This window comes from Malania oleifera, chromosome 5, assembly GCF_029873635.1.
Source record: "Malania oleifera isolate guangnan ecotype guangnan chromosome 5, ASM2987363v1, whole genome shotgun sequence".
Classification (NCBI taxonomy): Eukaryota; Viridiplantae; Streptophyta; class Magnoliopsida; order Santalales; family Ximeniaceae; genus Malania; species Malania oleifera.
In genome coordinates, this window is record NC_080421.1 from 77,350,780 (window position 1) to 77,422,868 (window position 72,089).

The window sequence follows — 72,089 nt, forward strand, 5'->3', positions numbered from 1 at the left end:
GCCCTAGTTGACCAAACCCCCACGTGGGAAATGCCAATCACCCGGTCGACCAAACCTTGTAGTTCAAAATGACCTGGTCAACCGAACTGCGTGAATTTGGAAAATTGCCCTTGAACTCTTCTAGTTCGATCGACCATCCTTTCAGTTCAATTTTTCCACGGTCTACAGAACTGGACACTATGGTCAACCGAACCTCAAGTTCGGTCGACCGAGCCTCTCGGGTTGTTGAATTTTTACTGAGAGTTAAATTAGGTTAATTTTAATTAAACTCACTTAATCTTTTTCTAAAATACTCAGTGCATCCCCAACGACTATAATTTTTCCAAATTCTATATATAGGCCCTCATTTGCAAAATTAATATAGGATTAGAGTTTTAGATTAGCCAAAATTCTCTGAAAATTTTATTGGGCAAAAATCTTTCCTACTTCCATATTTTTCATACTCATTGCCAAAATCTCTTCTCATACTCATCTTTCCATTTATTTTGAGAGAGATTAGTGTTTCATGTTATTCTTACAAGCTTTAACTCTCCCTCGTTTCATTTAATTGTGTATTGATTTTTGGAGAGTTCCTTAAGGTTTTTCCCGTAATATTTCATTCATAAATTTTTGATTAGGAAAAACCTTTGTGTAGCTTTTGATCTTTCATCCTCATTGCAAGATTCATAAGCTTGATTTGTGCATTGACGAAAATACCTTTATCAAGCTTGAAACCCTATTATCCACTGTGCTTTGGATTTGATAAATATTTTTGTGATACTTGTTTAGGGTTATAGAGACTGATTGTGCACACAAGAAGCATATTAGTCTGATATCAAAAGTCTCACTCTCGCATACACACTTTGATATACATCCTGTTGAGAGTTAACACATTAGTTAACTAAATCTCACTTGAACTTAATATCCTATCATACGTGAGTGCATTATTCAGTTGAGCATAATGGTACATATCTACTTACTGTAAGAAACATTTTCGTGTACGTAAATTTTCATATCTGTTGTATTCCAGGCGTGGGCTTGAAGAGGGAGACTAGCCCTGTTGAATAGTCCTGGATTGGATTATATCCGGTTAGGAAAGTTAGGTGCACCATCTTGGTAAGGTGTAGGTTAAGGTCAATCCTGCTAATTGACCTGGTCGTAAATGCTGCCACTCCACCCGTTAAGTGAGCTTATAGTGTAATCCTTGTGCGAGTGTGCCAAGGCAGGGATGTAGGCAATATTGGCCGAACCTCGATAACATATTTGGTGTTGATTTTATTTTCCGCAATTTACATTCTGCATCTGTATGTTTATGTTTTGTTGTCTGAATATCTGAGTGGGTTTGCAATTACATAGAAATACCTTAGACTTATGCAATACTGATTGTTGGATTAGTTGAACCTAGGGGATAAATTTTTTAAATACCAATTCACCCCCCCTCTGGGGATTTCACCAAAGCTAATGATTTCTACGAAATATGAAACAGTTATGTATCGGTATTATGAAATGTATTATATGTTATCAAAATCCTGATGACTTAGTTTAGTTTCACGAAGCACGGTACCGTAGCTATATGTTCAAGATTATGTTTATGTTAGTGCTACCACGCATCTCAGATAGAGTGTGGGAGATGACGGTCGATGTGGCTTCATGGTAGTGCAGGTGTCCCACTGGCAGTATATACTAGGTGGGGCAAGCCCATCGTACTTATAAGCTTATCTTTTACTTAGCGTAGTCGGCCAAACATTGCTAGGTCCCTCCTTCGGGCCGCACAACCCTGTCATGTGGGGGGTAAGACATAACATCAGCTAGCTATCCATCTTGGGTATTATTTCAGTATTTTACAATTATATAAGATGATTCACATGTACAAAAATTTAGTATGTTATATATATTATGTTATGTCAAATCATGTTTTATTCATAAACTATACAAGCAGTTTTACATGTTATACAATTAACTACAGTTCATGTTTATGTCACGACAATACTCATGTTGCCACACAATGATATTAGTTTATCTCCCTTCCTGAGAGGTGTCTCACCCCTACATTACAAACATTTCAGGAAATCCAGGTAAGAGGGCGGATAGAGCCCTGCAATAGTAGAAGATCGATTTACCTTATCGAAAGGGTAAGTAGTTGAGCTAGGATCAGATGGGTTTTTGGATTGAGACCCTAAGATACCTTTTGGTATTTTTGTGGATGATTGTATATATATATATATGACAGATTCAGTAGAACTCTAGTATTGTGTTTGGTGTTGTATGATATGTATGTGATTTTATGTTTTTCACTACTTAGGCATCAGAGATGTATGAGAGGTATATCCCTGGTATCCATGGGACTAGGTTGATCATGACTTTGGCAGTTTAGCAGGTTATTAGAAATATTATAAATGTTATTATGTGAAAAAAAAATAGCAAAAATAAGCAAGTCGTTACACTTAGAACCTATCGGTCTCTTTTAAAACCCAAGCCTAAGCCCGTTTGTCTTAAGAAAGACCCGAAACCCATTTTAAAAAACCCAAACCTATTTCTTTAAAATAAAGCTTGCACCTGTTTTGAACCCAAAGTCCGAACCGTTTTAAAAAAAAAACCAAGCCCATCTCTATTTAAAAAAAAAACCCATAGCCCTTCTATGCTTTTAAAGACCCGAGCCCAGAAAATCATTTTAAACCCAAGCCTGCGTAATCATTTTAAACCCCCCAAGCCCAGCAGGTTTAAAAGGAAGAGCCAAGCCCATTTGTTTAAAAGAAACCCAAGCCCATCTGCCTTTTAAATAACCCAAGCATGTTTCGTTTTAAAATAAATCTAAGCCTATTAGATTTTAAAAGGGACCTGAGCCCAACATGTTAGAACCTAGGGCCCATTTTAAACCTGAGCCCACAAACCTGTTTTAAAACCAAGCCCATACCCTTTTTTTAAAAAAAGAAACCTGAAACCCATTTTTAAACCGAGCTCACATCCATTTAAGAGAGGTGAAGCCCATTTTGTTTTAAAATCGAGCCCATAAAAATTTTAAAAAACCTAAGCCTCCAAAATCGAACCCAATACGTGTTAAGCCCACTAGGCCTACTCAGGCCTAACCGAGTCCATATGAGCCCAAGGGTTGACTCGTCCGAGTCAATGCCGTAGCCACCCAGTGGGTTAGGGTTCCGATGAGTCAACTCATCCCTGAACCCTGACCTCTCGAATCTAAGAATCGCCTAATACAACCAACATTCAACTCACATGCAACGAGGAAGACAAACACATAGACATTCACACATCAAATTTTAGAAAGAGCAACAGTAAAAAGAACAAGATACTTAGCTTTGAAACTGAAATCAGACCCCCCTGGGTCTCCTAGCACGATCCACCATCCTCTAAATATCTTCGAGTGTTCCGTAGTTCGCCATAGTCAAGGCAAACGAAGCTGGATGCTTCAGTTCCATATAAGAGAAAAGAATTTTTTAGATTTGAGAGATAGCTTTTTTAATAGAGAGGGTTTCAGACATTTGAGAATCAGGGTTTCAAATAGATTAGAAAAAGGGAAGAGAGAGTTTTAGATTGTTCGGAGATCTGAGATAGGAGACTTGAATCCTAGGGTTTCAGGTTATTTGAGGAAGAGAGGAAAAAAATAGAAGAGATCTGAACTGTGGTTTCAGATTGCTTGAAGAAGAAAAAGAATGAGAGAAAGAGGGGTAAATGCCAGGGTTTCAGAGAAACAAAGATCTAAACTAGGGATTCAGATCACTCGAAGAGGGGAGAGGAAGAGGGAGAGAGAACTTCTGAGGATATAGAGAGAAACAGAACGAAAAAATGAATGAAAAGGCAAAATTTCACCTTTTGTATGTTTAGCCTTGAAGCCACTGGTGCACGACACGTGGCTCCTTATCCTCCACACACATCGAGTGTTGCGCGGCCTTCTCATAGCCATTCAATTTGCGTTTCTTTGTGACAACCAAGATTTTTGTTTCTTTGTGACAACCACGATTTTAACTTTGGTGCAATCCCAAGAGGGGAGTGAATTGGTATTTAAAAATTCCTTCCTAGGTCAATCAATCTAGCAGCAGATTTGCACAACCTAGGGGCAGTCTAAGTATATATATGAAATTGCAGATACAAAATATTTACCAATATTTAAAGCATACCACACAATTTCATTATTTATCAACCCAATGCAATTCTGTGTCTATTAGATATGCAGTATATTCTATAAGGAAATTAAATCAAGCACACGATAGAATATAATGCAAGAAATGTAAAAGTGACACCGAATATGATATCGAGGTTTGGCCAATCTTGCCTACGTCCTAGTATTGGTACACCCGCACAAGGATTACACTCTAAGACTCACTTAACAGGTGGAGCGGCACCTAAACAACCAAGTCAATTAGCATAGGGCTGACCTCAACCTTTACAGACAATCCTTACCGGGCTGGATTACCGCCCCCTCAGGCCACGCCTAGAATACAACAATATTTTTCTCAATATGTTCTAAAAGAATAGATTCAACGTCTGCTTCAACATTATCAGTTTGTAACTGTTGGGCCAATTTTGCATATTTTGCCCAATTTTCAAGACATTGCTTAGCATAATGACCTTTTTTCTTGCAAATAAAGCATCGAGGAGATTTATTGTGTCCTTGTTTGGATTTCTTTTTGAAGAATCTGAATCGTTTTGATTTCCTATAACTCTTTCTAAGGTTTTTGGTTTCATAAAAACTATAATCTTTGAAATGCTTCTTCTTCTTCTTCTTAGGACTACATATGCAATCCTTCTTTTTGCATTTGATATGAAGAGAAGGCTTTTTGCATTGCTTGGTGAACTTATGATTCAGCTTCATCATCTTAGATAGCAGTTGGTGCGTATCACATAGTTTCTTAAGAGAAGATAGGGCTAGCTGATGAATTTCTCCAATAGAGATTTCTTTGAGCGAACGACTTAGAGATGAGATCTTTCTTTGAAATTTTGGCTGAATATCCTCTAGTAAAGAATTAATATAAACTTGCCTGAGATTTTCATCATTAAAACCTCTAGAAGATAATATCGCCTAGACATTCTCTGATAATGGAAATCAAGATCTTTTCTCTTTAATGAACAACATCGAATCTCAAAATACTTTTGTCTGACTTCATTAGCACGAGTATCAGGATCTCCAATAAACTCTCGATAAAGAGTTCCTAGAGCATGAGAAGGGGTCTAGGATCTAATGAACTGTAGTTTCCTGTAATCACCAAGACTTTGAAACCAATCTCGTAATGATCCCGTAGATCTGAATATAAACTCAATAAGAACTGTTTCAAGATTGTTTCCTGGTTTAGAAAGTTGGAGATCAGTCCAAGCAACAAAGTCACAATTCTATCTCTCCACTTTTTTGGCGAAAGACCTTCAAACGAGAACCCGGAACCATTCATAGGGTTCTGAGGAACAGATTGTTTTGTAGCTGAATCAGCTTCTATGGGCTCTTCCACAATAGGAGTTGTGGTGTCAGTTTCCTCATTGAATTCCTGTGTTCTAGATGATCTTGGATCAGTAGGAGATGCTATAAGCATATGTGAAAATCACTAATTCCATGATCTGAGGTAGACATAGTTTCTGACAATGTTTGTGGAAACATCATTGTTATCAACATCATCAGAAGATGTTTTAGAAGTGAAGAGAACTTTATCAGCAAGCAATGATGGTGGTGGATCAAAAGGCATAATGGATAGTTTAAGCTTTTGATCAATGGAAGAAGGTTTGGAAAATGAGGATTTGACCAAAGCTGGTGGCCTTGAGGAGGTGGACTTTGGTTGAATGAGAGAATGCCTTTTGAAGAAATCAGCAGTTGATTTGAAATGCTTAGAGTAGTGTGGTAAGTAAGAAAGTGATAGGGATGATTGGGGTGAGAAAAGGGAGTATTAAGGTGTCTAAGGAAAGGCTTTGGGAACATATGTAGATGGTGGTAAAGGATGGATATCTAGTTCCATCTGCGACAATGGATCCTTGAGTCTTTTGATTTCTACCTATTTTTCATCAAACATTGTTCCGTAATATCCTGCAATAATGCATTGTCTAAGCTCAACGTCAAGGCTGTCAGTCTTCCTTTTTAGGCTAGAGTACATATCATCAAGTATGGAATCAATGCGATCAAACTGTTGGTTCATCTGGGTGCCATGAGATATGAGCCTATCAACTTTATGATCAATAGCAGATAAAGTCATATTCTGGGATCTGGCATTTTAAGTTTGCCAATTTAGGACTTGTTTTGCTTGTGAAGGAAGCTTTTTGGATTCTTCTGGTTGGACTTTAGCGGGTTGAACAAAAGGTCTAGTATGGAGATTTGATTATAAAATGTGACCTTGGTTCCAAGGGTGGAAAATGTTTATCATATGGGGAGACCATGCAACAAGGAATCAGATCAAGTTAAGATAGAGTCTGGCTAAAATTGGAGTTTAGGATATATTCATCTTGTTCTGGAGGAAGTAAGCCTTCATGTTGAAGAATCTCAAGAGCTCTTTTATAGATCCAGAGAGGCTTAGGTTTACTGGATGGTCTTCGGATTGGTATCCATGGACTATTTGGGTTATTAGGCCTTATGTGAGAAGTGGGAGGTCTACATGACATCTTGGTCTCATTCTTATGTGAAGATTTATGACAATCACAATTAGGATCACACATAGAAGGATCCATATCCCAGATAAAATGTCCCTAAATTTTGTCAGTGTAAATGGGAGATCCATCCACTTCAACACTACTCAAGGGAATATCTTTCTTAAAAGTAACAGGCTTTATCATCAGGGATTGGACGACTGGCTGTAACGACCTGCCTAATTTACCATATTTTTTTTTTCATATTTGGTATAACGATAATTTTGAAATCCTGTTCAACTGAATAGCATAATCAATCTGGATTCATGGGCACCAGGGATATACCTGAAACACAACACTGATACCTAAGCAGCGAGAAACGTAAAATCATATACATATCAAATTATCCATCCAACACAATACTAGAGTTTTACTACAACTGTCATATACATACACATATTCCAAAATATCCAAAAAGTACCCTAGGGTAGCCACCCAAAAATTCGTCAAACCCTAGAAATGACTTACCCTTCAGACAGGGTAGAACAATCAAACTCTAACGCTGCGGAGGTCTGCCCGCTCCTCTACCTGAGTTTCCTAAAATGTTTATATAGTTGGGGTGAAACACCTCTCAGTAAGGGAAATAAACTAATATCAATGCGTGGCAACATGAATAATTTAGTGTTTTACATATGACAGTATAATAATCATTTTTGATAAAATTGTCTGTAACATATCTGGGAAATACATAATTTATCATAACATGGTATAACATACTAACTTTCTATACATATAAATCATCTCATCTAACTGTACATGAAAACACCTTGGATGGATAGCTGGTTGGTGTCATATCTTACCCCAACATGACTAGGTTGTGCGGCCTAAAGGCGGGACCTAGCAATGGCTGGCAAACCATGCTAAATCAACATAATTCTATAAGTACGATGGGTCTGCCCCTCCTGGTCAGGACACTAGAGGGACGCTTGCACTACCATAAAACCACATCGACTGCCGTTCTTCCATTGCCCCTTACGACAAGCGGTAGCACTAACATAAACATGATCGTGATCATATCGTTATGGTATCGTGCTTCGTGAAAGCCTAAACCAAGCCAATCAGGTTCTGATAACATATAATATATTTCCAAATATGATACATGACTATTTCAATATCATATATGTTATGTTAATATTTTCATAAAACCTTGCATAACATATCATATAAAATTTACGGCCCTTACGCCGGCATAGTATATCATAAAAACCCTCGGCCCTTACGTCGGTATATCATATAAAACCTTGGCCCTAAAACTTAGAGAGAAGGGGTGAAGGATGAAGAAATAGAAAGAGGAGTGTTTGCATGTAGGTTTTCTTGTTGAAAACTCAAGTTTGAACCATTTATACCATTGACTTCGTTGACGAGACACGTTATTTCGTCGATGAGGCCAAGAAGGGAGTTTGTCAATGAACTCATAACCTTCGTCGATGAATTTCAGGCCCTCAAATAGCCCTCTCGGTAATTCCTCATCGACAAGACACGTGTCCCCGTCGACGATCCCAATAAGCCATTTCGTCCCTTTAAAATTTCCTTTTCCTCTCATTTCTTTTATTATTTAATTGTTATAACTCATCGAGTCTCTACATTCTCCCCTTCTTATAAAAATTTCGTCCTCAAAATTTACTATCTGTATTGACACCATCCTTTAAGAAAATGGGCTACTTATTTTATTATTTACCCTCACTTATGGCAGAGGAATACCGTGGTTACATTCAAGATTCTAGGAGATTACAATACACATAAAATAAAATTCTCCCACAACCAAAGTACTATTTACTGCCAAAAAAAAAAAAAAAATCATTACATCTAACTAACCTGCACCAAAGAAATTTTACATATTTACCCGTAACTTTTCTTGATTACTACCAATCCCCGCTGAAGAGATACATGTACTTCTGTCATATTTTCTCCTCGAGTTCCCATGAAGCCTCCTCTATCGCATGATTTCTCCACAAGAATTTTATTAAAGGAATCTTCTTATTGCATAATTCCTGTTGTCTTTTGTCCAGAATCTGCACGGGTACCTTCTCATATGTCAAAGTATCCTTGAACTCTATCTCACCATAATTGATCACATGGGAGGGGTCTGAGATGTATTTCCTCAACATGGAGACATGGAATACGTCGTGTATTCTGGACAAAATGGGTGGTAAGGCTAGCCTGTAGGAAACTAACCCCACTCTCTCAAAAATATCAAACGGGCCAATAAACCTAGGGCTAAGCTTACCCTTCCTTCCAAATCTCATAGTTCCCTTTAATGAAGCTATTTTCAAAAACACGTGATCTCCAACATTAAACTCCAGTTTCGTACGGTGAATATCAGCGTAACTCTTCTACCAGCTTTGAGCTGCACTAATTTTGTCTCTGATGAGCTGAACTTTATCATATGCCTGCTGCATTAACTTTGGGCCCACAACTCACCGCTCCCTTAACTTGTCCCAGTATAGAGGAGAACGACATCTCCTACCATAAAGCGCTTCGTAAGGTGCCATGTCGATGCTGACCTGATAGCTATTGTTGTACGCAAACTCCACCATCAGTATAAATTGAGCCTAACTACCCCCAAAATCTAGCACGCACACTCGCAGCATATCTTCCAATATTTGAATCACCCTCTCAGTTTGGTCATCCGTCTGAGGATGAAAAGTCGTGCTAAAAGATAACTGAGCCCCATAGTCTCCTGCAAGCTTCTCCAAAACTGTGATGTGAAACGTAGGTCTCGGTTTGATACTATAGACACTGGCATACCATGAGAACGGACTATCTCCTAAAAATAAATCTTTGCAAGTCTTTCCATGGAGTAGTTGACTTTAATAGGAATGAAGTGAGCAGTCTTTGTCAATCTATCAATGACCACTCAAATAGCATTTTGACCATGTGGTGCTAGTGGCAAACCCGTCACAAAGTCCATAGATAATTGATCCCACTTCCCCTCTAGGATGTAAAGCGACTGTAACTGGCCCACCAGCCTCTGGTGCTCAGCCTTTACCTGCTGGCACGTCAGACACTGCTGTACGAACTTGACAATTTCTCTCTTCATGTCGCTCCACTAATAATACTCTCGCAGATCCCTATACATTTTAGTACTACCTGGATGAACTGTGTACAAGGAACTGTGAGCCTCCTCTAAGATTGTCCTCCTGTTGTCCATATCTACAGGCACGCATAACCTGGAACGGAACCTTAAGGCCTTGTCATCAGAAATACTGAATCCATCTCCCCGTCCGTCCTGCACCTTGGCCATCAGCTTTGCTAATTTTGTGTCATCTCTCTGAGCTGTCTTAATCATTTCCTGTAGAGTAGGCTGCACTACCAGGTTGGAAATAAATTCCTAAGGATCACTCTCTACTAACTCTACACCGAGTCTTTCCAAATCCATCTAAATCGGATGCTGAACCTCCATAGCTACCAGTGCTGGTCCCTTGATTTTCTGCTCAGAGCATCAACTATCACATTTGCTTTCCTTGGGTGGTAACTAATAGTGCAGTCACAATCTTTAATAAGTTCCAACCACCTCCTCTGTCTCATGTTCAACTCCTTTTGAGTAAAGAAATACTTCAAATTTTGTGATCGGAGAATATCTCACATCTCTCACAGTATAGGTAATGCCTCCAAATCTTTAATGCGTGCACCACTGCAGCCAATTCCATATCTTGGGTACGATAGTTCTTTTCATATTCTTTCAACTGTCGGAAGGCATAAGCTACAACCCTACCATGCTGCATCAATACACAGCTGAGCCTTTTCAAAGACGCGTCACTGTAAATGACATAATCATCACCCCCTAATAGAATGATCAGCACTGGTGCAGTGACAAGCTTCTATTTCAATTCTTGGAAGCTCTGCTCACAATCATCATCCCATTCAAACCTAACATTCTTTTTGGTCAGCCGCATGAGAGGTCCTGATAAAGCTAAAAACCCCCTCAACAAACCAACGGTAATAACCTACCAGTCCCAAGAAACTCCTAATTTCCTGGACGTTTTTTGGCTTTTCCCAATTCAACACTGTCTTAATCTTGTTGGAATCCACTGAATACCATCCCCTGAAATAACATGCCCTAGAAACGACACTTTCTCTAGCCAAAATTCACATTTACTAAACTTGGCATACAACTTCTTTTCCCTGAGCGTATGAAGTACTAGCCATAAGTGTGCCTCTTGCTTCTAACAACTCCTCGAATAGACCAGTATATCATCAATGAAAACTACAACGAACTAGTTTAAATACGGATGAAAAACTTTATTCATCAAATCCATGAACACAACAGGAACATTCGTCAGACCAAAAGGCATAACGAGGAATTCATAATGCCCATACCTGATCTTGAAGGTTGTCTTTGAGACATCTTTTGCTTTTACTTTCACCTGGTGGTAGCCTGATATGAGGTCAATCTTGGAATAGACCTGCGTACACTAAAACTGATTAAATAAATCATCTATACGGGATAGAGGATACTTGTTCTTGATCATCACCTTATTAATTTCCCTGTAATCTATACACATCCTCATAGACCCGTGCTTTTTCTTTATGAATAACATTGGTGCTCCCCAAGGCGAAACACTAGGTCTGATAAATCCTTTATTCAATAAATCCTGCAGTTGATCCTTTAATTCTCCCAATTTTGTTGGAGCCATTCGGTAAAGAGCTTTAGAGATCGGTGCCATCCCCGGAAGTAGATCAATAGAGAAATCTACCTCGCAATCAGGAGGCAACTTGAGTAGCTCGTCTGGGAAAACATTTGAAAACTCCTTCACCACTAGCATATTAGCAAGCATCAATTCATTTTCTGAAATTTCCTTTACCAAGGCCATAAACCCTCGACAACCGTCCAAAAGTAGTCTCCTCACCTGTATGGCTGATACTAACTGAGGCGGGGATTGTACACGCGACCCTATGAACCTGAATTATGATCTTCTCGGAGGTCTGAATATTACCTCTTTCAAATGATAGTCTATACTGACGTAATTGGCTGCCAACCAGTCCATACCAAAAATTACATCAAACCCGTGCATGTCCAATACTATCAAAATAGCTGGCAAGACTTTCCTTTGAATATCAACTGGATAGCCTCAGAGCACTCTACTACACCTCACTACTGACCCTGTCGATATAGTTACTAACAGTTCGGTGTCTAACAACTGTGTTTTTGCCCCACATAATGTAATACACCCTATAGACACGAACGAATGTGTGGCTCCTGAATCAAACAATATAATAACTTTAAATGAAAACATGTTAATTATACCTATCACCACATCGCCGACTGTCTCAGCATCTCCAGGCATCAAAGCATAAACCCTTACTGGAGCTGCATTCCTCCGCTGGCTTCCATAGGGCACCTGATAGCCTCCTTGGTACGGTTTGGGACCAGGAGCAGTATCAGGTGGTGTAGGGCAATCTCACACCAAGTGTCCCTGCCTATTGCAGCGATAGCAGACAGCTCTCCCCATTTGACACTCTCCTAAGTGTCTCTTTCCACAAGTCTGACAGACAGCAAAATTCTGCACCATCTGAAACTTATGACCTCCAGTCTTAAGCCTCTATCCTCTACCATAGTTTCCTCTCCTCCACTGACCCTGCTTAGATCCTTACTGGAAGCCTGAAGGCATAGATCTCTTCTTTTGTCCTTGCTCCTCTGCATCCATGTGCTCATTAGCCTCGGCCAAAGCTGCTCTGTCAACTAACTCAACAAAATCCTATATCTTCAGCACTTCCACCTGCTTATATATTCCTCGTCTCAATCCTCTTTCAAACTGTCTCACCTTCTTTACTTCATCAAGAACAATATATGGGGCAAAGCGGGATAGCTTTATAAACCGCGCCGCATACTGCTAGACCGACTGTTGTCCCTGCTTCAAATTCAGGAACTCTTCCACTTTAACTTCCAAATAGTGGCTGGGAAATATCTATCAAAGAATAATTCTTTAAATCGGTCCCATTTCATAACTATTGGCGTCGTACTCTACTAGTCTAGAAGTTTTACCGCAGTCCACCATCTTTCGGCCTCCCCTATTAGTTTATAGGTGGCGAAGAGGACCCTCTGCTCCTTTGTACACTGTAATACCGCCAAAACTTTCTCAATCTCCTGCATCCAATTCTCAGCAGTTGCAAGATCAACTTCTCCTAAAAATGCCAAAGGATTCATCTTGGTAAACTTCTTTATCATGCACACATGGCCTGTAGACGGGCCTCCTTGCTCTCTAGAGCTCCTAGCGATCTCAGTCATAACATGCTGAGCTACACTGCGTAGTACTGCATCTGAATCTGCCCCGCCTGCACTCGAGGGTCCTGCACCCTCATTACCACTCGCATGGGCACTACCTCCTCCAAGGCACATCCTGAAGAAAACAATAAACATGGCTTAGGGACCCTATTCTTATAATTTACACGTCTAACTAAAATCCCATATCATCCCCTTATCTTGACATCTCTATCCTAATTCAAGATTCAGTCCTACACTTTAGAAACAAAACCCGACAATAGTTTACTATGTCTTTCTTGAAATCATCACCCCAGGAAAGACACAGAAACCACCACAGAAGTCCTGTCTCTAACCCGTAGAACAAAACATCAAATCCTTTCCCTATACTCTAGTATCGTTTCTGCTGCACTCTAAGGTCTACAGAATTTAGCAACCTAGGCTTTGATACCAAACTATAACGACTTGCCTAATTTACCATATTTAATTTTTTTTTTCATATTTAGTATAACAATAATTCTGAAATCCTGTTCAACTGAATAACATAATCAATCTGGACCCATGGGTACTAGGGATATACCTGAAATACAACACTGATACCTAAGCAGCGGGAAACATAAAATCATATACATATCAAATTATCCATCCAATACAATACCAGAGTTTTACTACAACTGTCATTTACATACATATATTCCAAAATATCCAAAAAGTACCCTAGAGTCGCCACCCAAAAATACCTCAGACCATAGAAATGACTTACCCTTCAGACAGGGTAGAACAGTCGAACTCTAACGCTGCGGAGCTCTGCCTGCTCCCCTACCTGGGTTTCCTGAAATGTTTATATAGCTGGGGTGAGACACCTCTTAGTAAGGAAAATAAACTAATATTAATGTGTGAAAATATGAGTAATTTAGTGTTTTACATATAACAGTATAATAATTATTTTTGAAAAAATTGTCTGTAACATATCTGGGAAACACATAATTTATCATAACATGGTATAACATACTGACTTTCTATACATATAAATCATCTCATATAACTATACTTGAAAACACCCTAGATGGACAGCTGGTTGGTGTCATGTCTTACCCTAACATGACTGGGTTGTGCGGCCAAAGCGGGACCTAGCAATGGCTGGCCGACCATGCTAGATCAACATAATTCTGTAAGTATGATGGGTCTGCCCCTCTTGGTCCGGACACTAGAGGGATGCCTGCACTACCATAAAACCACATCAACTGCTGTTCTCCCACTGCCCCTTACGGCAAGCATAACACTAACCTAAACATGATCGTGATCATATAGCTACGGTATCGTACTTTGTGAAAGCCTAAACCAAGCCAACCAGGTTCTGATAACATATAATATATTTTCAAATAATGATACATAACTATTTCAATATCATATTTGTCATGTTAATATTTTCATAAAACCTTGCATAACATATCATATAAAATTTACGACCCTTACGCTGACATAGCATATCATAAAAACCCTCAGCCCTTACGTCGGTATATAATATAAAACTCGTCCCTAAAACTTAGAGAGAAGGGGTGGAGGACGAAGAGAGAGAAAGAGGAGCATTTGCATGCAAGTTTTCTCACTGAAAACCTGAGTTTGAACCATTTATACCACTGACTTCGTCGATGAGACACGTCATTTCGTCGAGGCCAAGAAGGGAGTTCGTCGACGAACTCATAACCTTCGTTGACGAATTTCAAACCCTCAAATTGCCCTCTTGGTAATTCCTCATTGACGAGACACGTGTCCTCGTTGACGATCCCAATAAGTCGTTTCACCCCTTTAAAATTTCCTTTTCATCTCTCTTTTTTATATTATTTAATTTCTATAAGTCACTAGGTATCTACACTGGAAGTGTGCTGGAAGAAGTAACATCTTTTGGTTGTTTAAAGATAGTTTTCACTGTCCCATCAGAGAGTATTTCAAACTGAGGATCTATAAGATGGACTGGCGTTGATTGTTGATGAAGCTGCTCATAACTGGTAATCCACTCCAGAGGAATAAGTTGTTTTAATTCTTCTATGGGAATTTGTCGTGGAATTTGAAGGATAGTGGGAACATAATTTTCTCTTTTAGTAGTAATCAGAATTGTGTCTTCGGATTGTCCTGGAAGAGGAAGATCAACTGCATGATCTTGAAGTCTATAGATCAACTGATGATGAAGAGTTGCCATGTAGGCAGAAGAAACCTGCGGAGCATCGGTAATCTGAAGTTGAACCTTTGTACAATTCTTTAGATTCTTGTCTCTTAGAGAAATATTGAAGTTTGGGAAAAAGGTGAGACAGACGCTACCAGCTTGAAGAGTGGTAAGCAAAGTTCTAGTTGCTACATGCTCATACTAAGTATAGATAGCATTAAGAAGGGTAATCTTGGTTGTAACAAGAAGTCCTTTACGACCATGAAGAGTAAGAAGAAGTCAGACAGCTCCAAAGTGAAGGTGAGTATAACCTTCTCTGATCTATTGATTGATCAGATCTTGGTCAAGCTCAAGATCAATGTGCTGTTCTTTGGAGGAAGCTGGGATAAAACATTTACCAAGGGTTGTGGTTTGAACATATTCTTTAACATGGGGCCTATTATGAGAAACAAGGAGAGTATGAACTTGACTGGCTAGAGATTTCTTTTTTCTAAAAATATTATAAGGATTTACAAGAGGAAGAGAGGTTTCCTGAATCTGAACAGAGTCAGGAATGTAGGAATATTCAACTCGGTTGGTGATCTTGGAAGAAGTGGTTCTTTTTATGGAAGGAGGAAGAGAAATCGAAGAAGAGAGTCTGGCTGGAGTAATTTTAGAACTTTGAGGGTGAGAATCCATGGTTAAAAATTTCCCTTAACTATTTGTATCTCGTTCTTTTATAATCACCTCTATGATCTTAACTTCCCTTAACTATATGTATATGTATGGGTATTAATATATATTTATATATTTATGCATATAGTATTATTTATATGTGTGTCTTTATTTGCATGTATATATGTGTGATAATTATATGTATATGTGTGTGTACCTAAATATATGTATATATATGTGATATATAGTGTATGTGTAAAACATGTTATACATGTGTGATATGTATGTGTGTGTGTTTTTTAACACGTACTTGTGTGTTTTAGAGTATGTATCAGTGTGTACATTTCATCTTATTTTCATTTAAAACTCTCAAAAAATTAGAAAATATTGAAAACCTAAAAAATATAAGTCTTTGTCCCATGATTTCATAAAAAATTAAGTTTTCATTTCAAAAATGAATTTTCATGAATTTTCAAAACATTTTCAAGTTTTATAAAGTTTCTGATCAATTTTTGGAGTTACAATCCGTAATGTGACTTTTGAATGTTCCTGAAATCTTTTCTAAACATATTTGAAGGCGAATTCGTGGTTCTCTCACAAAACGTTCACACTTTTCAAATTAGGTTTTAAAATTTTTCTTCTAGAGAAACCAGGGTATCTTTTTAAAAAAAATTAACTTTTTAATGGACCATCCATAATGCGGTTGTTGAATTCATTAAAAAGTTTCTTTTCTAAAAGGTAAAATTAGAGTTTTCAAGTTGGATTTTATAGTTTTCCTCCTAAAGAACCAAACCATTCAAAAGTTCAAGAGTTTTCTTAAAACTGCCCCAAAAAAATATTATTTATTGGAAGTATAGAAGGGTTAATTAGAGGGTATTTAGACAATCTACTTTATAGACCAAATCATATCAACCAATTAACCAAAAAAGCGGCTCCGTAATTATTACATGATTCTATGCTTGTTTTGAAAACTTTTCTAAAAAAATGGGCAAAAAAGAAGAAATATAGTAGGGGGCACTCAATCAGCCTTTGCAAGTGATCAATCGTCTGATGTTGCAAGTTGTTTTTTCTTTTTTTTTCATGGTTTAATCATTTTTTTTTCAAAAAATTGCTTTAAAAAAGAAGAGAAAAATACACACAATGGTTTGGTAGGGAACAATGGTTTGGTCCCAAAATGCTACTAAAATATCGTAAACAATCATCAAATTGTTGGCAACCAAAATGAGTAGTTCGAACTCGATGTCGACAACAATTAATGCCAAATCTTATAAAATTGTACTAACTTTTGAGGTAATTTAAATTCAAAGGTTAAAAGCTATGCTTTGAAACACAATTTAAAATAAACATATAGTAAAATCTGTAATAGGATTAATAGCTTTATCCATGTTATATTTAAATTTGTATTGATTAGTGGCAAAATTATACTAATTATTGTCGACAAGCCGAATTCAAAACTTAAAAACTATGCTCTCAAACACAATTTAAAATAAAAATATAATAAATACTGACCAAAAGCCAGGTTGCATAATTCTATTATAAAATAAGGGCGAAATGGATATTTTAATGATAAGATTTGAAGATATTTATTTTTTAGTTATAAATAAAAAAACTTTTATACTTTAATTATTTTGTGACAATTTTTTTTATTACAACAATCATTTGCAACTGGGCGCGTCTCGTGCAGGACAAGATGACGCGTGGCTAGAGATGTAATTTGGACAATCTTCATGGGCTTTCAAATAAAGTAGAACTATTTTAACCGTGAAACTGAAACCCCCTGCGGCCCCCCTGTTTGGGTGCATCTCTGGCAGAGCAAGATGTTGCATGGTTAGAGATGTAATTTGGATAATCTTCATGGGCTTTTAAATAAAGCATAACTATTTTAACCATGAAACCCCCACCCCTCGCTCCTTCGCTTCTCTGCTTCTTTTATGCTCCGGTGCGCCATCGTCGTCCAGCCCAAGCTCCTAGCCAAAGCTAAAATAATAGAAGAGCGTCGACCGCCATAGCCACCCAGCGTCTGTGCTCTCTCCTCGTTTCTCTCTCATAAACTTTTTCTCTTCCCGTCTTTAAATTTCACACTCTGCCATTTTCTTCTGCCAGTTTGCTTTTCTTTCTCCAATGAAACTGTAGTTGTAGATGATCTTTTCAAACCCTAAGGCCACTCTTCCTGACCCTTGGATCCGTGCTATCTCGGCTAGTCGTAGTCCAAGTCCATCTCATGGCCAGTAACCCTTCCGAAGGCCCAAACGACGATTTTCTCGAGCAGATTCTCGGAATTCACTCCTACGCCGGAGCCGACTCTGGCTTGCCTGCGAACGACGCTGGCGGCGGTTTGGCCGGCGCCGGTGCTCCGATGATGCTCCAGCTTAGCTCCGGCGATGGCTCAGGTCATGTTGGCGGTGTCGTTGCCGGCAGCAGTGGCTATCATGGTGCAGTGTTTCCGCTGGGTCTGAGCTTGGAGCAGGGGAAAACTGGCTTCCTGAAGCCCGAGGAGGCTTCTGGGAGCGGCAAACGGTTCAGGGAGGAGGTCGTCGATGGTAGAGCTTCTTCGGTAAAAAACGTAAGGGGCACCCTCGTTTTAATACTGATTAATTTGCTGTTTGTTGCTGAGCGAACTAAAGGAAAGTGAAAGAAAATCAAATTTTGAGTACTGTGTTTTATGTGATCTTTTGGATTGTCAAAAAAAGGAGTGAAGGTCTCAATTTCTGGGCATATTTTTCCCTCGTTATTTTCAGTTCATTTTCTTTGCATCTGAATGGAACACTATTCTGGTTTTGTTTTTAATTTGGAAAATATGCAAAGTCCTATTCCTTAGAACGGAGAAGAGTTTTAAGACTTTTTGTTAGTTTATGGGAGTTCATTTTATTGTTGCAAATTTGACTAGTGTTTGTTGGTAAGTCTTGGGTAGTGATGAGGATTGGAGTAATATTATCTTAAAGATGGTGGAAGTACTGTTGCTTGCATGGTCTTGTAGAAATGGAAGTTTGACTTAGACCAAGAGAAACACTTATGTACAGCTTAGTAATTAACTGAGAAGGAAACAAATTTGAATCAAGAAACATGCTTGTGAAGCAAGAAAAAGAAAATTAAATAAATTTTAATTCTTATATATATATATATATATAGATATATTTATTAAGTTACCAAAGCAAATTTGTAACTGGTTAATAATATTTTACTTCTTCTATACATTAGGTATTAAAGTTATGGTATTGATACCTTATACTTTAGTGCTTCAGCTATTTATTAATTTTTTTAATGTAAATTTCAATAAGGAATACGTATAAAGGGTGTCCGTGGGCCACAAAGCTTTGGGCTTTGCGATGGTAGGAGGAGGGTCATCACAGTGTATGCAGCCTTACCCCTACTTTTATACCGCGAGGCTTTTTCTTTGACTCGAACCTGTGACCAACCAGTCATAAAGGTTAGCAATTTAGGTAGCATTGTATGTGAATATTAAACCTTCACTTTTTTTTTCCTAGAAAAAAATAAGACAAAGTTAAAAATGAAAGTAAGAAGAATGCAAATTATACCTTTGGGTTAATTGAATTAATTGTGCTCCTGTGTTAACTGCACTCCCTCCATAAACTAATATTAGTGGCCATTTCCTCCTTAAACTTTTGAATTGATCAATTAACCAGCTAACTTGAGTTATAGCCATCTCAATTGCTCATTAATTTGAAGACGATGACACAAATGGTGAAAAATAGCTAGCTTGTTGGAAAAAATAGTCCAAGATGACCTTTGAGTACAAATAATGTACTCTTACCCCCTTCTACATGCGATGGTGGCTAAAGAGGAAACTACAATAAGAATAGCCATGTCTTGAATATTGACTATCTGGGTTCTAGGAGTAATTTTGAAATGGAAGAAATTGTGTTTAGAAGTTCAACTATTTGATTTATTTTGCATTTCTTGGATGAAAATTAGGGTTTGCAGACCTTGTGGGATTATTTAGTAGAGGAGTACGTTGTATTTATTTTTGAAGTCAGTGCCTTGTTTATTTAGCACGCACTACTTTTATTAAATTCGGATCCACTTGTAGATTCCCCCCCAAACTATGACATGAAGGACTGGATGAAAGTGGATATTAATTTATAGTTGGTGTTTTGGTCCGTTAGTCGTTGGTTTGTTTCTGTCATAGTAGTAAAAAGGCATGCCACACGAGGCACGCTGCGTGCAGTTGTGCTGCTCTCAGTCAGAGCTGCTTGGCCAGTTGTGCTGCTCTCACCTTTGGATCAAGCTGTTTTTTTCTGGGAACATTTCTTTTTCTAGGCATTTCTGCACCTGTTCTCTGATATTTCTGGCGTGAACAGTGAGTGCTGTTTTCTGGAATTTCTCAGTCAGAGCTGCTCTGCTGCTGCTTTTGTTGTTTTTTTGGTTTTCTTCTCCTCATCTCTGTTTCTATTGTGCAGAACTTATGGCATGAACTGCTGGAATTTTTTGTTATTGTATTCATTTATTTTCGAATATTGAATATTTCGATATTTTAAAATTCAGATATTAGTGCTAATGTGTTTACAATCAAGGTCCCAGTATAGGTGGTATTTATGTGAGGTGCACGCTTTTACAATCAGGCACCCTTTGCACCTCAGTGCGCTTTGTGTCTTTGACTAATATGTGTCCTACTTGTAAGAGCTTCATTATTTTTTATGTGCAGTTGAGACAGGGAGTGGGTAATTGTACAGCGGCCTCAAGTTTAGGTTGTTAATTACTTAATTGGAGAGTTTGGGAGTTATCATGATATTACGATGAGTAATATTCTTTAAAGAGGAGAATTGAAATTACACCTATATTTTCAAATTAAGTTAATGATTTGAAGTTTAAATAAAAAAAAATTATCTTAGGTTTTTCCCTGAAGTTATGAGAAATTCTGGAACTGATTATGTTGGTATGATTGTAATTTAGGCAAAGTAAATGGTTATAAACTTCAAGTACTAGTTTTTTAGCATGTGCAGCTCCTCTGACTGCAAGAGATTGCTTCTTTATTCCACGAAGTACTACGATAAGAAAGCTGTTTCTTCTATTGTTTGAAATAAACTTGTTCCTTAGTCTTGAATTTTTATGGTGATGTCATTTTACTGTAAGATATGCAACTTCTTTTGTTCTTGGCAGGCATTCCATGGTCAACCAATGCCCAACACAGTTTCTGCTGTGCCACATCCTCCTGCAATTCGCCCAAGGGTGCGGGCAAGGCGCGGACAGGCTACAGATCCGCACAGCATTGCTGAGCGGGTAAGTTTGACATAACAAATTGGAAAACAGAATGCCACTGAATATTTTTGGGATATGAATAGTACACGAGAGTGGTGTTTGACATTAGATGCACTATAGAATTAAGATATGTGGTAACATAGCTGAATATACAGGTCGGCACCCCTTATAGCATTGAAGCGAAAAAAAAAAAAAAAAAAAAAGGGTTTGGTTGTTACAGTTACAGAATGCAGGGAGAAGATAGTAAGGTGTTTGGGGCTTTTTTTTTTTTTTTTTCATAAATAAATTTGCTGCTTAATGTATATATATTTTTGATAAACAAAGAATTGTATTTGGAGAGAGAAGAATGTACAGCTGAAAAAGATTAGAAGAAAAAAAGGAAAGCAGGAGGAGTATGAGAAATCCTCCCTTTACATGAGTAGAAGCTAGTTACAAAGATCACAGCAAAAACTGAAACTCAATGAATCATTTGCTGCTTAAGTATGTTAGGAGGGAGAATTTCCATTTCTATACTTGTCTTAATTATAATTAATATTTAATAAACAATCAATCTTCAGTGCCAATTATTCGGTTCAATTTGAATGAGAGTTGGACTTTTGATGTTGAAATATACTGTAAAACTGTTCTTTTGTAATGAATATGTAGCATTAAATGAAAATTAACCTAGCCATCTTCCTTTAATCACATGGGATTCTCAAACTGTGTTGGTTGTAAGATGGATGAAATTGGAAGATGAATATTCTCAAACTGTTTTGGTTGTAAGATGGATGAAATTGGAAGATGTCAACAGGAATATATTTTTTTTCACTCGTGCATCTTAATACGTGATTTCTTATGATGACTGATGAATCATTCAATTCAAGAAAGATTGATATGGTAATTGTAAACTTATGAGACTCTAGGTAATACTAGTCTAGTATCTAGTAGTTGTAAACTTATAATAATCTAGTCTGAACCTTAGCCTGATACTACGTTTAATTATTGTTTTCCCCTCTATACTGCTTGTTTGTTTTTTACCTTGTGTTATTGCATAATCACCTTCCATTTTGGCACAGTTACGCAGAGAAAGAATAGCAGAAAGAATTAGAGCATTGCAGGAACTGGTTCCAAGCGTCAACAAGGTCTGTGCCTCCTCACTTGGGCCATTCTATAACTTCTTTTAGTATTTGTATAGCTTTGGTTGCCTTTCCTGATCTTTTCATGTAAATGTTTTCAGCTAATTTTGTAATTTGGGTTGGAGTGTTACTAAAAATGAGAAGAAACAAGACTAAGTGTGTGACATGTCCCCAAAATTGACGTTGCTTTCTACTTTCTCAATAGAAATAGGAAATTGAGGTTTTTAACAAATTCTAAACTAAAAGCTGTAGATATTTAACAGCTACAAGTACAAAGAAGAAAGAATTATTGAGTGGCTTACCTGGGTATTGATTAAGAACTCTATTTCAGTGCTGCCAATAAAGCTTCTGGAGCTGTGCATTTATTTCTCCTGCTTAACTGAGTTAGAGTTATGAGAATCATTTGGCAAGTGGCACACTGGCAAGGAGAGGGGGTACTGCTTAATATATTGAAAAGGTTATTCACTGAATTTAACATCTGACTCAACAATCCTTTTTCTAACCCTTGGGTTTAATGACACCAATCATTTTCTTTGTTGTTGCAAAAGATCCAAATTTTGAACTGGTAGAAAATGGTTTGTAAATTATTTAAATTTATTCAAATGCCCACTGATTTGTGGGGATTTTATTCTTTAAAAGATTTCCATGTGTTATGGCATGGTTTAATTTATTTATGATCTAGCTAAGACAATCATTCAAATAAGTGGTGTTTTCTTGGATTTCTTTGGCATGCTTCTATATTTAAGTATTGGTTTGCATCTGTGCTATGTCACCTTTTATTTGCTCATATGCTGATACTTTTATAATGGAGAAGTATTGGGGGTGTTATAAATTGCCCTAAAATGTTGATCCATAAAATTCTGCATTACCATGTCTAACCTTGTCCATCCAAACATGAATCATCATTTTTCAGGTATTATATTTATTTGGCTGGAAAAACTGGTTTGAGCATCAATTTAATATGAAGAATTTTTCTTTTTGTTAACAAAAGAAGAGATTTCTTTCATAAGAGAGTTTACAAGAAGGGAAAAAAATTTCTTTTGTCAAAATTATATAAAATCCAGAAAAAATTAACTAATAAAACAGAAACTGGAAAAAACGTTATATTCTGGGCAGAAGATTCCCCATTCTCGCTGAACCTTCGAAATGCTAACTCCCTTAGAGCAACCGAATCCAACACACCATAAAGAAGCCAGGTAATAAACCTTCTCCCAAACCAGCTTCCAATTCTATTTTCTCCCTGGAAAATTTTGTGCATTACACTCCAACAATAATTGCCACAACACTACGAAAGTACCGCATTTCCAAAGTGCAATCCTTTCCTTCCTTCTACCAAACCCCTCAAAAGAAATAGACAACAATTCCTCCACCGATTTAGGGCAGACCCAAGATTCTCCTATCACACCAAATAAATTATTGTACATTCTCCAAGCATAGTCACAGTGTAAAAATAGATGAGATGCTGTTTCAGAATCCAAACAATTTAACATGAAGATAAATTTAAGAATCTTTTTTATTTGGGAAACTAACATGAATATTAAGGACTCGAACAGACCACCTGCTCTAGCATTTGTTTGATTAGTTTTGAGGTGTTACAAAATATGTGGACTTTAAGCTTGTTTTACTCTCTCTCATTCTCTACCCTCTCAAGATTTTCTCCACTGTGTGATCCATAAGTTTACTGAGAATATCACCCAAAGATATTTTGAATTTTTATATGTCCATTTCTCATGTATTTTTCTTCGCCAGAATTTATTTTTCTTTTTTAGCAAGTTGTGGTTTTCTATCATAAACAATGTAGTCTATGCTTAAAATCAGAATCCTACCTACTCATTATTGAATGTAGTGCATCATTGTTAAAAGAAATTTCACCCAACCTCTTGAAATAAGATGAGTTTCAGCCTTTAGAGCTCATCATTGGCTAGTAGAATCGAATCTAGTCCTATGTTTTCTTTTTGCTTTTTTGTAATGTCTTTTATCCCTTCATATTTTTTGAACTATCACTAATGTTCCTTTAAAGTTTCTCTTTCAAGGTAGCCCTAGCATTCTGCCTTCTTTTCTTTATCTTTTTTACAACAACAAGAAGAAGCCTCAAGTCCCCCTAGGTGGGGTTGGTGACCAATTCACCCAATGGAGGAAAATTTCTTCAACTAGCTTAAGAGTTATTAAATCCTTCTTTACTATCTCATTCCATGTTATTTTAAGTCTATCCTTACCCCTTCTAATACCAATATAGTAACTAACTCCTCATTGGTGCACTACTTGACTTGCATTTCAAATAATGTTTTCCCCTCATTATTAAGAGTGTTTTCGTTTTACTCTCTCTCTCTCTCTCTCTCTCAATTTTGATGTTGAGGTTTAAACCATGATTTTGCACTCTATACATTCGATAATTTTTTTCAAAAATATGCCCCAATGTCTTATATGTTAATCGAACTCATCTTGATTGAGATTATACTGTTCTATGCATTTGGCGTGGATTTTATTTCCATGTTTGTGTGCATGTGTGCCCAAAGCTGTCCCTCACCCCTCCTTCCCCCCCCCCCCCCCCACCAAAAAAAAGAAAAACAAAACGAAACAAAAACAAGAACAAAAATTATCTCATGATAGTGCTCAAAGAAAGATTGCGGCTTTAGATGGGAACTCTTTGCTTGGACAATAACTAGGAGGTCATCTAGAATTCATTGATACAATAACAACAAAAACAAGTAGAGTAGTAGCAGCATTAAACCTTAAGTTCCACTAGGTGGTGTTGGTTACATGAATCCTTCTGCCAATTCACCCGATCAAGGGCATTTTTTTTTCACTAGCTTAAGAGCTATTAAGCCCTTCTCACTATCTCTTTCCAAGCTATTTTAGGTCTATCCCTACCCCTTTTAATACCAAAAATGATGACTAACTCACTCCTCTGCAAGGTGCCCTACTTGGCCTATGTTTATGTCAGATTACCTCTTTACCTAAAAGCCTAAGTTATTAGGTTGTGGACCAACAATGTAAATCAAGCTTTAACATTTCCCTACCCGTGTAGCTCTACAGTATGCAGAGAGATAAACACGCAAAAAATAACACCTATGACAGGGAACACAATAATAGTTTTTAAACATGAAACAATAAACATGGGCAACAAGACTAGAACCTAGGACCTTCTGGTAACTAGCTTTGATACCATGTTAGATTATCACTTTACCTAAAAGCTCAAGCTATTAGGTTGTGGGCCAACAATGTGTATCAAGCTTTAACAATTTCAAATGCCCAAACCATTTAAGCTATTCCTCTTTTATTTTGTCTTTAACCAGTGCTATGCTTAGTTTATTATGGATATGTTCATTCATTAATTTATCTTTTAATGATATACCACTCATCCATCTTAGTATTCATGTTTCAACATATTTTACTCTTTGTACTTGTTTCTTTGTTGCCTACATTCTAATCCATAGAGTGTGGTTGGTCATATAGCCATCTTATAGAAATTTTCTTTTAATTGTAAGGGTATTCTACGATCACACATCATGCCTAAGGCACTCCATTTTACCCAACCTGCTTTAACTCTATGTATTACATCCTCCTCAACTTCTCCTTGTTCTGCTTGTATAATAGATCCCTGGTATTGAAATTTACTAGCACTATTAATTTCTTGATTATTAAGTTCGATCTTATTTTCAATACTCCTTATGTTACAGAAATTACATTTCATATATTCTCTTATTTCTATTTATCCTAAAACCTTTAGACTCTAAAGCGGCTCTTGAAAGTTCTAACTTAGATTCTACTCCACCTGTTTCATCAATCAAGACAATATCGTTTGCAAGCAACATACATAAAGGGATCTTGTCTTGATATTCCTAGAATTCATTGATACAGTTAAAAAAAAAAAGAAAAAGAAAAGACGATATTGGAGATTTTTCAATCAATAAATATTTGCAAATTTAAAATGTCTCAGTAACAGGCTTATCTTAAAAATTGCTTGACTTCATCCACTAAAATTTATTTATTTGAAAACTTCATATTGAAAGTTTGTCCACATTTCCTAATGGTGAAGAAAACCATAAATGCTACACTCGGTATGAAATTGCTGTTGGTATTAGTTTTGTGCTTGCAATTCCTGCAGGACCTTAAAAATAGATAACATGGTAACTAATGTACTTTTTCAGGACCATTGTATTGTCTTAGCATCTTTTAAGGGATCTGCTTTTGTCAAAAGTCAAAACCTTTACCTGATGTTCTATATATAGATATATAAAAAAATGGAAATTTTTTTGTATACTTCTTATTTATTTGAAAACTTCATATTTAAAGTTTGTCCACATTCCCTAATTGTGAAGAAAATGATAAATGCTACACTCAGTATGAAATTGCTGTTGGTATTAATTTTGTGCTCGCAATTCCTGCAGGACCTTAAAAATAGATAACATGGTAACGAATGTTACTTTTTCAGGACCATTGTATTGTCTTAGCATCTTTTAAGGGATCTGCTTTTGTCAAAAGTCAAAACCTTGGCCTGATGTTCTATTTATAGATATATAAAAAAAAATGGAAATTGCACTGGCTGCTACTAATGCATAAGAAAAGATCTTGATAGTTCAATAAACTTGGTTTTGTGTTTCACACTGAATCTATTGTCATTTTTTGATCATGTTGCTTTCCCTGATTTGGTAAAGCCTAAACCCTAAAACTGGATTATAAACAGTAGAATCAACAGTAGAATGTGGAAATCAATTCCTCTGCAATTATGATCTGGATAGATTTTGGAGGCCATCTCTCAGACTGATGCCGTGGGGTTACATAGTTCTGTTACATATGAAAAGTTGTTGACTTAATTCATTGCTCTTGAAAATAATGCAAATTCCATGCAGTTAATTTGAGAGGCTTTCGAGCTTCTGAGAAACTTCCTAGAAAATTGAGCCGGAGCTAGACTTATCCTCCTGTAAAATGCTATTGGCAACTCATTGAACAAGTTGATATTTAGTGCAATAATATGTGAACCATACAATGATAGCATAATTATTGAGGTGCTTTCTAGACCTTGTTGATGCCCTCTGGTTAGTAGCTATCATATTGAACACTGAACAGTAAGAAACGATTGTATTTATCAGATACAAAATGGAGGTAGAATGTGAGAAATCAGTTTTCCCTCTTTTTGTGTAGGCTGCAAATTTTCAAATTTGTAAATCCTTGAAGATCCTGAAATGAGAGTTTGGCAATATAGTCTTATTCCAATGGTAAGACGAAAGGTCACAAGCTCAAGTCATGGATGCAGCCTCTCTAATATTGAGGCAAGGCTGCATACAACACACCCTCTCCAGCTCCTTGATATTTCATGGGAACCTGATACATTGGGTTTGGGTGTTTTCACCTGTTGCCTATTTGAAATCTAATGATATTGAAGATGTAGAGAGCCAAAATTTTGAAAATAAGTTTATTATATTTTAAATGCATGTTTGACAGCTAACGTTTGTGTAGTATTTTGATTTGTTTGGGTTTGGCTGCACAAACTTTTTCTCTCTTCTCAAATAACATGAGCCACGTCTTTCCCCTCTTCCCAAATTAACGAAGCTAAAAAGATACTTGTGATCAAGTTGTACTGATATTCTATTTGCTTTCTTTCTTTTTACACTGATTTAAACTATAAACTGAGCATTATTTTATGTCATTGTAGCTGTCACTCGTGCTTGTAGTTGGTGTACCAGTGTTGCATGTTTTTTTCATTCTATTGATTTTTTATAATTTGCATTCTTTGAACTATTAATGGAGAGTAGCTATCTCAGGGTGTGAATGTTAGCCAGTTATGTTCATGTTGATTTTCATGTCAACTTTGTGTTTATATCTATATTTTGATGATGTTTGACATACATGGTTGGTCCATAATGAAAGGGCTTAAGCTTTTAGGTCAAGTGATGATTTAACATGGTAGTAAAACCATAGTTGCTTTTGGTCTTGGGTTCTATTCTTGTTGCCTACATTTATTTTTTATGTGCTTATTTGTCCCAAGTTTTATATTATTGTTCCCATAAAAGGTGCTACTCGTTTGTTTACCTCCATGAGTGATTGGGTTGCGCGGGAGTGTTACGACTTGATTAGGCAAATACCTTCTTTTTGTTTTTTTTTTAAAAAAAGTTACTTTCCTATGAATATCACCAGTTGGGCTGAAAATGCTAAATAAATAACTCCACTCTAAAACTTATAAAAAAATTTAATTTGTTTCTATGGGTCATGTCTACTTTTTTGGGTTAAGACCTGGTTGTGTTGTGTTGATTTGTGTTTTTCTCTGTAATTGTAGGTTTGTGGCAGTGCTACTGAAGCAAATCTCCAATATTCCAGGGATCATCCAAATCAATGGCAAAGAAAATGTTTACTATGAAAACCAAGAATAAAGATAATTTTACAAGATGGATTTCTGGGACATTATGTACAATATAATGCTCCCCAAAATATTATCTTTGTTGGACAACAATCAAATTTTTTTTTCTTCCTTTTTTGAATTTGAATTTTGTGCTTTCTTTAATTATGAGAACGTGCTTTGAAATTTTGCATCATTGAAATAGCAACATAGTGTACAAGTTCTCCTCCTGTGGACATTAAACTTTTACCTTTTTTGTGTAGACGGATAGAGCAGTGATGATTGATGAAATTGTTGACTACGTGAAGTTCCTAAGGCTCCAAGTAAAGGTAAAGTACTGCCTTTCGGAATTCGGTAATTCTTCTCAATTTAATTGCCTTACGGTTACAAATTTTTTTCATGCTTTTAAGATCAAGTTATCCTTGCCTGAAGTTCATATTCAGCTCCTTTGGCCTCGGCAAGTACGTCTTTTTTTTTTTTTGTTTTTCAAAAAAAAAAAAAAAAAAAATGAAAGCAAGAGGAAATGAGGACCTGTCTAGTTGTTGGAAATAGTTTTCTTTTTCCATTTTCAAGTTTTTAAATTAGTACAAAATTAACACCTTGTTTCCCAATTTTCCAAGATTTATATGGAGACTTTAGAAAATAATAAAAAGTTGTTATCCAACTTTCCTGAACAAATGTTGGAAAATTGAAAAACTAGATGGCAGTTTTGTAATTATTGGGAAACCTGAAAAAGTAGAAGGAAAGCTATTTTTCACATATGAGCGGACCCCAAGTTTGGATGTATTCTGCAAGTTGCCTTATTATTACCATCGGTAGGATTACCAAACTTCAGACTCACTTTCATTGTCTTTTTAACATACTTCTATTGTTAGATCATTGAACTTAGAACAATAATAATCATCATGGGTGATCATGCCCTGTGATGAGTAGCATTATTTTTTTTATCTTATTGATTTTGGATTTATTGTAGTCATGGTAATTTACTTAAAATATGGATATTTGTATGCTGTTTATAGCTACACGGTTATTTGAAGGAGATCTTATTAGTGCCAGGCACGGTTTTAAATAAAGGTCGCGTTACGTTACGCCGTTACGTAACTGTTTTTTGGGTTATGGATACCGTTACGCACTGTGAAATCGGTGGGAAGAAAAATCATGGCCTTAGCGGCTATTACAGACCGCGACCGTTACGTAACCGTTACAGGACTGTTACACCAAAAAAATATTTTATTTTTTACGTTTTCTTCTCACTTTTTCACTCTCTTTCATGTATCATTTTCAATATACCTAGTGACAAGAGGGGGAAAAGATTATAATGAGGATGACAATGATACAAAATTTACTATTTCTTTAAATACTCACAATAGATGCATTAATTAATAATTTGAAAATACTAACTTGTTAGGAAAATATTTTATTTTGACAATATTAGTAATGTGATATTTCTGTTCTATATTTTTCAACTTCAACCTTCTTTCTTTTCTAACTATTTTATATTTGTGTTATTCGTATTTTTTTTTGTGTCTCGCAGATTAATGGAGTGTATCATGTATATTGTTTTTTAATTAATTTAGTATATATAAAAATTTATCACAAATAAGAACATTGAGAAGTATAAATACGTGCACACACGTAATTTTTTTATCAATGGTGGTCTAAAACAAATGTAAACTTGTTGTCCTTACCAAATAACTTAGTTACACGAACTAAAAGGATCCAAAGTACACTAAAACTTTTTTCAAGAATTGTTAAAAGTTTAAAACATGCAAGTACGCTAATATGCACAAGGTTGTGTGCGCTTCAAAAAAATTCACGGCCGATACACCCGCTTCCTGTTATGTAACATCCGCTACTCCCGCTTCCCGTTACCGTTATGTTACGATACCCACTACCGCGATTTAAAACCATGGTGCTAGGCATATTGTTTCCATAGTTGAACTTTATGACAATGCTATGCATGAAGTCATGAATTCAAGCATGAGAGGAGCTCTTGAATTTTGAAATATTTGCTTTATCATAAGCTATAGGATTGGACTCCGAACCCTTGCTAACGGGAATCTTCTAATTTTTACGGTTATAGTGTACCCATCATCAAGTCATGTTTAGACCATGTAATGATTTAGCACGGCATCCATGATGTGTTTTGGAGGCCTGGCCCAACTCCAAACCATGAATTTTCAAAATAAAGGATCCATTGTCTTCTGAATTGTTGAATTTGAAACCCCTCTAATTTTTATATGATTATCAACACAACAGGTTTTGAGCATGAGTAGATTGGGTGGGGCTGGTGCAGTGGCACCCCTTGTAACAGACATCCCATTATCATCAGTTGAGGTAATACACAGGATCAAAAATTGTGGCGGCTTTTTTCTTCAATGTTTATCCTCTCTCAGTTGCCTTTCCCCTGCTTTATTTATGATGTGATTCCCTTCCATCTTCATTAGGATGAAGGTCGTGAAGGTGGTGAAAGAAGCCAACCGGCATGGGAGAAGTGGTCGAATGATGGCACAGAACGACAAGTTGCTAAACTGATGGAAGAGAATGTGGGTGCTGCTATGCAGTTTCTTCAATCCAAGGCGCTTTGCATCATGCCCATTTCGCTTGCCTCTGCAATCTACCACACCCAACAGCCGGAAACCACCACCCTGGTGAAGCCTGAAACCAACCCCCCCTCGTAGAGGTCAGAAAGAAATCGCGCTGGCCTTTAGGTAATGTGCCTGGAATAGTCCCATTTTAGTCCCAATGAAATGGGTGGCCCCTCCCGTTTTTAGGTTGCTATCGAAGTCAGAAGCCATAGTTCCAGCTTTTGCTTTTATTTTCAGCTTTTGTCAATACTGGATTTCATTTCATTGCGATGCCTAAAATATAGAGGCAAAGCCTTTCCTTTCATGCCTTTACAATTTCAAAATGGAGGGGGAAAGATTGTCAAAGGTCTCTTGATGTAGTGTGCTTTTTGGCGTCCTTTGTGGGGATTAGTGGGGGATGACCAAAGCACTTTTGTAGTGGAGGGGCTATCATTTTTTGGTAGTGGGAAGTGGGACCTACAAAAGGAGTGGGTGATTGTAATTGTAATTTTACTTATGTATTTTGGAGCAAATAGAAATTCGGAGTTTAGAATGGATGAATTGTTGGTGGTTCGAAAAAGCTCGTAGGGCCCTTTGGTGTTGGTGTGTTTTCCAAAAGTAGTTTGACTTCTGTTGAACTCCCATCATTATTGAATGCGAATCATGCAGGAGAGAGAGAGAGAGAGAGAGAGAGAGAGAGAGATGTTTGCACATTAATCAAATGTCAATGATGAATGTCAATGCGCACATGTATCAGAGTACTCCACTCTGTGTTTCAGCCTCAGCTCAAAATATTTTGATCTTCTCCGCAGTTATACCACTAAAATTAAACATCTTTATCTCTTCCCAATAAAATCGTCCATTGAAAAGTCTGTCGATGTATGTATCGTTTTGAAAGTTGTTTAATAATAGGCTCGTAAAATTGCTTTATGTCATGGTAAGTTGCTCGCCAAAGCTTTTTAATCTGTTCATTTGGCTCTGATTTGTTACGGGGGCCTTTAATCTTTGTGGTACAAAAGGTTTGACACCAATCATTTGGTTCAAGAAATCTTTAAAAGTTTTTATGAATTAGTTGTATGTCCTTCATGCATACAACTTGGTTTATTGTAGAAATCATACATGTCACAAATGTGAGATTCTAGGTGGCTCATTAAGACCATTTTTTTTTTTTGGGTAATCCAAATCCCCTTGTGGCCGATGGTACCATTGGTTTGTTTTACAATTGACGTGACCTAGTGTCAGACAAATTTATTTAGGGGATTATACTTTTATTTTTTTGTCTGTCTGTGGGTAATCATGTAAATAGTCATGCATGTTTTATTTATTGTGTCATTGCCTTTGTGTTCTAAGGAAGTATGATTCTTTGATTAGTTTCATGTTTCTTATTATTAGAGTTAGAATAGCATAGGATGCTCTTTAGGAGAGGGTGAAACATGAATTACATTGCTATCATGGAAATGTGGACTTTTACGTTACAATAGAAGTTTTATAGATCTACATGAGTGATCTTAATGCCAAGATAATCTTAACACCACGGTATACTTTTGATTGACTAATCAACTAAGAGTAATTTAACTAATAATGCACGACTCGTCATAAAGTCTAAAATATTCAGTTCGTGATAGCTGGTACTAGAGCTTGGTTAGTTACTTTTGTGAATTTAGTTGTCTTCTTATTGTAGTATTATGTGAAGCGTCGACAAGAGATCATGCCAATCAATACTAAGAGAATTGAGGTGCTAGAGGCTTATGGAGATGTTGAACATGTTGATCTATCAATAGGTTTCTATTGTGGAAATGTTCCACGAAATAGTAGAAGCTTTATAGATCTTAATGAGTGATCTTAACACTAATTGATGATTTTTGCTAGGGGAAATTTCAACTCTCAGGGATAGAGTATATATGGAAGAAAAAGGTGCCAGAACCTCAAACATATAGGGGTGCTCATGATGCTAAGTTGGAGAACTTCTTATTTCTTATGGAATTATGCTTTTGTGTGGCAAGGACTGACTTAGAGGAGGCAAAAGCATCATGGAAACAATGTACTTGAGTGGTGATGCTAAGCTATGGTGGCATACCAACTATAATGAAATACAAAATAAACAATGTGTAATTGATAATTGGGAATACTTGAAGAGAGAGCTCAAGGTGCAATTTTTTCTTAAGAATGTTTAGTAAAATGCTCAGTGCAAATTACGTGATCTTAAACACATAGGTATAGTCAGGGAGTATGTGAAGCAATTTTTTTTTTTTTTTTAAATGTTGGATATTCAAGATATATTGCAGAAGGATAAATTGTACTATTTCCAAGAAGGGTTGAAATCCTAGACGAGGACATAACTTCATTGACAAAGAGTTCAAGACTTGCCCACTACATGGGATTTCGCATAATGCTTAGTTGACTACACTAGATAGTGTTTCACAATATCCAAAGAGAGTGGCATGGGTGGAAATATCAGAAAGTGTTTCAAGAAGAGAAAACCCAAAAGTTGGCATGCTTCTTATGTTGAGGCCTTCATGGAGTTGGTTGCCCTCACAAGTCATTGCCCAATGCCTTGCAAACTTCCATTACGGAGGGGGCATAAAGAAATGATGAGGATGAGAAAGAAACCTCGACGATGGGTGCATTGTGATTACTTAACACATTGGAGAGGCAAGCAAAGAACTAAAATTCAACTAAGTGAAATGGCTAATGTTTGTGGATCTACGGATGAATGGGAAGACCAACCATGCTTTGGTAAATAATAGGACTACCTATAAATGTGTTTATAGGAGGAAGTGTAGAGACTTAAATTGAACTTGGAGAAGGATTCAAAACGCATAAAAGCAGCTAACTTTGCAAATCAACCTACTATGGGAGTAGCCAAGCAAGTGTCTATGAAGCTTGGATAGTGGTAGGATATAGAAGTTTCAAGGTTGTATCTATGGATAATTTTCTAGTGATACTTGAAATTGAATTATTGAGGGAGACTTAAGGTGATTCCAATGCTATTTGTTGGTTCCCTCTGTTTAATGGGAGATCATCCTTGCATGGTGTAAGCCATTGCAAAGAAAAGGGATGCTGAGAAGTTCCTATTAGCATGCAACCTAAGAAGGAATTGAGAAGAGGTGATTCAACATATCTCGTCACTTTGGTGGTGAATGAAGAGGTAGGCCAGAGCGGGTGCCTACGACCATCCAATTTATGTTGGATGAATACAAAGTTGTGATGCCAAATAAGTTACTACACAACAAAAGTCGAAGATGAGGTGTAAAGCATGAGGTTTGGTTGTTACTAGTGGTAAAGCCTCTTGCCAAAGGTCCATATGGGATGGTGATTCTAAATTTAGCAGAATTGAGGGAACAACATGATGATTTATTAAAAAATAGGCAATATAAGTCCTTCCAAAGCACCGTTCAGAGCATTGATGTTGTTAAAGTGGAAACATGTTCAGAGCATGTGGATATGTGTGGGCTATCACACACTCAACAAGGTGACTGTGCTTAACAAGTATCCTATTTCACTAATGGTTGATTTGTTTGATCAACTAAGTCATGTCAAGTACTTCACCAACCTTGACTTACAGTTAGACCACTATGAGGTGTGGATAGTAGATGGTGATTATCCGAAGACTACATGTATGATGCAATATAAGACGTATGAATTCATGTTGATGATCTTTGGGTTGATGAATGCACAAACAACATTCTACACATTGATGAAACATGTGTTTGATGAGTACCTTGATATATTTGTCATGGCATGCTTAGATAACATTGTTGTCTATAGTTCTAGTTTGGAGAAACATGAAGAGCATCTACAGAAGGTGTTCAAGTGATTGAAGAAGAATAATCTCTATGTGAATAAAGATAATCGATCTTTTGCTTAGAGGAGCATCAAATCTCTTGGTCATGTTGTTGATCAAGGTGTCTCCTAATGGTTATAAAGATAGTGAGATCTATTCAAGATTAGAAGATCCACAACAGTTAAGGAGCTGTGTTCTTTTCTTGAACTTGCCAATTGTTATTGCAAGTTCATAGAGAGGTACTAAGGAAAACTACCCTATTGATAGAATTGTTGAAGAAAGCTCATAGGTGGGATTGAATGGAGGAGTGCCATTGTGCTTTTGATAGATTGAAGGAAGCCATGATGTGAGATCTAGTACTTGATTTTTTTAGAAATTATGAAGCCCTTTAAAATACAAACAAATGCATCATATTATGCCCTAGATGGAGTCTTATTACAAAATGGGACATTCTGTTACATACGAGAGCCATAAGCTTAGTGAATTGAGTGGAAGTAGACAACTCAAGAGAAGGAGAGGCTAATGGTGATAAATTGTCTTCACCTCTAGTAGAATTACCTACTTGGGTCAAAATTCATGGTCAAAATAGATAACTCAATTGTCAGTCACTTCTTTACACAACCTAAGTTATCACCTAAGTAGGCCTATGACGAAGAATTCCTGATGGAGTTTGATTTTCATTTGAGCACTAGGCTAGGTAAAGAACCAAGTCACATATGCATTGAATTGGAAGGTTGCCCTTGCAGCCTTACATATAGTAAACACTTGATGCGAACTAAGGTTACCATGGCAATACCGAATGCATTAAAGAGAACCTTATCGAAGATCCAATTACCCAAAACTTCATGAAATTACTGGAAAATAGAAAAATATGCCAGAATTGGTTAGAATATGGATTTCTAATGACACATGATAACTAAATCTTTCTCTCGCAAGTTGGAAATTTAAGGAAGACATTATTAAGAGAATGTCAAGCCATCATATGGGTAGGCTATCTAGGATGGCATCACATCTTGACATTGTTGAAGTAGAGGTATTACTAGCCATACATGCATGATGAGGTAGTGGAGTATACTTGAACTTATCTTACCTGCAAGCAAGAGGAGGTGGAGCAGAAGAAGATTGTAAGGCTGTTGGAGCCTTTTAAAGTAATAAAGAGACCATGTGATCACTAACCTTCCGAGAGTTGGAGAACTTAGGTCTATACTTGTGGTAATATACAAGTTTTCAAAGTATGATACTTTCATAATTGCACCAAAGTCTTGTTTAGTAGAGGAGACAACATAATTTTCCTTCAAGAATATTGTGAAGCATTAGGTTGTCCTCAAATACATTAACAGTGAATGAGACTTGAGATTCACAAGGGACTTCTAGATAGAAATTTTCATAATCCTTGTTTCATATCTTGATATCTTTTCAAGATAACACTTGCAAACTAATGGATAGACAAAGAGATTCAATAGGATACCAAAGTAGTACTTGGTGCCATTTCATCATCAACTAAAATTATTAGGTGCAACTACTTAAGTGGCTCACTTTTTTTTTAGTGTCCAAAAAAGTTCAATAATGAGCAAGAGTCCTTTCAAGCATATTACAAATCAAGAATTGCTGTTACCTTGCACAATAGATGAGTTGCACAAAGAAAAAAGTCGAAAAACATACATCTTCAACAAATAATGGAGAAAAAATGCAGAGATTGCCTGAGCTTACATAGAGAAAGCTTCGAAGAATATAAAGAAGTAGCTAGATCAGAGGAGAATACCATTGCACTTCAACATAGGTGATTTAGTGCTTGTTAAGCTCAATCCAAAATATACCAAGTCACAAGAAGGTCAAGTTAAGAGACTATTTCGCAAATATGAAGGACTAGTGCACATCTTGGCTAAAGTTGGGAAGACCTGTTATAGGGTTAACCCTTAAGCTTGGATAAAGGTGCATTTTTTATTTGTTTCACATTAGTTTCCTCATCCTATTTAATGTTGGCATTGAAGATCCAAGTAGAAGTCGGTCAACTAGAGCACCATTGAAGACAACTAACCTAATAAAGAGAAGTTGAAGTCATCCTTGTAGATAGAGAATTCAAATAATCAAGGAAGGAGCGATATGAGTTCTTAAAAAAGTGAAAATGCCCTGGACATGAAGAAATTAGATGGATGTCAGCGGAAGACATGAAACTGTTCATTGGAAAAGTTGAAAAGTACTTAGCATCAAATTCTATAAGGACTTTGACCGCACAAGTGGGGAGAATGTCACGAGCCAAGCTCATTTTAGCCATTACGTTTGCCTATGATCATGTTTCTTGTGTGCATAAGTTAGGTAGCCATCATGTGAATGGTAGCATAGGTTTTAGTTTTTGAGTGTGTCAATGCCTTTGTGTATAAAAGGGAGTATGACTTGTCAATCAATTTTATGTTTCCTACCACGTGCCTCTTTGTTGCCACCTATTAACTGCTTAAAATGATAAATGTTAGTCGGTAATTATTGGTGGTCAATTTTTGAATTTAAAATTTCAAAATTCAAATTCAAAGATGGTTTCCCTCCACTCCACAAGTGGTCTATAAAAGGACCTATTTGGGGAGAGTTTTGGGTATATCCAAGTGAGGGCAAGGTGAGGGATTTGCAAAGGAAAAAGGGCTCTAAGTGGTACTTTTGTTTGAAAGAAATAGGAAGGAAATTCTCATTCCTTCAAGTTTGCAAAGTGTTTTTTGGGAGTGATTCGAGTAAAGAGTGGTCCTAATTTGATTTACAGATTGTGTAAATGTTACAACTTTATTTCCTAACCTTTCATTTTGGTGGATTTCATTGATTCATTTGAATATGGTATGTGTGTTTCTTAGAAGCATGCCCTAGGTTTTGGATGTGTTTTACTTCATTTTTTATGTGCTTTCATGTCGTAAGTTATGTCATTTTTTTGTTCGAATGTTTTCCTTAAAGATGTATGAAAAGAAGCATGTGAAAAGTTTAAAAAATGACAAAAAAAAGGAAGAATTACAGTGCAAGCAGCTGACTGGCCTATGTAGGTGGTTGACCAACCTTTGCATTTTTGAAAAAGTAGCTGTCGGCTACTAGATGGTCGACCAACCCTTTCAAATCCTAAGAGGTAATTTTTTGCACCTTTCTGTATTGTTCTTTGGGATTTGACTTTGTTTGAAGTTTCTACACTCATCTAAGTGTAGTTGGTTGACTCCTTTATTGATTCTATGAAGGTTTTCACACTTCTTTCCATAAAAAAAAGTTTTCATATGATTTAAACATGTTTATCCATGGTTTTCAAAAATTCTTAAGTTGTTCATCATGTTTTCCTAAAAAGCTTGGACTCATACACCCATGATGTGGTTTTTGGTTGTTCTCCGAGTATCAAATTGATTTTTCAAGGCGGGTTTGTAGTTCTCCCACTAAAAATTAGCAACAAATTTCAAGTTTTCTACAAGTTAAAATCATTTTCAAAGAAGTCACCCATAAAGTGGTTTGAGGGTGGAAAATGATTTTTGAGATGTAAAAAAATGGTTTTGAATCTCTGTTTAGTAGAGAATTATTTGGAAGATTTGTTTTCTAATCAAGAATGAAGGGGTTTTTAAATGAAGATTTCAATTTTACTCAAGTGTTTTCAAGTGATTTTTTTAGCAAAAGATTCATCAAAGTTGTTTTTCAAATTTTTTTTTTGAAAAATGTTTTAAGAACTATGAATGACTTGATCCCTCTTTTGGAGAATATATAAGCAATCCACTTAGTAGATTTAACCATATCAAACCAAAAACCTAAATTCCTTCTTCATTATTTTCATTGTTTGTTTATTTATATATGTTTTGTATGACTCAATTTGATTAGACATTAAAGTAGTAGGATTATGAGGTCAAGTCCTCTACACAAGTCCTATGAAAGCCTTTTCAAAGGGGCAAGGGCTAAACATTTTTTTGTAAAATAATCAAAGGGACTTGAAAAATGTAGACAATGGTTGATTAGCCTCTCCATGCAGTCGACTGCATGGTTTTCAAAAATAACTTTCATATTTTTCAAAAATCCAAACATACAATTCTAGGAATTACACACACACACACACACACACATGACTATTATTGAAAAGAATGGATGTTTTACGATGCTAATGCTTTGAATTCTAATTAATAAGAATTTAAAGCATTACCTTCCCTATTCACAAATATACTCCCAAACTTCAATTTTTTTACAAAGTTTTCCCTTTTATTTTTCCTTTTGAAAAATTAAAAGAAAGTGGCGATTTTGTTTTCTTAAATGAAAAAAGACAAGTTAGATAACTAATAGTTTGGTTATCTATACTTGTTTGGTCTTAAACGGTCATCGAATGTTGGCTACCTAAATGAGTTCTTGAAACTTGATTTTGACAGTTTTGGTGAATCTACTGGGGATTTTAAGAGTCGAGCTACCTCTTGTGTGAATGTGTGTACAATTTTGTGATTATGTTACATGTTTTTGTTATATACTATGTATGTTGTTATGTTATGATATCTCATAATGTATATATCTGTATCATGCTCATGCATTTGCATTCATAAATGCTCATACTTTATACACTTTCTCTCACGGCCCAAACCCGCCAAGTGGGGCTCGGGGTGTGATGTGATCCAATCACTTGTTTCTGATACCATAACCTCAATCACGCAGCGGAAAAATATATAAACATCCAAAAAAAATAAATTTTCCAACATCCAGTATCCATATATACATCTCAGAAAACTAAAAACGTAAACCCAAAAATACATCCAAGATCTGTACCCTCTCACAAAAATGCTATGCCAACAAACCCTGCCTCAAGCTCGCTAAGCTTGATCATGCGGAGGTCCTAAAAAAGATGAATTGTATAACAGGTGAGACACATCTCTGTAAGAACGAATAGATTAATACCAGTGTGTGTGGCTTTCATGAGTTTAGTATATACAAAATATCATCAGTTGTTAATTATCCATAGTTATAAAACCATTCTTAGACCATACTCACACACACACACACACACACACACACACACAAACACATACAATTATTTATAAGCGAAAGTTCCCGAGGACAGGGGAGATTACACACCCATACATGTAGCTCCCCTTTGTTCTAATACATTATACAATCTAGTATGGCTACAACTGATACCTATCAAGGAACTTGCCTTTCTCAGCAAGCCTCTGGGCAAAGAGTTTATTTCGCTCCAAATACATATAATACTACTACTACTACTACTACTACTACTACTACTACACACACACACACACACACACACACACACACACACACAAAATTATTTATCAGCGAAAGTTCCCTAGGATAGGGGAGATTACACACCTATACATGTAACTCCCCTTTACTTTAATACATTATGCAACCTGGTATGGCTACAACTGATACTTATCAGGGCACTCGCCTTTCTTTGCAAGCCCTCAGGCGGAGAGTTTACTTCACCCCAAATACATTTAATACTACTATATTTAATACATTTAATACTTTGTTACTTTACTCTATATGTTGTTATCTCTGTAAAACACAACTCTTCATTAATCGCTTCTTTCATATACTCTGTTCTCCTATCACATACTCCGTTATCACATTTCACATCCTCTGTCTTCATATATTCTGTATTCACATACACTGTTTTGTATTTACATGCACTGTTTTATTATACTGTGGTTAAATCTACAGATATGAATTTAGAACTCACTGCCAGATGGATAGAAATCAACATGCTTCCCCCCATGACGGGTTGTGCAGCCCGTAGGCTGGACTTAACCTTGGTCGGCCCACCAGAGTTAAATCATTTCCCAACTCTTTAGTCTACTAGTCCGACTGGCTTGCCCATGCTATTCTAGTCTCCAGGGGGAACTCTACCCTTCATAGCTCAATCGACTATTCAATACCAATACTTTCTCTAAGACGTGTGGTTGCACTAAGCTCTCCATAACTCTCACAATGATACCGTGCATACTATGGTCCACCGGAGTTCTCAAACCATACATTGTAATTTAACATTAATATTCTGCTCTGATTAAACAATTCTAAATACAATATAATCCCAACGCATTTCAGTATTTCAACATATTATACATATTTCGTAACTCAACACAGTATTTTTATTTTTTCTTATGCCACATGATTTGAATAATACACATATTTATATAACTACTTAAATAATAAGTCAATTCATGTTCATTATCTGCTTAACTGAAAATATAGGTTAAATTATCTTCACAATTTATCTAATACTCAAAATAAGTGTTAGTAAGAAAAACGGAGATAATTAACCCTACTCACCTTGACCAATTTTAGAAAATGTAAAACAAATTCCAACCAATCATTTCAACCAGCCAAATTGTCTAGAGAATCCATTACTTAAATCTTGTAGCCTTTTTCTTTACTTTAATCGGTTCATGTTAGATTTGGTGTATTCCCAAAAGGGGCGGTGAATTGGGTGTTTAAAAATTTCTCCCCTAGGTTCAACTAGTTCAGCAACAGTATATTCTCAACCTAGGGTCAGTCTACCCAAATGTGCCGATAAGTATAATATGAGGAATTTAAATCATGCGCATCATTTACACAATAACATACATGTGCGGTAAATATAAAGTACGGAAATATAAATAGACACACAATATGTTATCGGGGTTCGGCTAACTGTACCTACATTCCCGCCTCTAGCTCGCAAGCCCGAGGATTCCACTAAAGCTCACTTAATGGGTGGAGCAGCACCGATTACAATCAGGTCAATTAGCAAAGGGTTGACCTCACCCTTTACAAATTCTCCTTGCGGGGCGGAGAAGGCCCTAGGTCAAATTCACTGGGCTGACCCCAACCTAATCCTTCCGGGTTAGATCAAGCCCCCTCAGGCCACGCTTGGAAATACAATAGTCCTTTTCACAATATGACTGGTACAATGATTATGCTTCTCAAGTAAAGCAAATATGTACCCCAATACGCACAGTATAATCAATCAATCACATACACATCAATAATGTAGGAAATGTAAGCTCAGTAATGTGAATATATGTGCAAACAACACTCAACAAGATATTATCACAGAATGTTCAAGAGTGTTCTAAACAAGCTGTATCTTTGAAACAAACTAAATGAAATCTCAATAGAAAATCAAAATTTCAAAGATGTTAATCAGATAATCAAACTAACTCAAAATATTTTCCTTCAATGTAATGAGCTCATGAGTAGTTAGAAAAATATTATAGCTTGTAGAAAATATTCTTGCACAACAAAATTGAAGCTGAGGGAATCTTGCAATAACAATGCAAAGACCCCTGAGCTTGTTAGTTTATCCCAACACAAAATTTATAATATAGAAATCTGTGGGACAAACTAAGCCAAACTCCCCAAAAATAATATCAACAATCACACAAGAAAATGGGAGTTTTAGCACTTACTAGCAATCACAAGCACACTCACTAAGCTCTCACAATCTCAGAATATATCAAAGGAATGGAAGTTTGAGAGTATTTGGTCAAAGAGTATATTTTCAAAAGAGAGGGTTTTTTGGCTAATCAATTTTCTAATCCTTGCTAATCCATACAAATGAACCTATATTTATTGGCAGGGGTAAAATTATAACCATTTGGGACTTGTTGGGAATTATTAGAAAAGTTCAAAAATGCTTAAACACACTTAACCCAACTTAACCCGATTTTACCGTAGTTAAAACAATTTTAACTCGCCGAGCTTCGGGTGGCTGAACCGTTCGGTTGCCCAAACAGACACAACTTTAAAAGATATTCAAATAAGTTTGGTAGCCCATGTCATGCTTTGATGCACCGAATCAAAGTCAGTAGTCATTGTTCGTAACTTTGGGTGCCCGGTCATAGGGTCGGTCGCCCAAACACATGTTTTCGGTTACTGAATGGATCGGTCGCCCAAGTAAGTGGACTGTCCCTTTTAAGGGGTTTGGGCGCCCGTGGATGATACACACAAAATGGTTCAGTCGCCCGAGAGCCTAAGTCAACTGTTGACTTCTCAACAGTTCGGGCGCTCGAGGTGTTTTGAACTCCTAGGGTTCGGTTGTCCGAGCTCTCACAATTTACTTAATAATGTGCAATTTTAAGCTCATTTTCAAACACCCTTATATTTTGTATGATAAGTGTGAGTGTTGGGACCTAAAGTCTTACTATGGTCTTACTGAGGCCGTTTTGAGATAGTCCCAAAAATCCAGCGTCGGTCGATCGAAGGGTGCCCTAAGGTAATTCGGTCCTTATGGTTAGTCTATGGCATTTGTGAGCTTACAAACCTACATGCATGACATGCAGAGATTATTACAGACCATATTCCTAGTTACTATTACAGACCCATATTAGATTAATTGACTTTATAATATGAAATAGAATCTTCAGGGTCTTTGGGCTTCACTTCAGGTTGCCGCATGCCATTATATGAATATATCCCAATAAGAACTTGCACACAAACTTGGTAACCATTAAATACCTGAGTATTTGTCATGATCAAAACAGGGTATGACCCATGGGGTCAACAATCTCCCCCTTTTTGATGATGACAAATAGTTGCCTACTTCTCCCCCTTTTGGCAACAACAAAAAGGGCTTAGATAAACATTTTAGTATATATAGGAAAATAAAAGATAATTATCATTCATATACAGTATATGGTTTGGGAAAATTTTAAGAAAATTCGGCATCACGTCGTTTGAAAATAGAACATTTCCCAAAAACATGTCTATATAGAAATGACCTGATTGAGTTCAAATATATAATTATCCACAATAGTCAACTCAAACAATCCAGTAATGATTAACACAATAAACAAGAGTATAACTATCAACTGCGCCTGCGGCACTCACACGAACCTTGAATTTATAAATCCTAGTTTAATCAATTCAACTCCAGGTAAAATACTATTTTAACATTTCCTAAGCCCACAAACTCTAAATAAATGATTAAACTTCCAAAAACATCAAATTTTCTTAATTCCCTAAATCTTACCCTAGCCTTGGAGTGGTGCCTGGAAAGCTCAATTCAAAAATCTACTCTGCTAGACTTGTAGAGAAATGCTCGTAGATCATCATGGTGATTTCCAATCATCGATTTGGCTTACGGATGAAGGAGAAATTTAGAGAGAGAGTGGGAGAGCGTAAGGGGAGAGATAGAAATGGCTCATGGTTGCTTGCCAACTCCAGAAGGTTGTAGAATTGGAAATTTCATTTCCAACTGAAATCGTCAATGCCATCTTCAATGCCCTCCACTAACTTAACATAATAATATATTCATTTCCAATTGAAATCTTCAATGCAATCTTCAACGTCATTCACTAGCTTAACATAATAATATTATATTATTTTATATTAATATTATATATATATATATATGTATATATTTATTTATACTTTACTTTAACCTTACATATATACTTATTACCTTAACCTTATATGTTAATTTTTTGAATCCGTCTCCTGTTTTGATTACGACAAACCACAGTATTTCATCTGTGTGCTAAGTGTATGAACATGTTTACTTTTCTAAGTACGGATGAAAGATGAGAAATGGAAGCCGAGAAGCATTAAAACGAACACATCATTCGGCGCATTCCATGGAAATGTAGAGGTGCAGAGCATGAAGTCCTTTTGTTTATTTCAAGTTGTATTATATTGTTTCATATTTATTATTCGGGTTTGTAATTGTAATCCAAGATCTGTAATAATTAATGCATGACATGCATGGTAGGGACTATAAGCTCAAAGACCATAGAATGACCTTAGGGATTCGGTCGATCGACGCCTAAATTTTGGGCTTAATTTAAAAGCCTAGGCCATAGACTGACCTTAGGTCCCCAAGAACCTCATAACAAGTCCCCCATAACTTAAAAGTTATACCCATGTGAATAGGGGTGACCTTTAATATGAAATCAGGACCTAAAATGAATATTGAAAGGGCCTCGGTCGACCGAACCAACCTAGTTATAATGTGCTGGTCGATCGAAGCACTGTTGATTGAGGAACTTAAGTCTCAGTCGACTGAACATATACAGTATAAAAGATTCGATCGACCGAACCGTGCGTAAGTCAACAATTTGACTTCGTACGATCGACTGACCATTTTTGAACAGACCATCCATGGTTGACCAAACTGACACATGGGTGATTCCCAACGATCTGTTCGACTGAACTTCGGAGGGTCCAAAATCACCTAAATATAGTCAACCGAATCCTCAGTTCAAAAATGCCCTAGTCGACCGAACTTAATGATTTGGTCGACCGAACCTAAATATGGTCACCTGAAACTCTCGGGTTGCCCAATTTTTACCGAAATAAATTAAGGTTTATTTTTTATTAACCTCACTTAAACTTTTTCAAAAATCCCAAATGAGTCCTGAATGATTATATTTTTTGGAATGTCTATATATACTCCCTCATTTGGTGTGATTAGCATGGAATTAGCAATTTGATTAGGAAAAATTTCCTCTGAAATTTTGAGAGCATTTTCTTCACACATAAGCCATATACTTTTCCCCTGCTCATTTTATTGCAAACAATCTTTGAGTGAGAGTATTCTAAGTGATCTTATAAGTCCTACTATTGCTCAAACTCTTATACTCACAAATTGCTTGTTGATTTTTTATTGAGAGTTAAGCCCAAAAGCTTTCCCCCTTGAGTTAATCAATATTCATTTTGTGGGGAAAACTTTTTATTAGTTTGTGAGTCTTTACATTGTTTATTGCAAGACTCTTAAGCTTGTCTTGTGTTTTGTAGAAAACTTTTTGACAAACTTGATTTGAAAAATATTTCTTTTGCTTAAACTTTGAGAAAATCATTTTGAGATATTTTAGTTTTATCTTTGGAAATCTTTGAAACCCTATTTGTGGTTGATATACATTTATATATTGTTTCAAAGATAGATTGATAATACACTCTCACACATGATTGATTATTGACATTACCTAGAGTGTTATTTCACATATTTACACGAAGCTTATAGTTCTTATCTTTTGGAAGTGCATTGATTATTGCTTGTGCGTACTGGTACAAATCTGCTTGTTGGAGAAGAAAATACTTTGTACACGAAATTTGTATTGATTACTTGTTGTATTCCAAGCGTGGCCTGAGGGGGCATTAATCAAGTCTAGAAGGATTGGTTGTAAAGGTTGAGGTCAGCCCTACTTCAATTTGACCTGGTTGTAAATGGTGCCGCTCTACCCGTTAAGTGAGCAATAACGGTAATCCTCGGGCTTGTGAGCTGAGGCGGGGACGTAGGCAGTATTGGCTGAACCCCGATAACATTTCTTGTGCCTGCAGTTAATTTTTCGCAATTTAAATTTCAGCACTTGAATGTTTATAATTTATTATTGTGAATGATTGAGTTTAATATTGCATAGACAGACCCTAGGTTGCGTAATAGTGTTGATTTGGATAAACCTAGGAGGTAGAAAGTTTAAATTTCCAATTCACCCCCCTCTTGGGAATACACCAATTCCATCATTATATATATATATATATATATATATATATATATGTATGCATGTATGTATTTAATTAAACCAATTCAATAATATTTAATTAATTAATTACTAATATTTTTTTTTAGGTTACTACATTCTTCCCTCCTTAAAAGAATTTTGTCCTTGAAATTTGTGAACCAAAAATTCTATTTAGATTCTATTATTAAAAAACCACCCCATACCACATATTCCAATATACTTTATAACTATAAAAAAATACAGTGATCTAAAATCGAAAATAACTATTGCTTATCTTATAACATAAACTTATTACCTGCTCCTGCGCCACGGGCAATGTCCGCATCAATCGGGATCATTGTGTACACATGTGCCGGACCGCCTCGAGGTACGTGATTGTTCCCTTGGATTTGGTTAGGTGTAGGTGCGTTAGCCAGTGGTTCACGGCAATTTCTTGCAATGTTCCTTAACTTACCACACTGATAGCAGTTTACACTCCCAACTTGGCAGTCACCCCTATCCCTTCTATTACATCTGCGACATATAGGGTAGGACGAATCATGCTTATAACCATGATAAATTCATTCTCTCATCTCCTGCCTCGGGCCTACATTGCCTCTTTCTCTCTTCCATGAACCCTGACTAGCCTCAGCTTGAAAATTGGGAGGTGTAGGCCTCTTTCTTTGCTCTAACGACTCTGTACCGCCCTGTAAGATCTTCTCCAATATCAAGGCCTTGTCCACGAAGTCCGAGAAGTTCTGGACCTAGAACCCCATCACCTGTTCAAAGATCCTCCGTTGCTGGCCTTTCTCGAACATTTTTGCCTTCCTTGCCTCATTAGGGATCATATATGGTGCGACGCAAGATAGCTCTACAAACTTCACTGCATACTCCTTGACAGTCATACTCCCCTGGGTTAGGTTGGTAAATTCATCCGCCTTATCTTCACGGGTAGAAGAAGGAAAGTACTGGTCAAAGAAAAATTCCTTAAATTTGACCTATATCATAGGCACTGGTACCAGTCTCTATCCTTCAAGCAGCTTCATAGAAAGACAGCAGCGTTTCACCTCCTCCATCATTTTAAATGAGGCATAAAGAACCTTCTACGCGTCAGTGCAGTAGAGTACTATCATCATCTCCCCGATCTCTTGAACCCAGTTCTTAGCAACTATCGGGTCAGGTCTTCCCACAAAAGTAGGAGGGTTTAGACGAGTAAATTCCTTAATACTGCAGACCTGGTCTGCAGGTGGACAGTCCTGCTCTCTAGACTCCCGCCTCATCTCTCTCTTGACTTGGCGAGCTATACCTCACAACACGGCAGAGGTATCAAGATCATCCTCGCTGGAAGCTCCCAAGTTGCTGCTTCCCCCAGCATTAACACCCTTATCATTGGGATCCATCTTGAAGATAAGAGAGAAAAGACTTTTAGAATCCCATCGTCATTGCCTAATTGATACAAATATTAAACTGAAAAATCAATAAACATCGAAAATCGGGGTCAGTGCTTAGAAACATCACCATCGATGGATTTACCATGGTTTTATGAAACTCGCTACTAAATTAGAAAATCACAAAAGTCCATCAAGGGATTTCTACCTCCAAGCTAAAAAAACAACTCAGAATTCCTAACAGTATCTTAATCTACCCATTCCTATCGTCATCCTAACTTGATCCTATACTTTGGTATTAATCCATCCTAGAGTCTACAGAACCTAACAACCTAATGCTTTGATACTACTCTGTCACGTCCTGAACCCGCCAAGTGGGGCCCGGGGTATGATGTGATCTAATCACCTGTGTCTGTTACCATAACCTCAATCATGCAGTGGAAAATAAATAAACATCCTCAATAATATATCAGAGTTCAATATAAACATCTAAAAAAAAAGAAATTTCCCAACATCCAGTATCCATATATACATCTCAGAAAACTAAAAAAATAAACCCAAAAATACATCCAAGATCTATACCCTCTCACAAAAATGCTATGCCAACAAACCTAGCCCCAAGCTCGTTAAGTTCAATCACACAGAGGTCTTGAAAAAGATGAATTGTATAACGGGTGAGACATATCTCAGTAAGACAGAATAGATTAATACCAGTGTGTGGTTATCATGAGTTTAGTATATACAAAATATGATCAACTGTTAATTAACCATAGTTATAAAACCATTCTCATACCATACTCTCTCTCTCTCTCTCTCTCTCACACACACACACACACACAATTATTTATAAGCAAAATTTCCCGAGGATAGGGGAGATTATACGCCCATACATGTAGCTCCCCTATGCTCTAATATGTTATGCAACCTGATATGGCTACAACTGATACCTATCAGGGCACTCACCTTTCTCAGTAAGCCCTCGGGCGGAGAGTTTACTTTGCCCCAAATACATTTAATACTTTGTTACTTTACTCTGTATGCTTTTATCTCTATAAAACCCAACTCTTCATAATCTCTGTTTTCACATGCTCTGTTCTCCTATCACATACTCTGTCTTCATATATTCAGTATTCACATACACTGTTCTGTATTTACATGCACTGTTCTATTATACTATGGTCAAATCTACAAATATGAATTTAGAACTCACTACCAGATAGATAAAAACTGACATGCTTCCCCCCATGACGGGTTGTGCGGCCCGTAGGCTGGACTTAACCCTGGTTGGCCCACCAGAGTTAAATCAATTCCCAACTCTTTAGTCTGCTAGTCCAATTGGCTTTCCCATGCTAGTGTAGACTCTAGTGGGAACTCTACCCTTCACAACTTAATTGACTATTCAATACCAACACTCTTTCTAAGACATGTGGTTGCACTAAGCTCTCCATAACTCTCGGAACGGTACCATGCGTACTATGGTCCATCGGAGTTCTTAAACCATAAATTGCAATTTAACATTAATATACTGCTCTGATTAAACAATTCTAAATACAATATAATCCCAACGCATTTCAATATTTCAACATATTATACATATTTCATAACTCAACACAGTATTTTCATTTTTCCTCATGCCACACGATTTGAATAATACACATATTTATATAACTACTGAAGTAATAAGTCAATCCATGTTCATTATCTACTTTACTGAAAAATATAGGTTAAATTATCTCCATAATTTATCTAATACTCAAAATAAGCGTTAGTAAGAAAAATGGAGATAATTAACCCTACTCACCTTGACCAATTTTAGAAAATGTAAAAAAAATTCTAACCAATCATTTCAACCAGTCAAATTATTCAGAGAATCCATTACTTAAATCTTGTAGCCTTTTTCTTTACTTTAATTGGTTCATTTTCAAAAATAATAGCAATTAACACAACCCTAGGCTCAGAACCCTCAATTTACACGGTTAGCTTTCAAAACTTACATGACAATCATATACATATACATATAATTTCCATTTTACCCGGTAGAATTTACCAAATAACTGGCTTAATCTATTCCTCTTACCTGTTTTCTTGAAGCTACGCCTACAGGGTTCCGAAAACTGTGCCTACGATGCTTACACGAACCCTGAATTCATAAATCCTAGTTTAATCAACTCAACTCTAGGTAAAATACTATTTTAACATTTCCTAAGCCCAAAAACTTCAAATAAATGATTAAACTCCCAAAAATATCAAATTTGCTTAATTCCCTAAATTTTACCTTAGCCTTGGAGTGGTGCCTAGAAAGCCTATTTCCAAAATCTACTATGCTAGAGTTGTACGAAACGCTCCTAGATCATCGTGGTGATTTTCGATTGTCAATTTTGCTTACGGATGAAGGAGAAATCTAGAGAGAGAGTGGGAGTGTGTGAGGAGTGGGAAAGAAATGGCTCACAGTTGCTTGCCAACTCGAGAAGGTTGTAGAATTGGAAATTTCATTTCCAATTGAAATCTTCAATGCCATCTTCAATGCCCTCCACTAACTTAACATAATAATATTATATTATTTTATATTAACATTATATATATATATATATATTTATATATATACTTATTACTTTAACCTTACATATATACTTATTACCTTAACCTTATATATATATATATATATATATATGTATGTATTTAATTAAACCAATTCAATAGTATTTAATTAATTACTAATATTTTATTATTATTTTTCCGTTACATATATACTTATTACCTTAAACATATATATATATATATATATATATATATATATATATGTATTTAATTAAACCAATTCAATAGTATTTAATTAATTAATTACTAATATTTTATTATTTTTTTCCGGGTTACTACACTTCACTACACCACACAAGACCTATATTTGAACTACTTACCTTGAAGGATATAGGAGAAGGAAAAAGTAATAAGGTCCTTTGTGGGGATTTTTGTATAGGCATTATGAAAATTTTTGACTTGGGTTGTTCTCTTTAAAGACAATTTGGGAGTCTTTAGAGTTGTGATGTGTAGAGTCTTACCATGAACTAGTTAACTTTCATCCTATACCATAGAATTGAGAATTTGCCTGATTTTTGGTGTTAGACAAGAATGATAAGACACATGGAGCCCTAAACATTATCTTTAGGGGCATAACATTCAATATGTGTGTGGTCTTCACCCTTGTAGAAATAGGTTGCATAAAGGGTATAACAAGACAATTGAATTAATTAAAGAGACTCTTGCGGCAAACTTATATCAATACCAGTTCATATGTTGCACTTGTTATGCTATTGAATTCTATCCTCTTTGTCACTCATGTATTGTCTAATGAAAATTTTGCTTTCTTTTTGCAAATCTTAATTCATAATCTTTATAAGGTTATCAAAATTCCACTAAAAAGGAAAATCTATCTAGGTACTTGTGACCCAATCATTACTAGAGCTTGGACACAAAACATGGAGTTATTGGAATCAAGTTAAATTGAGGTGAATATGGCAAGAAAGTAATCTCCATTTTATAAGAGGATTAAGACTTAGGAAAATTCTGTAGTGAATCTAGTCTAGCTTATAAAAGGAAAGTCACTTATATCTAATGAAGCTCCACCATAAGTTGTAACACCAGTTGCTCAAGAACCCATTTTCATTAATATAACTGGACAAGGGGCAATTACTGAGCTAACTATGTCAGAATTAACCAAGTCAACTAAAACTAGGGAAGAAGAAGATAAGGATAAGATGACTTACATAGAAGAACAGTTAAGGTCAATTCAAAGAATACAAGATGGAGGCGTAGGAGATTTTGAAGATTTATTTCTTTTTGCTAATGCAGATGTTCTAAAGAAATTCAAAGTATATGACTTTGACAAGTATAGTGGAATGAGATGTTTGAAGATTTTTCTTCAAATGTATGCTCAAAAGATGGCTCCAAATGCTAAAAATCAGAAGCTTTTGTCACATATTCCATGAAAGTTTATTTGGTCCAGCTCTGAAATGGTATGCTTCACTTGATAGAAAATGAGTCAAAAAATGATGGGACTTGGCCAATTTGTTCTTGAAGCAATACCAGTTCAATGTTAAGATTACTATAAATCAAATGAGTCTTCAGAATATAGAGAAGAAGAATTCAAAAGATTTTAATGATTATGCTCAAAGATGGAGAGTGGTGTTTACTCAATAAAATCACCACTATCAGATACTGAAATGGTCAGTACTTTTGTTGGAATACTAAAAGGTGTCTACTATGACAAGTTGATTCCAAAAAGTTTATTCAACTTTGCAACAATTGTAGCTATTGGGAAAAGAGTTGAAAGTAAACTGAAATATGGAAAATTGACTAACTACACCACTTTGAAATTAGTTGAACAAGTTGTTGGAATAAAAATCTTTGTTAAGAAAGAACAAGGCACAAAATCCAAATCTAATTCAAGCTATTTGAACCTGTAACGACCCCAAATTTCTGCTATATTTTTTTCCATATAATAATAATAATAATAATAATAATAATAATAATAATAATAATAATAATAATAATAATAATAATAATAATAATAATAATCATACTCTAATACCATAAAATGTAAACAAAGTCAACCCGAACCCATAGGTACCAAAAATTCACCTGTTATTACATACCTGTCAACTAAGCAACGAAAACCATGATATACTTAGACTTATACACAATACCAGAGTTTTACTATTTCCATATATACACATATGCATCCCAGAAAGAACCACTAATCCTAGAGTCAAACCTACAAATCCATCTTGATCCTGACTCACCCACTTACCCTGCAACTGGGGTGGTACCAACAAATTCCTCTATCTCGGAGCTCACTCCACACGTTTGTCAGAGTTTCCTGAAATGTTTGTAATGTTAGGGTGAGACATCTCTCAGTAAGGGAAACATACTAATATCAGTGTGTGGCAACATGAGTATTATTGTGTTATAATCATATAATGTACATGATAAACTGTATCTAATAAGTAAAGAAATATTGAGCATAGCTTAACTTGCATTTGACAAACCTGATAAAACTGTTCCATATAAAATCTGAATAAATCATATTTCAACATAATATACTGTGTCATTCTAAATTTATGTATACATATAAATCATCTGTGTATTACTGAAATCATACCTTGGATAAATAGCTAGCTGATGTCATGTATTACCCCCACATGACTGGGTTGTGTGACCCGTAGGTGGGATCTAGCAATGGTTGGCCTACCATGCTAAGCCAAAACTGATAAATCTGTAAGTACGATTGGCCTACCCAGCCTGGTCCGGATTGCCAAGGGAGCACACTACTTTTCCCTGATGCTCAATCGACTATGCAACTCCCACACTCTATCTGAGATGTGTGGTTGCACTACTTGATCTGAATAGCTATGGTACCATGCTCTGAATCTAAACTAAGTTATCTGGGTTCTGCTATCATATAATATATTTCATAATACTGTTATTTAACTATTTCATAATTCTATATAACATCTATAATGATAATATTTCCTGAATAACCGTTATAACATATCATATCACGGCATTTGTGCTGGCTGAATAATCACGACATCTGCACCGATTGAATAATCACGACATCTGTGCTGGCTGAATAATCATGGCATCTACGTCGGCTGAATAATCATGGCATCTGTGCTAGTTGAATAATCACGGCATCTGCACCGACTGAATATCTTAATATACTGAAAATATAATTTTTGTACTATTTATAGTTTTTCTAAAAATAAATTGTTATCAAATCATGCTTGTTTTGTAATATCGTAAAATATTCTGACAAACTATTAACGCTGTAAAATATATACTCATGCTACACAAGTGAGTGCAACTATATATATCATGCTATTTGTCTGGGAAAAATATATTTTACTGAAAAATATTATTAGATCCGTTTCTAGGGTTTTCTCAGTTCAACATCAGTATTCCCATAAACTATACTAATCACATATATAAATTTATGAATTAAATACTATATAATCAATGATAATTTTTCTAAAAATATCTAACTTAGTCTATCCCCTTACTTGATTTCTGAGAAGTCTGTTAAAATCCTAAACCATGCTTACAGCGTCTTGAATTCCAAACCCTGAAATTGTATAAACCCCAGTTCAATCAACTCAAACCTCAGTATATTACCATTTAACACTTTTCGTGGGTTCACATATCCCAAATAACCACATAAACCCTAAAATAATTTAGCTTGAATTTGGGATGGTGCCCAAGAATCCCAAATCAACAATTTGCTTCAGCTATCTTGCAGAGAATCACCCTGGGATCATCGTGGTAACTTTCGATTATCAAAATGGGGTAAAATGGAGCCAGATTTGTAGAGAGAAGGTGGGCTGGCCGAATTCTAGAGAGAGAGGGAAGAGAGAAGAGTGATTTTCATTGAAAATATGATTTTTAACATATATATAGACTGTTGGCCACGTGGCTTCATCGACGAGACACGTATACTCGTCGAAGAACCGTAGAAAGGTGTTCATCGATGAAGATAATGAGTTCTTCGATGAACCCTTAATGGTTTGAATTTCCTGCTCTTGGTATCTTCTCATCAACGAAACACGTGTACTTCGTCGACGAGACCTAGAAGGACATTCGTCGATGAGAACCTTGAGTTCTTCTGTAACAACCCGGGATTCTTACACATGACCTCGTCGACAAACACAGGGAATTCGTTGACGAGTGCATAAGGGGACCTCATCGACGAAGCCATGCCTCATCGACGAGAAGATACCGAGAAGGGTTTTTGGGATATTCTGAAATTCGTCGATGAGGGAGGAAGTTCGTTGACGAAATTATTGAAGGACTCGTCGACGAGGTGACGTGTCTTGTCGTCGAATCCGGCCCTATAAATAGATGAAACTCAGATTTTTTATCAAATTCTAGCGCAAAACCTCTCTCTCTCTCTCTCTCTCTCTCTCTCTCTCTCTCTCTCTCCTACAACCCCCTCCCCTTCTCTCTTCGATCTTGGCCCCATTTCTCACCGAATTGAAGATCCGAGGCCACCATGATGCTCCCGGTGAAGTTCTCTACAAGTCTGCCGGAGCAGATCGTGGGGAGAGTTGATTTGAAATTCCTCCCAAATCCAGGGTAAGACATTTTATTCAAATTATGCCTTCCTTGTAGTTATGAGAAATGTTGTAGGTAAGAAAATACTGATATTTTGTTCTGGGGGATATTGTTTTTAGCATGTTGAGCTAGGAACCCTATAGGTATAGGGCCAGAATTTAGTAGGGGCTTTTCGGAGTTAAGGTAAGGGAAATATGCTATGCTAGCAATTTTTAATATGTATACAAAAGATTATGAAAGTATGTTTACAAGCATGTATATCGGATTATTTTCGAGAGAATTATGAATATTATTTTTATAGCAGAATTACAGAAATTGAGCATGAGACTATGTTTATTCAAATGTGTGGCATGAGTTTATTACAACACCATATATATATATATATATATATATATATATACATACATTTATATATATATATATATATACATATATATATATATATAAATTTTACAGTGTTACAGATATACAGATATTTCAGAATATTAGAAATGAATGAGACTTAGAGTATTTTCAGAGAAAAAACATGATTTCTAGACCATAGCACTCAGACAGATTATACAGTGATAGTATCAAGATGCTACAATAGATATACAGAGTATACAAATATTATATATAGAGCATAAAGAGATTATATACAGAGCATACATATATTATATACATAGCACATAGATATTATATACAGAATATTCAGATATTATATATAGATATTTTATACAAATATTATAGACAGTTCAGACGGAAAGCACAGATGATATAGATAGAACTATATATATATATTTCAGTTAGATATCTTAGATAATATAGCTCAGAAATATAGTGTTATGGTTGTTTTTGAAATCATGTTAAAAGCAGCAAGATGAGTATATATTTATATATGTGTATAGTATTACACGATATCAGATCCATGTGAAAATTACAGACAGATATAATTATAGCAGAGTACGGTACCATTGCTAGTTTCAGACACGTGCAACCACATGACTCAGAAAGCATGTGGATTCTGTCTAACCGTGTTAGGAGAGATTTGCAGTCGCCTCAGCATGTTGGGTTGAGGTAGCTGGTTAGACGATGACAGAGGTTTGAGATAACCCGGAGTGATTGCAGTGGACTAGGATCTACATAGATCATTATAGAGTGGTGGATGATAGAGTTTGACTTACCTGGAGGGCCGACCAGAGTAAGTCCAGCCTACGGGCCATGTAACCCTATCATGAGGGGATATATCATGATATACAGATCCCAGGGTATAGAAGAAGTTCCTATGTACAGATATATCACACAGCAGCAATTTATATTATTATACTAGTAGTACCTTCAGATAGAAAACTCAGATACACAGTCATATTTTAAAGATTTTATGATAGATAGATATATTCAGTACAGTTTATTAGTTTTCCTAGATTATAGTATTATTTTAGTATATTAACTATTTAACTCAGCCGCCACACACTAGTAATAGCATATTTCCACTTACCGAGCATTGTCTCATCCCAATGACTTACCATTTTTTAGGAGATCCAACTAGGCGAGCAGATCAGGCTCGCGAGTAGAGATTGACTTGAGCTGCCCTTGTAGGAAGGGTAGGTATTTTTGAGATTACCGTGTTATGGGATAGTTATCAGATTTTAGTGACGTCACTAGGTATTTTGTATTGTAAATATATTGTAGAGCAGTATAGTTTTCTAGTATATTGTATTGTATTTAGCAGTTCCCAGTTTTATGTACCGCTGCTTAGTTATATATGACAAACAGAGTTTCCTCGACGCTCTTTGGGCCTGAGATGTTATTATCAGTATTCAGACAAATGAAATTTATTATATTCAGAAAAAAAAGAAAAATGTTGAATAAATAGCAGGTTGTCACATCGTCGACAAATTAATTCCTACTGATGCCCCTTTTATATAATTCCTCTGTCTTTCTTTTCTTTCTCTTTCTTATCTTTTCCTTTATTACTTTCATAAATTAAATTTTTTTGGTCTCTACAGAACCTATAACCCTTAATTAGTCATCAATTCACAATCTAATGACAATCCAAATCAAGCCCATCCTAACCTGAGATTGAGAAGATAATTCACCACTTTTCCAGTTCCCTTGGTTTACTTTTACCATCAACTACTAGCTCCAGGGAATATTGTGCTAGTACCCATGAAATTGGAGTAGAATATGAAGTTCTATGATCCAAATTTGAATTTTGAATATCATATGAATGCTGCTAGCTGTAAAGACCCTAATTTTTACCAGGTCTTCCCATGAGGTGATGTGCACAAGATCAAGGCAATGTTAGAGGACCCTTCGTAATAATATGGTCGACTTGGTATTCCGGAAATTTGAGGATCCTTTTCGAAAAATCCAATTGAGTCCTTTTTATTAAGTCATGTCATTAAATTCATTTTGTTTAGTCATTGTGATTTTAAATTAAGTCCCTCTTATTTTAAAATTGAATCCCTTTTAATTTTAAAATTGAGTCCTGGATATTTTAAAATTGAGTCCCGAATATTTTAAAATTGAGCCTCGGTTATTTTAGATTTAAGTCATTGATATTTTAAAATTGAGTCTTGGTTATTTTAAATTGAGTCCCTTTTACTTTAAAATTGAGTCCCTTTTATTTTAAAATTGAGTCACGGTTATTTTAAAATTGAGTTCTTGATATTTTAAATTGAGTCCCGATTATTTTAAAATTGGGTCCTTTTGTTTCCAAGAATTAAATTCACCTCTTTTTGCAACCAAGTCCTACAAGATAATCAATTTTTCGTATTTTATACAAGAATACAGATACAAGGGAATAAAATGCAAAAGGGAATATGCCAGAATATCCAAATTATATTGAATGAGTTATTTCCCAAAATTGAAAATCTGTATTAATTGGAAAATTTGCAGATTAAGGAATGAATTTTAAAAACCTAAGCCTATAAAAGGGCATGCAAACATAGCCAAAGGTGGGGGGAGTAACACGACTAAGAGAGAAAGAAAAGAGAGAAAGGAAGAAGAGAATAAGAAAGAGAAAATAAAAGGAAGAAGCCGCAGCCCGGCCCCTCCACGCTGCCCAGCTGCAAGGCCATCACCATCCTCTCCCTCTCTTTACCCACACCACACCTTCACCACAGCAGCACCCACAGCCACCCACAACCACCACACCTTCACAGCACGCATAGCAGCCATGCTTATAATATTATCTAGGGTTTTGATTATTATTGTTTAAGTAGCTTTAAGGTTTTTGATTATTTCATGCTTATAATATTGTTTAGGGTTTTTATTATGTTAATTGTTATTGTATGACATATTGTATGGAATATTATTATTGTATTGTATATTAGGGTCTTTATTATTATTGTTATATATTGCATATTAATTTTAGGATTTGATTTGTTTCCATAATTTTATTGTTTGGTTGTTTCCATGTTATCATTATTATTATTATATATTGCATATTAATTTTTGGTTTTGATTTGTTTCCATATATTTATTGTTTTAATTGTTTCCATGTTATCATTATTATTTATATTGCATATTAATTTCAGGTTTTGATTTGTTTCCACATTTTTATTATTGTTTCCATGTTATCAATATTGTTTATATTGCGTATTAATTTTAGGGTTTGATTTGTTTCTATAATTTTATTGTTTTAATTGTTTCCATATTATCATTATTGCATATATTGAATATTAATTTTAAGGTTTGATTGACTTCCATATTTTTATTGTTTTAATTGTTTTCATGTTATCATTATTGTTTATATTGCATATTAATCTTAGGATTTGATTGATTTCCATAGTTTATTGTTTCAATTGTTTGCATGTTATCATTATTGTATATATTGCATACTAATTTTAGGGTTTGATTGACTTCCATAGTTTTATTGTTTTAATTGTTTCCGTGTTATCATTATTGTTTATATTGCATATTAATCTTGGGGTTTGATTTGTTTCCATAATTTTATTGTTTTAATTATTTCCATGTTATATATATTGCATAGGGTTTTATTTGCTTCCATGTTATTATTGTATATTTAGGGGTTCCTTTATTGTTAAGATTAGGGTTTTTTTTTTTTTTTTATGTTAAGGTTTTGATTATTTATTATTGTTAAGGTTTTTGCATATTATTGTTAAGGTATTGATTATTGTATTATTATTATGGTTTGTTTATTGTCATTAGGGTTTTGATTAGGATGTTGCTATTATTATGGTATGTGTTATATATATAATATTATAGTGCTATTATTATGGCAGTGTATTATTATTATTTACGTGTTGTTAGAATTGGTGTGATCCCAAGAGAGGGATGAATTGGGTTTTAAAAACTTTTCGTCTAATTTAAACGTTTTGCTGATTCACCACATATCATGTCCCATTATAATTATGGTCGTGTATGTAAAACTGAATAAGCAATATGTGTAAACATACACGTATATCTCATTTAATGTAAATCTGTGCATGCAATTTAATATAACCATAAATGAATAAGCATACACATGTTGAATTTAAAGTGCATAAAATAAATGAGATAAGGAGAGAAAGACACACGATATTTGTTATCAAGGTTCGGGCAAACCAGCCTACGTCCTTACCTTGGGCATACCCCCCAAGGATTCCACTAAACATGCTCACTTAAACGGGAGGAGCAGAAGCCATTTACATCCTCTCTTTATGGGGTGAGGAAAACCCCAATTCAATTTTTGGGCTGAATTGAACCGGTCTCACTTACGGGGCCGAGACTCCCTAATTCAATTTCGGGCTAAACCCAACTGATACATTAAAAATATTTTTGTACATATTACATGCTTCAAACAATAGGTTGGGATGTACACATTTAAGCTCATAAAATATGCACTCTCTAAAGATATGAAATAATGCTCAATAGAGTAACAATGCTTTTCTAAAAATGATTTTGCAATCTTTGAAAAGAATGTATATGGAAAGAGAAAAAAGTTTCAAAGATTTAAACCCTACAAAAGATTTTCTCCAAATAATATTTTTCAAGAATAAATCGAAGAACCTAGGGTTTTGGTTTCAAATGATTTTGCACAAAAAAAAAAAAAAATTACAAACATTTGATATTCAATGTGCAAATCAAATCAAGAATGTATTTCTCAATATATAATATTTACCATGGAAATATATGGAGAAATATCAAAGCAAACTCCCAAAATGATTTTCAAAGTGAAAAGGAAATGATAGAGTTAATGCCTTGAATGAAAAACAAAATGCCCATAAAAATTACTCTCTTATAAAAATGGCAAAGAATAATGAAGAGAGTTGGAAAGTGTAAAAGATTTTCCCCAATGAAAGAGTTTTTGCAATTAAAAATGTTTCTGGGGGAACTTTGATTAGGATAAAATTAGAGAGAAAAGTTGGCTAATCAAAGTTGCTAATTAAAGTTATGAAAGAGGTATTTATAGTTTTTCAACAAAATATGATAGTTGGGGACTTATTGGGAATTTTAGAAATCTTTATTTAAAATTTAATCCTAATTACCCTTAATTACATGCGGTAAAAATGTGGCAACTTGAGAGTTTCAGTTGCTTAGTCTTTAGGGACGGTCGCCCGAACAGAGACAAAATGAAAAGGTACTTTTTTAAGTTCGGGTGCCTGAGGGAAGGTTCGGGTGGTTGGGCCAAGGTGATTTTCCAAACGCTCGAGGTTCAGTCACCCGGTGAATGGTTTGATCTACCAAACGTCACACTTTGGTCGTCTGAGCCTATTTTGAACTAATAGTTCGGTCGCCTGGGGACAGTGGAAAAGTATCTTTTTAAGCATTTGGTCAACCGGGGATAGTTAGTTCATTTTAAGTTTGGTCGCCCGGGGCATGGCCAACTATTGACCTTTTGCACATTCGGTCACCTAAACCATTTTTAACACTCTAGGTTTGGTCGCCCGAAGCCCTATTTTTGTCCTATTTGAGATTAGAAATTTTACAATTGTTTTCATAGATATGACTTGCAAGATAGAGGGGATTTTCCAAGTAATGTGTAAGGACCTAGGGTCGATTTAAGGTCATTGAGTTAACCCAAAAAATCTAGCGTCGGTCGACCAAAGGTGATCCCTAAGGTCAATTTATGGTCTTGAGCATTAAGTCATATCATGCAGGATGTATGCATTTATTACAAACCAAAGATATATAAAAATTAATGTAACACGATTAAACTCAAATGTCTTCTTCTTCTCCTCTACTATTTGACATCATGGAATACGCAAGTTTTGAGCTTTTAAGTCCTGTCTTGGCTTCCATGTTCTCTTAATCTTATGTGCGACCTGAATTATACATGTTTAGCACTTAAACATACACATAAGAGACACTTGTATTTGTCAGCATCAAAACAGAGATTGGACTCAAAAAGCCAACACGTGTTATTAATAAATTTGGGACGGGGCTGCTATGTGGGTGGCTTCCGACTCTTTCTTGAAATAAAAAATAAAAAATAAAATGTTATGGTATGTATTATATATATTATAGTATTATTCTGGTATTGTATTATTATTTACGTATTATTAATGTTATGATATATGTCTTATATATATATATATATATATATTATAGTGTTATCATTATGATATTGTATTATTATTTACGTGTTATTAATGTTATGGTATATATTATTATTATAGTGTTATTGTTATGGTATTGTATTATTATTCAAGTGTTATTAATATTATGGTATATGTTTTATATATATTATAGTGTTATTATTATGGTATTGTATTATTATTATTATTATTATTATTATTATTATCACGTATTTTTAGTATTTCAATTAATATTATATGTTTCTATTTTGTATTATGTATTTCGATATTTTCTTAGTATTTTTTTATTATACTATTATATGTTTTTTTTGTGTGTGTGTGTCCTTATGATTATAAAGAGGATAATGGGCATTTCAGGCGTCACCTATATTAGCTCTAAGGGGTATTTTTCTAACAAGATCTCCTCTTTTTTAGGTCTTATTAGCCATTCCTAAATCACATCATGTTTTTGTTATACTTTATTAATGTTTACATTTATTCATTTATTTTTTAAGCGGTAAATTAAAAGATTGTTAAATTCTATTTGGGGATAATTCTTAGTTAATTAGGTATCGTTCATAGAACGGGTGCGTAGGGGGTGCGAATACCTTCCCCTAGCATAACCGAACTTTCGATCCCAATTTTGGTATACGTAGACCGATATTACTCTTAATTAAGTAGTAATCAAGTGTTCTAACCGCATTAATAAAAATAGGTTAGTGGCAACTCCAAATTCAAATTTTTACAGCAATCAAACATGTTTTTATCACCCTCGCCTCCCAGGCACCTCGCGCCTATGACGTCGCGACACTAGCCATGCTACCAATAATTGTTTAGCCTTGAAACATCAAATTCAAGACCTCATTGACGCCAATATTTTGAAATTCCAACTAATAAAGAATGCATCAAATTCCGAGTTTTTCTTGATTTATTATTATTTTAAAATAATATATTAAATAATACCTTGTTTGGGAAAATATTTCCCAGAATGATGCTCACGTAATCTCGCTGGACCAAGCAACGAGATTTGCCATGGGCAGGGCTTCCAGTGGTGACGCATGGCATTGTCTTCTATGAATCTTGTAGGACGAAACAATGAGTTTTGCTTCGAAAATAATCCTTGAGCTGATGTGTGGCAAATCTTGTTAGACCAAGCAACGAGATTTGCTTCGAGCCTTCAATAACCCTTTCTCCTTCACTTTTGTATGCAAACGGAGAGCAGAGGGCTACACAGACGCAGAGAGACCAGAGAGGACTTCAGGTGACTGTTACTAAGGGCAAAGGGCAGATTGCAGAGGCTAGATGTGTGGCAGGTGACCATTGCTCGCCGAACGGTCCTCGTGAACGTTGAGGAGTACCTTTATAAATAGAGGAGATAGGGTAAGTTGAAATGTATATCGTTTGCTCATTTATTTTGAAATTGAAATTCATATTTTTGATTAAAGAGTTTGTTAGTTTAATTGATCGAATTGTTAGTGTGCCTTATAAATTACTACCTAGCTCCTTCAATTTTCTGATTGAAGGTTTCGTTTGGGAACGCCCAAATTTAAGGTTAGGGTTTTTCATGGTTCATTTCATTTGTCATGTGTTATGTGAAATTTAATTTTTAGTATGCTATAATGTAGATTTATTAAGATAAGTTTTTCTTATCTGTATGTTGTAATGTAGTTTTCTTAGTTTCATTTGTAAATTGTATGCTGTAAGGTTAGAGTTTTTCTCGTATTTTTTAAGATAAATTTTGATATTGTAATTTTGGTAATTTTGTTTGCTGCAAAATTGCAATTTTTGGATGCTATATTTGTTATGCTGCTTAGATTTTTTATTGTATTTATTTGTTATTCATTGGTCAACTTTTCCAAAATTTCACGCTTTTATATGCTCTCAAAAAATATCTATATATCTATCCAAAGATCATATGGCTTTTACTAATTATTACTTTTATATATTTAATTTTTTTTGACATTTAAAGGTTGTCATTATTGAGTATAAATATATAAGTAATAAGTAATTCTGACAAATTATTTTAACTTTTAATTTTTAAAATATCTCATAACTCCATATTTTTAAAAAATCAAATAGTTAAGTAATTCTTTGTCACCAACTGCAAGTTTCTTAGGCAAATATTGGTTCAGTCTTGTAGTTTTTTGTTCTTTTTGGTTTTTTCTAGATTAAAATAATATCGTTGGTTACAATTTTATGGTTAATGAAGTTTAATTTTGAATTCCACATGGTATTGGGTGTAGTGTTTAAACGATATGAATAAATTTAAACAAGAAGAGCTATTTGTTTTTCAGTAATATCATGCAATTAAGATTGTTTTGCATTAAGAACTTGTCAAATGACAGTTTGCTACATCATGATTTAAGAATCATATTTATATTTGTTGAATGTCATTATGCGAAACTTCATACAAATATGATTTAGTAATATTATTGCATTACGGGCATTAAATTTGAATTTATGTCAATTTGAAGAAAATAGTATTCAAGCTTGTATTCAGTTTCATCTAGAGATTTATAGATTCAAATACAAGTCTTGTAATTCAAGGATACATAATTATTTAACATTAGTTTAAAACACAAATAAAACCAAATATTAGGACAAATCATATATTTTGCTTATATGGCAGTGGCTAATTGGTTCCTTGTAGAGAGAGGAGCTGCACCTTCACTCACCAGATGCAAGCTCAGCTTATCCCTTTCTCTTCCAATTAAGCAATTCTATTTTGCGTTGAATGCCATGACCAAACATGGCTTCTTCCTTGCCAAGCTGCTTTTTCTACTGTAACTCTCCACTATTGTCTAGACCCACCTCTTCTAGACAAATTAAACAGCTTAGTAAAGATTGAAATTGACTCATTAATCGCTCTTTCTTGTTGTTTGCTAGCTTAGAAACCCAAAATCCAGCTTGCAATATGAGCTAACTCAATTTAGTTCCTTAGGATTGTATGCTGATTGACTTGAATGCCACCTGCATGGTTGATGCAGTGACTTGTGAATTGTATACCGTATAAACTCGTAAGATATCCGATGCATGGTTTGTGATATGCAGGATGGGAAAATGTCCCGTTTGTAGACGACATGCTGACGAATTGTTGATAAAATTTTTTCCAAAATAATCAAAGTGTATAAACCATGTGCTGAATGATTAACAAATGCTGCATGCTGAACTTTATTTTAAAAGATTACTGCATAATGAATTGAGTGATTATAGTTGATTAGCTTAGCATAGATGAACAAATGTCTTATGCGATGTGCATATATATACAATTCTATTTTGCGTAGGTCTTTACTATATCCTAAGGGTCGATCTAAATGGGAGGAAGCTCAAGCAGTGTTCCGGTGATAGTGTTGTTGTATATGGGGGGGGGGATTATCACTGGAGTAGAAGGTGTTAGTTATAGTACTAAGCCGGTTTGACCAATTCGAATTGGCCATAGGGGTAAATTAAATAAATTGTATACAAAGATATACAAATATTTGCATATTGATCCAGATCAATATACATTGCGGGTGACCGCAAGATACCCCATGTGAGGGTTCAATGATACAGTCCTCTATAAGGTTGTTCCCATAACTGATTATTATGATCTGCGCATTGTGTTGGATGCACAATGCTTAGGTCTAACATATTTAATTGTACAGTTATATGTCGAAACCATTCCTCAAATGGGTGTCGCCACAGATAGGCAGCCGGGAGTACCTGGCAAGCATTTGGATGAAGTGGAGGAAGATACCCAACAAACACGTTATTATGATATGAGTGCAGAGGTTGGTGGTATGCCTGGGATGGATTTCAACGAATGTCCTGGATCGCCATTGAAGCTGCCGATGTATGAAAGACCTGTTCTTGACACAAATGATTGAGGAGGTTGTGAAGAAGTTCCGACAGAGGGTCCAAGATCATTGTTTGCCATTGTGAACGACGTGTTAGACGAGGGTATGAACATTAAGAACGTTGTTAATCTTCAATATGAAGACACGTACGAGTAGGAAACGAGTGAAGGGTTAAATGAGTTCCTCGATAATGTGAACCCACCCCCATGAAATAAATGATGCCACGTACGATGCCCAGTTTATGGAAGAACCTCCGATGCACGGTCAAATTGATGTGGATTCTAAAGATTTATCTGCGGAAGAGGGGCTTCCTATTCGGGTGACTCATTGGGATGAATCCTCTGAGCTGAGTAGGGGGATGCTATTCAAGTTGAAGGATCAGTTGATAGTGGTAGTGCGAATATATCACGCTTGAACCCACAATGACTTCCAAGTTGTTTGATCTACCCCAGTGTCATGGGTTGCTAGGTGTAAGGAGTTCGATTGCAGATGGAGAGTGCGTGCAATGTATCAGATGAAACACCAATTATTCAAAATCACCCAATATGGTGGCCTGCACACCTGTTTGAACGAACTTCTCTTGTAGGAAAATAACCAAATCTCATCGTCCCTCATTGCTATGGAGATAGTGAATATGATAAGGGGAGATGTGTCGACATCAATCGCCACATTGAAAGAGTTCATAGATCATCGTTTCAGCTATTTAATCTCATATAAAAAGGTTTGGTTGGGAAAACAGAATGCAATTGCGCAAGTATTCAGCGATTGAGAGATGTCCTATCAAACGTTGCCGAAGTGGATGAAAGCGATGTGCGCGTACAATCCTAGGACTATAGTCAAGTGGGGGTGGACTCCTGTTCAAGGTAGCGAGAATACTATAACATTTGTATCCATATTTTGGTCATTTGCAGTATCTATTCAGGGTTTTCATCACTGCCCTCCCATTATATGTGTGGACGAGACACACTTGTATGGCAAGTACAAGGGAAAACTCCTACTTGCGATGTGCCCGGATGCAAATGGGAAAATATTTCCCCTTGCATTTGCTATTGTCCATGAGGAAAGCCTGGACACATAGAATTGGTTCCTGTGTTGTCTTCGTTCCATCACCGATAGGGACAAAATTTGTCGTATATCATATCAGCATCCAGGAATTCTTGTTAAAGTGCAACACAATCCTGATTGGCAACCACCACGTGCCCACCACCGATTTTGCCTTCGACACGTGGTCTGTAACTTTAATACGAAAGTACGGAGTGTCAATCTTAAGCGTATGATTGAGCGAGCGGGAAGAGAGTATTAGGTAAGAAAATTTGACAAGTGGATGGAGAGGATATTTGATGAGGGTGGAGAACCAGCAAAGTCGTTTTTCGATCAGATCCCTCCTCACATGTGGACTTAGTGCCACGACAGTGCCTTGTCGAATGTTTCAACGCCTTTCTGAAAGGTGCTTGTAGCCTCCCAATAACGGCCCTTGTACAACTAACATTTTATCGCATTGCATATTATTTCAATATCCAATGGGAGGCTACTCGTAACGCAATATCTAGAGGAAAGGCATTCACTCTGCATATCCTGCTAGTGATGAAAAGAAGGAAGCTGAAGGCGATCGGACATTAAGTCACGATGTTCAACCGATCTAGGGGTAGTTTTAGCATCACAATCGGGAAATTGGGGCCACATAAAGGAAACAACGTCCAAACTTTGAGCATTTAGGGTAGGTGCGAATGCTCATATGGGAAGTGGCAAGATTTACACTTTTCCTGCTGCCACCTTCTCGCTACATATGCAGAGACACGACTGAAAGAACTTAAGTATTTTGAGTCATGTTGGAGCACTGCTGAGCACTATGTGACATATGCTGTGGATTTTCATCTGATTATGCATGAGGCGTATTGGCCAGCATCCTCGTTGCTGACCTTGCAGGCAAATCTTGCATATGCTCAATATAAAGGTTGGCCTAGGAGCTTTTGTATACACAATGAGATGGACGCAAGGGAAGGTAGGAAGAAGATCACGTGCAGTATATGTGATCAAGAAGGACATAACCACACAAGGTGTCCGAGAAGGACACAACCTAGGGATGCAGCTAGACCTTCGCATTAACTTATCACTTATAGGGGTTTGTGTACATATCCTTATTATTATATTTACTGTATTTCACTAGTACCTTTTTCAGGATCGATCCAGGGCCATATGATGCTAGTGTCTTGACGATGGGCGATGAGCACCAGTCTAGCCGAGCATGGGCTGATTCTTACGCCAATCCCTTACACTGCCGAGGGGGAACGCAGTTAGTCCAGCACTGGATAGATGTAAACGCTTGAATCGTTAGATGGATACGAGATGCGGGATTTCATGGGATATATCATATTGGCCATATCTAGTTGGATTGGCATCTGGTGACTACTTTTGTGGAGCGATGGAGACCAGAGATGCACACGTTCCACCCAACGCACGGGGAGGCGACCGTAACCCTCTAGGACCTTGCGGTTTTGTTTGGACTGCCGATTGATGGGAGGCTTGTCACTGGTCGTACTTCTGGACTAGTAGAGGAGGTGGTAGCCGGTTAGGGAGGAGCACTGCACTATATGTGCGAGCGATTGTTAGGGGTGGTGCCACTTGCTAGCAAGTTGGTTGGTGCTCGCATCCGTGACTCACTTTAAAAATGAGCAGCTCAGAAGCTATCCCAAGTATAGGAGTTCTGTCGTGTAATATTTAGCCCAAAGGCTAGATCATCTCCTCAGGGAATGTAGTTTAATCTCAAACTTTACGTAATTCCAATCAGAAAATAGGAAACAAAAGGGCACTAAACACAGTTCAGATTTGAGTTTTCTGGATTGTTTGATATTTCTTTTGACGAATTAAAATAACAATCAATTTAAATTCTAAATCCTAACACGCACTAAATTAACAGTGAGAAACGAAAATCCTACGTTAATAGATGAACAAGAATTGAAACATGCGTTTGAACTTTGGAATAAAAACTAAAGACGATAACTTTCCTATGTAATTAAAACATGAAATTCTAAAAAAAAAAAAGTCAATCAATCACAAATTTAAACAAAAACCAATTTTAATGCAATTAAGAACTTAAAAAAAATTTAGAACTTTAACAACTAAATAGTAAACGGAAACACGATAAAAAGAAATTGTACTTTAATAAGATTGAGCTTAAACTAAATTGAACTCAACAAAAAAAAAAAAAAAAATTAAATTTTAAAGAAAACAACTAATTTAACATCTAAAAAAATATATATTTTTTCTTTTTTGTATTTATTCTTTTTTCTTTCAAGAAATCGAATCAAACTTTGATCAATTAAATAATAGCTCAAGCAAGGATTAAGTCTAATATTAATATTAATTAAGAGGGGAAGAAAATACAAAACTTTAATAATAACACCCAACCAATATTTAAAAATTAAAACTTTAAATAAAGTTCTACCAACAAAATAACAATCATTCAATTCCTTAAAAGTAATGACAAAAAAAGTACTAAAGAAACAAAACAAAGAAAGAAAAAGAGAAAGAAAGAGAAAGAGAGAAAAGAAGGAAAATAGAAAATATGCTAGTCGTTTTTGGAGCAGCAAGAGTGGCCGTAGCACGCAAGAGCACAAGAAGCAGCTTCGGCAGTTCACAGGTATGGCAGCAGCCAGCAGGTGGTGGCTTGGTCCTCAGGTTCCCTGGTTTCAAGATGGCAGTAGCCAGTAGCAAGGGCAGAGAAGAAGATGGAGCGCAGCAGCAGAGCAGAGAAATAGGAGAAGGAGCTTGAGTCTTTGGCTGGAACAGCAGGGGCTTGAAGCTTCTTGGCAGGGCCTTCAGCAGTAGCACACAGTAGGATTGAAGAAGTGGCAGTAGCTGCAGCACAGCCGTGAGGATCAGTTTGATGCAGCAGCAGCCGACAGGTAGGGAGTCCCAGTAGGGAAAGAGAAGAGGGAAGAGGGAAAAGAGAAAGGAGGAAGAAGAAGATGAGGAAAGAGAAAGGAAGATCCAAGAGAGAGAGAGAGAGAGAGGGAGAGAGAGAGAGAGTTAAAGAAAAGAGAGAAGGGTGTTGTGTGGCCGAGAGTAGAGAGGGAGAGAAAGGAGAAGAGGAGGGAGCTGGGGTGCCTATGTGTGAAGAAAGAAAAGCAAATATAAAGGAAGAGTGGGGAGCCAACCCTACCCGTGCACGCCTTGAAGGACCTGGCTACATGGTCGGGTCAAATCACTTTTTTTTTTTTATCTATTTCTTGTTTCTTATTTCTTCTTCTTTTTGTTTCCTAGCGAATAAGCCCAGTTTTGACCATCCTAGAGCCCGTATCTCTCAAAGCTTAAAAAAAAAAAGTTGTAGATAACTTTCTCGGCTATCCACAGAATTTTGAATCGTCTCGATTGGAGCTTGAATGAGAAAATTACACATATATTATGAAGTAGCATTGGTTTTAGCTTCCAATAATTGCCCCGTGATAAAAAAAAAAAACCAAAAATTCATAATTTACTCAATAAAATCCAAATATTATAAATAAGACACGATGTTGAAATATTAAAAATAATTAGATATTTAATTAAAAATGTAAGCCTCAATGCATGAATTAAACCACCTAATTACGCAATTTAAGCGCGTAATCACACCCCCCAACTAACGTTTTGCTTGTTTCTAGCAAATAACGTGAATGAATTTTAGGGCGGTACCCACAAATACTAATTCCAAGAAATATGAAATGAATGCACATGCGACACAACCATACCATTTCACATATAGGAATATAACCAAATTTCACACAAGCTCATCATATACAATGCACGCAACTCTGAAGTAAGTCATTCATGCAAGTCTCATCGTTATATAGCAATTAAGAACAGTATACTCACATGAAGTTAACCAGCAATACAATTCAGATTTAGTGTAGTCACATCAATCCGAGTATAAACCAGTGAAATCTTAAGGCATGTGTAATGTGCATGACTTCTGACGTCCTGATTTTCGTACAATTTTTTTTATTATAAACAATAATAAATATTTACTCATCATCAACAATATTTTCTAATCGGCCACGTCAACAACCCTGTTACCACTCATATGACCTGACCCGCATTGGGTACCGGGTAAAAAGTCATTTCATTTATACAACCTAATAGCGAAGATAGTACATACTTAAAAACTAGAATACAATACCCAGAGTATCAACATATATATATATATACACACACACACACACATTATCATCACATACCCAAAAACAACTCAACTCTAGGGAAATTACACCCCCCTAGTCCAAGAACTCACCCTGTGTGTCAGGGTCTCAGCTCCCTATGGTCTCGGAGCTCTATCACCTGCTCTATCTCTGTTTCTTGAAAAATTTAGATAATTTGGATGAAACACATCTCAGTAAGAAGGAATAAATTATTTACAGTCTGTGGCAATATGAGTTCAGTTATAACACACTTTACTCCAAATCATCATTACATCTGAGAAAAATACACTAATAAACATATTCTCATAATCATAGAGATATATAACACAAGCTTTTATAAACTTTAAAACCCTTTCTCAAGTTCAATAATTTCCAACACATATTTACCTGTGAAGTTCTTGAGAATAGGGAAGATTACCCGCGCATACAGGTAGCTTCCTTCTGCCCTAACACGTTATGCAGTCAGGTATGACCACATTTGATACCTATAAGGACACTCACCTTACTCAGTAAGCCCTTAGGCGGAGAGTTTCACTTTACCCAATTATTTATATTATTAATTCACACGGATCCATTTCTCAATTTTATTATTCTCTTTCTCAATTTCAACTATTTCTTTCATTTCTCATTTTAGCCCATTTTATCATTCTTTCACTTTCCGTTTCCATTTCACTATTCGGCTTATGAGTATCCTTGGTATCTAGTACCAACATTGCATCTATAACTCTTGGCTACCCTAAGGTTCTTTCTTTCCACGCCATGCTTCCTCCCATGGTCAAGGTTGTGTGGCCTGAAGGCTGGATCTAACCGCAGTTGAACAACCCGGTTAGATCAAAATATCATATCACATATCTTGCGTCTGTAGTACAACTGGCCGGCCTATAGCCCTAATTCGAACTTAGGGGGCACAACAACTCTACTAAACAGCTCAGTTGACTGTCACGCCATATGCTCCAAGAGTCCGTGTGGTTGCACTAGACCATTAGCAACGACACCGTGCTCAATATCACAACCCATCATTAGGGTTTCCATAACCATCCATCAGGGTTATCATTACCATATACTCGCAATCATTATGCGGTATTGACATTTCATCAATCATATTTCAATGATCCCATTGCAGGAGTCGCACTTTGCAATGTTCACATTTTCCTAATATTCACAATCAGTATACCCAATTCAATAATGACATTTCACTTCCATATTGCAGTATTCATATTTCTCATGTTCACATTTCAATATATACGTTTCAGAATTCACGTTTTCGTTTTCACGTTTCAATATTTTCATATCCATATGCACCATTAATCTCATATCAGTATATCTCAATAAAAATGTTCTCATCATTTTCTATGCACATTTCATCATCTCATAGTAGTATCGCATTTCACGTATTTCAACATTTCTCAAAATACCCATATCAGTAATTTACACAATCTCATTTTCATAGAAATCATTTCTATTCATATATAAATACCATATTTCATTATTTTCCACGAACATATCAATAAATCTCATTCCATTATTTTTTTTTTCAGAAATTACTCATCATTATATTCCACATTTTCATTATGCGTCATATGCCACACAATTTTCACCTAATATTCATAAATCATTAATTTCACAAGGAAAAAATACCGTAACTTTATTTTCAAAATATTCATTCAATTGATAATATTAAAATACTGCTATAATTTATTCATTTTATCTAGCTTATTGAGAGTCTCGTTAAAACCTAGATCCTACGCCTTTGGCACCCGAAACTCAAATTCTGCAATTCGCGTTTTTCCCAGATTAATTAACTCATTTCCCAAAATAATACCCATATAACCTTTCCTAGGATCCATATACCCCAAATTAACATTTAAACTAATATTTAACACCCTCACTTGGTTTTCTGAACTATGCCTACAGGGTCCCGAAATTAAACCCACGGCGCTCACCCGGGCCTTGAATTCCAAAAACCCTATTTCAACTTCACAATGCCCAATATTCTAGAATTTCTAAATCAACACTAATTAAATAAT

At 35.9% G+C, this 72,089-nt stretch overlaps 1 protein-coding gene across 1 annotated transcript; it reads left to right on the top strand.

Moving 5' to 3' along the window:
• Positions 1–17,383: 17,383 nt before the first annotated feature.
• LOC131155559 (transcription factor UNE12) lies at positions 17,384–31,430 on the top strand. Its single transcript, XM_058108779.1, has 6 exons — positions 17,384–18,177; positions 20,733–20,852; positions 21,887–21,952; positions 28,547–28,612; positions 30,543–30,620; positions 30,731–31,430. Exons 1-6 carry the CDS (start codon positions 17,836–17,838, stop codon positions 30,962–30,964), a joined length of 906 nt encoding a protein of 301 aa, XP_057964762.1. The 5' UTR covers positions 17,384–17,835; the 3' UTR covers positions 30,965–31,430.
• Positions 31,431–72,089: the final 40,659 nt, after the last annotated feature.

What these genes read in the sequence shown, in the direction of transcription:
- LOC131155559 (XM_058108779.1), top strand. Translation starts at nt 17,836, where the DNA reads ATGGCCAGTAACCCTTCCGAAGGCCCAAACGACGATTTTCTCGAGCAG. An exon ending in CGCACAGCATTGCTGAGCGG is followed by an intron (nt 20,853 to 21,886) that starts GTAAGTTTGACA and finishes ATTTTGGCACAG; the next exon opens with TTACGCAGAGAAAGAATAGC. An exon ending in TGGTTCCAAGCGTCAACAAG is followed by an intron (nt 21,953 to 28,546) that starts GTCTGTGCCTCC and finishes TTTTTTGTGTAG; the next exon opens with ACGGATAGAGCAGTGATGAT.